At 43.2% G+C, this 55,717-nt stretch overlaps 1 protein-coding gene and 1 long non-coding RNA gene across 8 annotated transcripts; both read right to left on the bottom strand.

Moving 5' to 3' along the window:
* Window positions 1-8,164: 8,164 nt before the first annotated feature.
* Window positions 8,165-8,643, bottom strand: LOC148854555 (uncharacterized). The gene is made up of 2 exons (XR_016094909.1): window positions 8,444-8,643; window positions 8,165-8,321 (listed from the first exon to the last, which is right to left on the bottom strand). It is a non-coding gene; the product is annotated as an uncharacterized LOC148854555 (long non-coding RNA).
* Window positions 8,644-10,297: 1,654 nt separating this feature from the next.
* On the bottom strand, window positions 10,298-22,174 carry LOC148854554 (E3 ubiquitin-protein ligase At3g02290-like). Of its 7 annotated transcripts, none has more exons than XM_088941276.1 (5): window positions 21,903-22,172; window positions 20,714-21,115; window positions 19,075-19,501; window positions 18,643-18,752; window positions 10,298-11,475 (listed from the first exon to the last, which is right to left on the bottom strand). In XM_088941276.1, the coding sequence occupies exons 2-5, from the start codon at window positions 20,825-20,827 to the stop codon at window positions 11,455-11,457; spliced, it is 672 nt and encodes a 223-aa protein (XP_088797402.1). In that variant the 5' UTR covers window positions 20,828-21,115; window positions 21,903-22,172; the 3' UTR covers window positions 10,298-11,454. The 7 variants fall into 7 exon arrangements, with proteins under 7 accessions (XP_088797402.1, XP_088797406.1, XP_088797403.1 ...); XM_088941280.1 differs by having other exon boundaries at window positions 19,075-19,494; window positions 21,903-22,040; XM_088941277.1 differs by lacking the exon at window positions 21,903-22,172 and adding an exon at window positions 21,491-21,861.
* Between the last annotated feature and the right edge of the window lie 33,543 nt (window positions 22,175-55,717).

Genomic DNA, 55,717 nt, shown 5'->3' with positions numbered 1-55,717 from the left:
AGAAGCATACAATGATCAGACAAACGAAGATGAGCTACGTACCAACCTCGATCTACTCGACAAAGTAAGGGACCTTGCATACATTAGGACCGCAACCTACCGGCAGAGAGTAGATCGGTACTATAACGCCAGGGTCAAGAAGGGTGTAGCACCAGGCGGCCAAATACGTCATGATAGACGTGCGGCTGTATAGGAGATCCTACACGCTCCCCTATCTGCGTTGCTTGCGGCCTACCAAAGCCGAACTCGTACTCCGCGACACTCATGAGGGGTTGTGCAGCGGGCACTTGGGGGGCAAAGCCTTTGCCCAAAAAGCGCTTCGACAATGATATTATTGGCCAACAATGAAGGCAGATGCCATTGAACTCGTTAGGAAATGTGACAAATGCCAGAGACATGCCAATATCCACCACCAACCCGCTGCCGACCTCAAGTACCTCACCAGCCCGTGGCCCTTTGCGCAGTGGGGCATCGATCTACTCGAGCCATTCCCACCGGCAATGGGTGGAAGGAAGTTCTTAGTAGTAGCAGTGGACTATTTTACCAAGTGGGTAGAAGCTGAACCCCTCGTGACGATCACAGCTTGAAATGTTCAAAACTTCTTTTGGAAGAACATCATGTGCCGCTTTGGATTACCTCGGGTATTGATCTTCGACAACGGCAAGCAATTCGAGGACATCAAATTTCAAGACTGGTGCCAAGACATGGGAATCCAACAGAATTTTACTTCAATCGCGCACCCTCAAGCAAACGGTCAGGTAGAAGTCACGAACAGGGCCATCCTCCATGGACTAAAGGCACGACTAGACCTAGCTAAAGGATTGTGGGCAGATGAACTACCCAGTGTCCTGTGGGCCTACTAGACCACGGAGAAGATGGCCATGGGAGAAACACCCTTCAATCTCACCTACGGCACCGAAGCAGTGATCCCCCCAGAGATCGAAGTACCTACGCTGCGACTAGAAGCATACAGTGATCAGACAAACGAAGATGAGCTACGTACCAACCTCGATCTACTCGACGAAGTAAGGGACCTCGCGTACATTAGGACCGCAGCCTACCAGCAGAGAGTAGCTCGGTACTATAACGCCAAGGTCAAGAAGTGGAGCCTCTACATTGGCGACCTAGTCCTTTATAAAGTTATGGTACTTGAGCCCGACGCTGGCAAGCTCGGGTCCAACTGGGAAGGTCCTTACCGAGTGAAACGAGTGCTCAGGGAAGGAACATACGAGCTTGAGACCCTCGAAGGGAAACAAATACCTCAAGCATGGAATATTGTCAACCTAAGACAATATTATCTGTAAGAATCGAGTAGGCCATGAGCCACTCCTCAAGCCTAAGGGCCAGAATACCGAGCTAACATGACCTCGACACATAAGACCCGGTCGTCTCTTCAGCATGGGCGAAATCAAGGGTAAGAAGAGTAGACTACGAGTCGCTCCCAGAGCCTAAGGGCCACAAGAAGACTCCAGTCGCAACTTTGGCCTGGGTGAAATCTAAGAGCAGACTGCGGGTCCCTTCTTAAGCCTAAGGATCACAAGAAAGCCCCAGCTGCCACTTCAGCATGGAAAACTGACAAAAGCCTAGTTATCTCTAAAGGGAAAGACAGCTTCGGTATGAACCCTACGATGTCTATACCCTTGCTGTTCTTACTCAGCTCGGTAACCCGATAACCCGGGGTAACCTACGCAACCCAAAGTAACACAGCTTCACACAGTTACCCTTACTGCCAACTCGGTGGCTTGACAGCTCAAATATCCTATACATTAAATTGACCAGATTGGAGTCCACTCACACTTGGAAGTATTTTTGCACTCAGAGGTACTCGAAAGAAACTATATTTCATTAAAAAGAGAGTTCAAGTACAAGAATTTTTACCCGAGCTCAAAGGCTCAGGATAGTACATTCACAATTTAGAAAGGGAAAAGATTAAGTTACAAATATAAACGAGCAAACTACTTCGGGGGCTCACCGCCTCTATCAGGGACCCCCCGAAGACAGTGTCTAGACCGGCGTCCTCTGCTCCATCATTGGGACCTTCATCCTCAAAATCGGGGTCATCTTTTGACCGACGCACGATATTGTCAGTAATCCACGAAGTAGTAATGGCGCTCATGTGCAGCTCGAGGTAGAGGTGCCTGATCAGCCATCGATTGAGCTTGAAGCCCTTGCGGTAGGCCTCCGTCATCACATCATCGAATCTCAAAGAGTTGACGTAGTCAATGATGGCATGGGTCTTGGCCTCCTCGAGAGCACCTTCGAAGATTGTAGTCTTCTCCCTTATGTCCTCCTGGAGGTACCCCACTTCATGCTCTAGTTTCCCCTTCACCTCCTTGAGGCCTTGTACCTCGAACCTCAAAGCATCCCGCTCAGCCTTGAGGCTGTTCACCTCGAGCCCTAAGGCCTCCTGAACGACCTTGAGACCGTTCACTTCGGCTCTCAACTTATCTTTATCTTGAGCCAGCTCTCCCTTCTCTAACATTAACACCTCGATGAAACTCTTTTGAGTCGAGGCATCGCTCTCCAAGCGATGAACCTGACAACGAGCTGCCCTCAACTCAGTATGGGCCGCACGAGATGATTCCTCAGCCTCCAAAGCCTGCCTCAGATGTCGATCTGATTAGAGAGTCAAGGCGCAAATGGCGGAGTTCACCTGCAAAAAAGAGAACCGGGTAAGAGGGAGACCAAAAAAAAAAGAAAAGAAAAGAAGAAAGAAGGGGGACCCACCACCATAGTATGAGTGGCAGCTCGGGCGCCGAGCTGACCAGGAGTGAGTTCGGCCCACTTGCTGACCTCCCTCGAGTATGCAGCCAGCTTACTCTTCTACAGGCTGCATCGGGGGTTCAGGACGGATTGGCTCCCCTGACCCTCCGAGCTGGAAGCCGTCATCTCCACATCATGAGTGGAGCTCTCGAAGGTCTCAGCGGCAACTTCAGTAGGATGAGCCCCGGCAGTAGTGGCGTTAGCCTCGGCAATGCTTTCCCTGGCAAGTTGGGTGGGCTAGGAAATGGGCTCGGCAGGCTTAACGATAGGTTCCGCCATCACCTCAGGCCCCTTAGGCACAGCCCCCTCTTCCAAGTCGATGACGGGCACGACTGCCACCTTGGGCCCTGAGGCAGAAGTCTACGGAAGTCGAGGCTCGGCTGAAGCTTGTGGGGACCCAACACGTGCCTTCTTTGCCACACGCTTCTTCCTCCTCATCTGGTGGAAGAGCATATGGTTGTCTATCTTTTTTGCCTCCATGGGACTGCGATGAAATGCGACACCAGTAACCCGAAGCAAATGTATGAGCGAAAAAGCCGAACTGGGGAAAACCTACCCGGACTCAAGCCCGCTTGGACGAGCTTCTCCTCAGAAGTGAAGTCTTTTATAATGCAACCCGAGCTGAGCCAGTGACTGGAGCTCCTTCTTGGTCTCCCCATCCAGGATGACACCAGGGTCTTGAATGTCTATCCTCCAATCGGTGGAGAAGGGTCACCCCGTGCTGCTCCGGACTACGAAGTAGTCCAGCTTCCAAGCTGGGACTTTGCTTGGGAGCTTGTGCATGAGTTTAAAACCCGGGCGGGGGGGCATGTAATAAAACTACCTATACTCGGGTAGAGCGCCTGAAGCGCTCTTCTTTATAGCCAAGATCGTACTAAGAACATCTAAATCTATGGAAAGGGAACGGTCAAAACAAAGAGAAATGGACCCCACCACATTCCGTATAGAGTTCGGGTGGAGTTGGTCCAGGGTAATGTTAAAGTGTACCAACACCTCAAAAATTAAAGGGTGAAGTGGAAGTCTGAGCCCGGTTATCAGTTGCTCCCTGAAGATCATGATCTCGTTGGGACTGTGCTCCCATGGGAAGTTGCCGGTGGGAAGACTATATGAGTACTTGCTAGGGAGGCGGAACCTCTATATGAGGTCCTAAAGTCTCTCTGAGGTCATTATGGAAGGCCCGAACTGATCTGGTTCCCAACCTCAGTGGGAGGTGGACGCCAGATGACCCGAAGTCACCCGTGCTTTGGACGACTGGGTAGCAGAGGGGACATCCCGAGCCGAGGTACCTACCTCGGGCTCGTCGATGAGATTGTCTACACTAGACGACATACCGAACTAACAGAAAGAAACGAACTAGAAGGGAAAAGGAAGCTCGGGAGGACTCACCAAAGAAATGCAACCGGATTGGAAGAATAGAACGAACTGGAGGACCCGAGCTAAGAAACCCATGGTGCGAGCTCAAACGCTAACGATGAAAGCTTTGTGGCGAAGAAAATGGCCAAGGGACCCCCTATTTATAGCCATAACCGCGGGTTCTTTGAGGCGAAAACGATTTAGCGCATTTTTGACGTCCGTGAAGTCCAAGTCACGTGAAGTCCGCGCATAATCCGGACGCAACTCGAATCTCTTTTCGGTCGAACCAGGCACTAGACCAGTACAGCTGGACGGAATGCACGACAATGCAGCACAAACACCGAAGCCAAATCCACCCGACACGTCATAACCTCCCTGCGCTGGGTCACCACCGCCAGCGCAGAGAGTGGGGGGCAATTGATGGAGGGTGAATTGGTCCAACCTCGTAGCTCAGGTACACGTGGGCGTGACCTTGCTCAAACAGCGACTCAACATGACAGCACAGCAGGCATGAGCGCAACTCGGTGGGGAAGTCCCACCAAGTTCAACACGATAACTCGGCAGGTAAACTACTCGTCGAAAGCCGCCTCGCCCGCACCTCCTCCCCGGGGTTAAGGCACTTCGGGGGGTCCCGAGTTTGGGGCACTCTGACCCCTTTTGAGACCCAAGCTCCTCCCAAAGGACCTCGGGCCATTCCCAAGCAAGAATGCACCGATTCTTCCTCGGACGCCCCGAGGCACAAAGACCTCAGGTCAGCTAGCTCGGCATAACCGGCTGCAGGCAACCTGTCACTCAAAGAACACCCCAGCTCATGGCAATTCACAGGGGAACAACTCGGTACACCATAGGAGGGCTTCCTGCCCGACCTCCGTACCCGACAAACCTGCGAATTGCGGGCATGTCCCCTCGTCGCACCTACCACCTTTAGAAAGGCGTCCCACACCTGACAGACACGTACCCTGCACGACGGCCCCGCTCGTGCCACCTCAGCCCTACCTATAACGGTTGTAGTAGACTGACAGTTGCGGTTATACCTACCCTGTCAGAAGTCAGAGGGCCTAGAGCAACGGAATTCAGTTATAAGGAACTCATCCTCAAGGAACAAGGGATCTTAAATGATCAGCGCGACCTGCACTCTTAGTTTTCGTTCTCTTTCAGCTTCTTGTACATAATACTAACTTAAGCAGTGGAGCGTTCCTGCCAAGAAACCCCTCGGGAGTTCTTCCTCTTTCCTCTCGTTTCAGGTACCTCTCAGGAGCCACGCGAACGCCAGCTAGGAGTGACCGGATTGTGCTACATCAGGTAAGGAAACATGTACATAACATAATGCTTTGTTTGAATAATGAGAATTGGGAGATAGAAATAGGAAATGTAGGTTGAAATTATAATTTTGGGCATGTTGATGTGTCAAACTCAAGTCAATTAGAATACTCATAAATTCTTAGCTCATTCATCTAGTAGCAATTTGAATATTTTTTATTCCATGTCTGTATTGAGTAATATAGATTAATAATATATTAATAATTATGAAATCAGTAATAATAATAAGTATATTATTATTACTATTATTTACTAATAATATATTCTTATTATGTGTGTATTGATTTTGAAATCAATAATATTAAATTATTATTATTATTGTTATTATTATTATTATTATTATTATTATTATTATTATTATTATTATTATTATTATTATTATTATTATTATTATTATTATAAAATAATTAATTTGTTATAATTATGATTTTTAGTTAAATCCTGAAATAATAATTGCTTTTATATTTCTTTTAGTGTAACAATAATGGATAATTGAAAGTTTATAATTTAACTTTAACCAAATGAAATATTTATCGGAGAATATAATAGTATTAATTATAATTACTTATAATAATAATAATATAAATAATTAGCACTAATTATATATTTAAAAAATAATTAATATGAATTAATATAAATATAAAATGATTGTATCCTGATTAATAATTTATATTATTAAAATACTTATTAATTGTCATTAATTAATTAACATTCCGAAGTAATAATTATCATTGTTATAATTAAGGAATTAATTATCAGTAAGTAATTATAATCAGTAATTAAATTTTATCAGAAATCATTATTATTAGTAATAATTAATAATAATATAAATATATTAATATATTAATTAATATAAGTATTAATTATAATTACTGATAATAATAATATAATTAATTATTTTATATAAATGTACGAATTATAATTTCTAGTAATAATTCTAATATAAATAATTAACATTAAATATTTATTTTCAAAATATTTAATATGAGTTAATATAAATATAAAATGATTATTTTTTAATTATTAATTACCATTATGAAAATCATTATTAATTATCATTCCGAATTAATAATGAGAAATATTATCAGTAACTATTTAATATCAGTAATTAAGTATTAGCGGTAATTATTATAAAAAAAATTATTATTAGTGATTTATTATTATTAATTAATAGCTGAAATTAATTAATTATAAGTTATTAATTATTATTAGTACTCGTCTCTTTCAAAAAGTTGACTCATCATCATCGTCATGATCAATGACAACAACTTGATAAATACATAATTTGATAAAAATAGGTAAATATCATTAATTTATTTTTTTTATCTTTTGAAAAATGAATAAGAGAAAAATTACAAATAAAAAATTACATGGATTTTTGCAAAAAAAAATATTTAACATAAAAAACGAATTATTCAAAAATAAGGTCGTTAACCAAAGAGTATTTAAAATTATTCAATAAATAATAATTATAAGAGATTAAAATTATTAATTAATTATCTATCTGAATTAAAATGTGTAATCTCAGCAAATAATTTTAAGTAATTAAATTTTTCTATTAACATTTTTTAATATTAATTAGTATTATTAATATACTAATATTTATGAAATCGATAATAATAATAATAATCATATTATTAACTAATAATATATTCTTATTATGTGTGTATTGATTTTGAAATCAGTGATATTAAAGTATTATTATTATTACTACTATTATTATTATTATTTTATTTTTTAAGTAATTAATTTATTATAAATACAATTTTTAGTTAATTCATAAAATAATATTTGCTTTTATAATTCTTTAAGTTTAACAATATTGAATAATAGAAAGTTTTATTATTTAACTTTCATTAAATGAAGTATTTATTAGAGAATAATAGTATTAATTATAATTACTTGTAATAATAATAATAATATAATTCTTTCAACTAATATAATATTATTAATTATAATTACTTATAATAATATAATTAATTATTTCATATAAATGTATGAATTATAATTTCTGATAATAATTATAATTAATTTTTTTCAAAATAATTAATATGAGTTAATATAAATATAAAATGATTATTTCCGAATTATTAATTACCATTATGAAAATATTTATTAATTATCATTTCGACAATAATGAGCAATATTGTGAGTAATAAATTATCAGTAATTATTATAAGAAATAATTTTCAGCAATTAATTATTATCAGTGAGTAATTATTATTAGTAAATAATAGTTGGAATTAATTAATTAGAGGTAGTTAACAATAATTAATTAGTAATTAACAATAATTATTATTAGTAATTAATAGTTGTAATTAATTAATTAGAAGTAGTTAATAGCTGGAATTAATTAATTAGTTAATAGTTAACATTAATTAATAACATAACTTCCTGTTTTTTTAAGAAGGATTGAAAGTGGGAGCTTCCCACTTCTCACAACTCTACATGGTGGTAGGCTCCACTCTCTATGTTAGTGGGCTCTTTTCTTGAACTACCACTAATTAGAATTTGACACATGTCTAGTGGGCTAACTACCACTAATCTGAATTTGACACTTCTTCATTTTATTTAAATCTTTGGAATAACAAGTGTCTGAATATAAATGAGCCACATGTCTGACTATAAGGAGGTTTGGCCTGAAATCATTATATATATATATATATATATGCATTGGTCTGCCATTTATTAATGCAAAAATGTAATATTGCCAAACACAGACAAAAGTGAACCAGAATATAAATTTACCTGAACTGAGATTTACACTCCATTTGCATCTTTTCCAAACACAGCCTTAGGATTTTTCTAGGTCTTTTACCCGATGCGAAAAATTGAAAGCTGAAAATGCTTATGCTTTGGAGAGCTAAAAAGAAGAAAGAGAGAACCTAGAGATATAAAAAATACAATAAGAATAGCAACATGAGAGGAAACTTATTGAAAACGAGAATTCACATTTGAATTTTTGAGAATGCATAAGAAATTGCAACAAGGCAAAGGGTGGACAAACCTTTGCAACTACTGAAAATGCGCCCTTTACAAATTGATAACTCCCTGCTCTAATGAGAGTGGCTTTTATTGAATAACGCGAGAATTAATAAGCTGCCTTAATTTTCACCCTTTTCTATTTAGTAGACGTGTAGATTTGTTATTCCAGGGCACACGCGAGCTCCGGATTTCATCTGTGAACAGTTTTACTCCTTGTCTTTCCTGGAATGAATGGAAAGTCAACTCAACTCGTGAACAAAAGACATCGAGCAAAAAAATTTTAAAGACCCAAACTGATTTAATAAGGCCCTCGCTCAGAGGCTTTACACAGAAGAAAACAACTTGCGGTGCAGAGTAATAAAAGTAAGATATTTAAAAGGAAAAAACTTTTTAAATGACAACTTTCTCTAAAGAAGATCCTGGGGGTGGTAAAGTCTTTTAGCTGGAAGGGAAATACTTAAGAAATGGGCTTTTGGGGAAATTAACTCAGGAGAAAAGGTTAAAATTTGGGGAGATCCTTGGTTAAAGGATTCCCCAGACTTCAGGTTAATGGGTCTGAATCCTGGAAGAAATGGTCCTACTTGGATAAAAGACCTCATCGATCAAGAAAGAAGATGCTGGAATATTAATATCATTAGGGAATACTTTACAAAAGAATATGAAAATCAAATTAAAAACAAAAACAAAAAATCCTTGGCTTCTGGTCATTGGAAAAGACTAATCTGGAAAGGAAGTGCGACTGGAAAATTCACTGTTCTATTTCCTTGCAAACAGGGAAAGGTTCAAGACCCAAACTAAAGATCAATCAGTCAATTCTCAGAAACACCAATCAAAGTAGAGAGCCATGAAAGGAGTTATGAAAGCTAAAAATATACCCAAAGATCAAGAACTTCATTTGGAGATGCTTGTGGAATGCAATAGCAGTCAAGGTCAATTTATCTAAAAGAAAGTTATCACACTCCAATATCTGCCCAATTTGTTCCAAGGAACCAGAAGCAATTATGCATGTTCTTTTCAAATGTGGCCATGCCAAGAAACTTTGGTTTGGTTCCATTTTTTGCTATAATTCAGAATCTACATCAAGTGATTTTAAAACTTGATTCGAAGAGTGGATTGTAATTTGCAGTAAAATGAAATACATTAAGGATGAGTTGCTAAACTATTCGGCTCTATTACTTTGGGCAATTTGGAAGAGCAAAAATAAATGTGTTTTTGAAAATGGTACTCCTAATCTGCACTTTACTCTTTTATCCTTTATCAGGGCAGAAGGAGAGGAAGCTGATTTTGGTGAAAAAATGATAAAGTTCTTTGCAAGCGCTTAAAGAATAAAGAATAGTTTTTTTATGGAAGCCCCAAAGATAAATGTTTTGAAAATTAATATAGACGCCAGTTTTGTTTGTGAAGGCAAGACATGTTTTAGAATCGTAATTAAAAATCATTTTGGTTGCTACAAAACAATTAGCTTTGGTCCTTCTACAATAACATCACTCTTCAAGTTGAAAATATAGCTTGTCTTCAAGGAAGTAAGTTAGCAAAGAAAATATGCAGGGGACCTTTTGTGATTGAAAGCGACAATAAATCCTTAGCGCAGGCCACCCTGGCTTCAGGGCCAAGATGTTTTTTTCATTTGTAAAGATATTTTGGACACTTTCTCTTTGTAATTTATTAGTTCACAATCTAGCAAAAAAAAAGGGCCATCTGAATCAGGTGTCTATAATGATGCAATCCCACTCTTTAGCTAGCGAATTGGGTGGATTTTCCACCTCCCTTTGTAATTATGCTTTAGTTTTTTTCTATGAATTTGAGATTTTTTACCAAAAAATATTTTGCTCACGCATTGACTTTCGTTCATTCTAAGACATGTAACAGAGGAGGCTCTGCTGTCGAACGTAGACAGCCAAATTAATTTTCTCCGTAGATTTGGAGCCATCGATGGATTCATTATCCTTCTCTCATTCAGTAACCCTAATTCTTGAGAGTGAAGAGAAATGGATACACTGTAAGACTTCAACAACAACGAGCTAAGAGTTCTCTTCACACCGCTTGATGTCTTCATGGAGACAATCAACAAAAATCCATCGATTTTTGTCTTCGTTTTCACCTCCCTCTCCTTTCTTCAACTGGGGATATTGGTAGTCGGTTAGTCACTGTATATCCCCTCCCCTCTAATCATATCGCCCTCAATTGCGGTGATGACTCCAGTGGCTCTGTAGCATATGATGATGATGGCCGGAATTGGATTGGCGATGTCGGCTCCAACTTGGTGCTCCCAAACCAATACGACAAATCAGCTACCTTCACAGCCTCTGTCCAAGACCCTTCCGCCCCCCCAAGTCTCCATGACTGCTCGGATCTTTCGCCAATGCTTTACCTATAGTTTTCCACTCAAATCTGTCGGCCCCAAGTTTGTCTGGCTCTTCTACTATCCAGCTTCATATTCAGGTTTGAACAGATGCCAAGCTTCCTTCTCCATCACCTCGCCACCGACCACTACACTTTCCTACAAAACTACAACCCTTCTCTTACTGCAGATGCTCTTTCTGTGGCCTACATCTACAAAGACTTATGCATTACCACGGTAAGGAATATACTATCTTTAACTTTCACTCCATCACCCAATACTTCTTCGGACGATACATACGCTTTCGTAAACGGAATTGAAATTTGTTCGATGCCATTCAATCTCTACACTCACAATGGAGATGTCTCAACCCGTTTGGTTGGCCAGAAATATCTATAGTATACCGATAACAGCACAGCTCTTGAGACAATTTACCAATTGAACGTTGGCGGGAGTAACATCTCGCCCCAAGATGACACAGGCATGTTTAGGGAATGGGTGTCAGACGATGCTTATATATTCGCCGCTGGATTTGGTGTAACATCATTCAGCCCTGATATTACTCTAGCATTAACATGCATACACTGCTCCAGCAGGAGTCTACGGCACTGCCAGAACCATGGGTCCAAATTCCCAAATAAATTTGAATTATATAACTTGTCGTGGATATTCACCGTCGATTCTGGATTAGATTATCTCGTTAGGCTCCACTTCTGCGAGATTCAACCGATCCCATTACTCAACCAGAGAGTGTTTAAAATATTTATCAATAACGAGACAACCGAGGAATCGACAGATGTCGTGGGTTGGAGTAATGGAAATGGGTTCCGGTGTACAAAGATTATATATATATTTTTTTTAATAATTGAAATGATTTTATAAAACAGCAATAGACAATAATACAAAGTATTCAAGGAAATGTATGAGTTGCAACCTCTTCTAGTTAAGTACAGATTTCCAAATTAATAACAACTTACATAGAAGCACAAAAAAGATCTTCCCTGTAAACCCCCTGTTTGGCTAAAGTATCAGCCAAAGAATTAGCAAACCTACTAATCCATTTTACCTCAACTCTTATATTAGGAGATGTTCCACCCTAACCTAAGAGTCCCCTTCAACTAGGAGATGTTCCACCCTAACCTGTTTGGCGATCTAAATTCATTGTATTGCAACAAAGATTTCTGCCCTTATAGAATCCCCCACTCCCACCAGTCCTGAGAATAGGGAAATTATGTTGCTGTCCTTATTTCTCAGGATATCCCCTATACCTGAAGACCCGGGGTGGCAAAGGCTACTTCCATCAAAGTTCAACTTGATGAAACCTTCCAAAGGCGGAATCCATTCTAACAGAATTCTATCCTTCTTTGTTGAAGTGTTAGCTATTACTAGTCAATTTCTCCACAAATCATCAAAGTAGAAGTCATCAAAGATATCCACAGTTTTCAGCCAATGGTTTGCTCTTGTTAGGACACAATCCTTCATTTCATCTAACCCTCTTTCCTTCTCTAAGAAAATTCTTGCATTCCTTTCCTCCCAAAGAGTCCACAGAGTGGCTGATCTGACACATTTCCACATGACCTTACCTCTTCTAGTGTGCCAAACAAAGACAGATGGGTTGAATAACAAGCTTAAATCAAAAGGCAAAGACCACCTACCTCCAAATAAACAAAGGCTCCACCTCCATATAGCTGTAGCAAAGGAACATGAGATCAGCAAATGGACACAGTCCTCATTCTCGGCCTTACACAAGGAACACCAATTTGAGGAAAGACAAAGTGATGGTCTCTTTTTCTGTAAGTTTTCCAAAGTATTGATCTTCCCATAGAAGATTTCCCAGCAGAATACAGCAATTTTGGGGGGAATAAGTCGCGCCCAGACTTCTTTGACATGGAATCCTTGGGAAAAGGGGTTAGAATTGAGGGATTTTAGAAAAGAAGAGCAAGTAAAAACACCTTTTGAAAGAGGAGTCCAAACCCTTTGATCAAAAGAAGTGGGGTCCAAGCAAACGGATTCTAGTAAATGTATTAGCTCAATAACACAATTTGACTCACCATCCCTTAACACTCTACGAAATCCAAAGTCTCAGTTTAAAGATAAGGGGTTTAACGGGCTCGGGAGAAAATTTGCAATTGGCTCATGTTTGTGAAGGGAAATGGAATAGAGCAAGGGGAAACAATCTTTGAGGGGTTGAGTACCCACCCAAACATCCTCCCATAACAGAATAGCATTACCAGAACAAGCATCATACCTGATGAATCTGAGGAAGCGAGGGAGAATACCATGTATAGCCTTCCAAGGTGTAGTAAGGGTAGCTCGGCGAGATATCCCGAAATCCCAACCATTTCCTACACAACCATGAATGCTTGCCACTACCTCATGCCATAATTTCTCTCTCTCTCTCTCGGGCCCATCTCCATAGCCACTTCCCAAGAAGGGCTACATTCTTCAGCATTATGTTCCCTATCCCTAAACCCCCTTCTTCCTTTGGTTTGTTAACTATCTCTCATCTGATCAAGAGATCCTTTTTCACCTCTCATGGTTCCCATAGAAGTCCCTCATTCTCTTCTCCAGTTTCTTAGCCTCCCTTGGAGGAATCCTAAACACATAAAGGAAGTAGGTTGGAAGGTTGGCAAGTGTAGCCTTAATTAAAGTTAGCCTACCCCCTATTGAAATGTAATTCTTTTTCTAAGCCACCAAGCACTTATCAAATTTCTCCACAATAGGGGCCTAGAAACTACTTTCTTTAGGGTTGGCTCCTAAGGGTAGCCCTAAGTATGTCAAAGGCCAAGAAGAAATATTGCAACCTAAGCATTCTGCAATTGATTCAATCTTCCTATTTTCCAAGTTTACTCCAACCACACAACTTTTATCAAAATTTACCTTCAAGTTGGAGGCCCTCTCAAAAGTACTTATTAAAATCTCAAGGTTCTCCACTTTGCTCAACTCAATCCCTTCATAGAAAATAACAATATCATCAACAAACTGAAGGTGAGTTACTGGAATGCCTCTGCTCCCTATTCTTCATCCCTTTATTTGGCCCTCCTCATCTGCTTTGGAGATCATCCTACTAAAGACATCAGCAACAAGTGTAAAGAGGAAAGGGGAGAGTGGATCCCCTTATCTTAAGCCTCTATTGGCTAGAAAAAAGTCCTTAACCACCCCATTCACCAACACTGAATAACGACAAGAGTTTAAGCATCTTCTTATCCAATTACACCATTTATCCCCAAATTCACATATTCTCGACATTTCCAGCAGGAAATTCCAATCCACTAAGTCATAGGCTTTCTCCAAGTCCAGTTTGCAAACAAATCCTTTCATGCCCGATCTCCTTATCTCTTCTACACTCTCGTTTGCAATAAGGATCTGATCTGTAATTTGTCTATCCTGTATAAAGGCTCCCTATGCTTGGATAAAGAGAGAGGGGAGAACTACTTTGATCCTCCTACAAAGCACTTTTGCTAGAATCTTATAGATGATTGTCACCAGGCTAATTGGTCAAAAATCATTGGGGTGTCTGGATCATTCTTTTGGGGAATTAAGGCTATAAAGGTTTCATTGATTCCAAGTTCGCAAAATTTGTATCCTCAAATTCTCTAAATACTCCAATTAAGTCTTCTTTGACTATGTCCCAACAGTCCTGATAAAATGCCATTGTAAATCCGTCAGGACCCAGTGCCTTAGCCTTATCCATAGAAAAAATAGCTTGTTTAATTTCCTCTTCCTCAATCATTCTTTCCAGCCATCCCTTATCTGTTTGGTTCAAAGTTGGCCAATTCTCCTCCCCTACTATTAACCGATTCTCTAAGGGTCTTTATGGATTTGAAGTGATCCACAATCCTACTGACAAATCTCCTCTTGAGAGGTTATCTCCACACCATCAACCTCAAGCTTTAGTATCAAATTTTTCCTCCTTCTCCCATTAGCCAAATCATGAAAAAAAAAAAAAAATTGGTATTCTTATCCCCTTTCTTGATCCACTTATGTCTAGATTTTTGTCTCCAAGAGATCCCCTCCCTCAACAAAGTCTCCTCTAACTCCTTTTTCAGTTTCCTACTCATTTCTCTGTCTTGCTCATCCATTATCACTTGGGATTCTTTTGCATCTAACTCCTTAATCTAAACCAATAATCTAGCTTTTACCTCCTCCATTCTTCCAAATTGAACCTTATTCCATTCTTTTATTTTGCCTCTCAGCCTTTTTTATTTTTTGTGGATTCTAACCCCATCCCATTTCACTTCTCTCAACTCTTCACCCCACCATCCTTAACCTTAGGCAAGAAGTCCAGGTGTGTACCACATATTTCAAACCTGAATGGTCTAAATCCATTACCAAGAGGTTCTTGTCCTACTTCTATAGGGTAGTGATCAGAGGTTATTCTAGGTAGAGCCTTAGCCACCAAACCTCTCCAGTGGCTCTCCCAACCCTCATTAAATAGGAACCTGTCAAGCTTTAAGCAGATTGGGTTTTCTTGGAAGTTGGACCAAGTGTAAATAGCCTGTAGTAGACGAAGCTCCCATAACTCACAAGAATTTATGAATTCATTGAACTTCCTCATACTACTTGTAATGGCCTGCCTAGGATTATTTGACTCATTTGTGAATCTTATTGCATTAAAATCACCCCCCAAACACCAAAGACCTTCCCACAAACCTTGAATCTCATGAAGCTCCTCCCATAACTCATTCCTCTCTCTATGATTATTTGGACCATACACATTTGTTAGCACCCAAGTAAATCCATCTTCCACCATTCTGAATTTCAGGGATACAATGAAGTTTCCTATTAGCTTCTCTACTGGTTCTAGAGCACCTTGCCTTACAGGGTATGTCCAGATTCTAGAGCACCTTCGTTTGAATGCCAATTTCAACAATAACCCAAGATGTTTCTGCCGTGCATTAATAATTACCAACTCTGCATATAAATAAATGAAAATTCCCATAAAATGGGTAACAACGCTTAAGAATGCAGGACCCAATTCTCCCACACAAGGTAAAATGTTTCAGATGACAGACTGTATAAAAGAATTCAAGGCAAACAAGAGCATAATCCGTATCTGGGCCCATATGGTCTTCACACCATCTATTTTCAATTCTTTCTCTAAATAAAAATTAAATTACAGAAACTGTTAGGACTGTCAGGTGTGTGTGTGTGTGTGTGTTAGAGAGAGAGAGAGAGAGAGAGAGATGTTGCAAAGCATGTACTCGTTACAATCCATATGCATAATCTAGCATTATCTTATGAATTTTTTATACCAGGGGTATTCACAGAATTTACACTTTCTTTTGTATCTTTTCCTCATTTCCAGTTTATCTTGAGTAATCATTAACAAAATAAACCTTTCAAGTAAGATCAAGTCGTTTCATCAAATTCCATTACCTAGAAAAGCAGCCAGATGAAAGGAAAAATGTTAGAATGCTAAGAAAAAAAACAACAAATATAAAGCATAATCAGAACTGCAGTAAATTCGAATTCTTCCCTTTCCATTTTAATCTTTTCTTTTTTTTTTTTTTGCCTTTTATTTTCTTAGAACCTAACTGACCAAAAACTACCTTTATGACTTTCAAGAAGCATGAAAAGCAACAAGTATTGGGTACATTTCTAGTCAGAGTACATTCAAACTCTACAACAGTAAAATCCGGTTCCTGTTGGTCTGCAAAGTAAAACTTTCAATTTCAAAAAGACAAAAAAAAAGTCACTTTATACAATTAGAAACCCCCCCCCCTCCCCCCTCCCCCCAAAGTGTAAAAAAGGGAAAAAAAATCCAACAGCGTACATGTAAAAGGAGATAGAAAGAGAAATGAAGAAAAGAAACCTGAAATGTGTGGACCAGGGCCAGGTTAGAAGACACCTCAAAAAGTTGTACAGAATCGGTACATTCATATCATCTATATTTTTTGTATGTATGATAAAAGACTACTGGCTTAGTGACATAGTCATTCATATATAATGCACCTCCACTGATTTGTAAAATGTCCTTACTCCTTCAGAAAGCTTAGGCACCCCCTCCCACCATATGAGTTTCCATTCAAATTTCTTGATTAGTCTATAGATGCCTGCCTGACTACAAAAATTCGAGATCTCTCCTATCGTACAGACCAAAACACTGCCATGGCTACAGTGTTCCACAGCATTTTTCCCCCATCAGACACAGCTTTCACAATGAAAAAGCACTTTATACTAGTTCATAATCTAATAGCAAATTGCATATCAAAGAACTCAACTCAAGTGCTAGCAATCTCAAGTTAAATAAACCAAATATGACTTAGCATGATTTGGAATTGGATAGCATTGCCCCTTTGTTTGATGCTTCTTATGTCAGGCTACCTAGGGTTGGGCATAGTTACCCAAAGCAGCACATTACAGTATCATCTGGCATTGTACCATAAGCCATATGGTATGATATCAATGGAACTTAGCAATACATAACCTGGATATATCAGTACCAACTATGTTACCAAGAGTTGATCAATTATAGATGCACCATGCATGTTTGACATTTGTTGGACAAACAACCATCTGAAGCATCATATAAATCCAATCTATGAGGGATGAGGTCCCTGAAAGAGATGTCATCACCAAATAATTGTGCATCCTCAAGTTCTTTACTTCAAAAGATAATGTAGTTTCAGATTATTCATACTGCTATAATTTTTCATGAATGACTTGTGGGTGACCTTTTTAAACATATAAGTACCACCTGGAATCAAGCAGAGACAACTATCTCAACCTTTTTCTAAGCACTGATTTTTCTTTGTGTTGAGAATGTTTTCTCAACATCCATATCAAGATAAGATTCTGAGGGAAGGCTGTTGTCTTCCCTGGGTTTAGTTTAACGGAGCAGGTGCTTTTTAATGCCTCTTGTTGGCTTAGCAGAAGTTATTTTGATTGGGATTGTGCTCTTGCTATGGTGGCTGTAGTAAAATCTCCTCAGCATTCTACTTGATTTGTTTTCTTTTAATGAAAATTTATTTTTACTACCAAAAATTACTTTGGCAACATAAAACATGGGTATTTCCTTTATGTTGCACAATCAATCATCATTCATCCATCTACCTCCTTTTTATCGAGCTTCTCGCTTTCTATTAATTCTCACAATCTCATTATTGTACCATCACAAGTGACAAGGCATGAGAAAGCCAGCTTCGTTTCATTCAGTAATTTCTTTTGTCAATAAATTGCAGTCCATCTATATGTTGCTACTCAATATTTCTTGGCAATACATGCTAGCAGGTAGCTTTGACATTTGCCTTGTCAAGATTGCCACATGAGGAACTTTTCAAGAGATAAAAGTCATCTCTATAATGTAAACAGTTTCAACCTTTTGCAATAAGACCATTATCTGTTAAAAAAAGCATTGATAAATAAAGACCAAATCCAAGATTGTCATTTTCATGGATTGATTGAGAAATACCTTGCACTTGTCAAATTCTATTACTCATACAGCAAGATGTGCAAGTGCAATTAACTCTTCCAAAGATACCTCCTAGGGTTCATCTAGTTTTTTTTACCCTTGTCTTTTATGATAGCAGAGGGTGCAACACCAATCACTCACATTATGTACCATCATCTCAACAATTTAATTATGGCCTCCATGATTTGGCAATATTATCTCAACTAACAAACCAGCTCAAACCAAATCAGTTGATACAAGACCAGACTTGCACATAGTTTACAAGCTCCAGTATTTTTTGATACTGGAAAAGTTTGGCCTTGCTGACTGAGTGACTGGGCTAAGATTTTTAAGGTTTGTCTTTGACACTGTTTTGGCAATATACATACAAGGAAATCAGCTAATACTCCAGAAGTCCAGATGATAAAAAATCATTGTGCATGAATGAACAAACAAGTGCACAAGACATGATAAAGAAACATGTTACCTTGCCACAGACAGGGCAGTTTTCGCTTCTCTCCATCCATTCATATATACAACCAAGGTGAAAATGGTGGGAGCAATGGGTAATTATCTTGGGGTTTTCTGGAGTATATTCTGAAAAGAAAAACATAAATAAATAAACAGGGGTAGAAAAGGCCTAACCACATAAACTTGAAGCTTTCACTTCCATAAGTACACAAAAATATAATGCAAATCCCTACCAAAACTATCAACTTCCTGGTATCATAAAAGCATGAAAACTTCCTAAGTGACACAAAAACTCTCATATGTTAATTACAAATTGAACAGGAACAATGAAAACAGCTCCATTCCCAACTAGTGTAGGATGTCTGACTTAAACCCATAAAAGAAAATGGGGGCAAAGAAAAAGAAAAGAAAGTAAAAATGAAAGAAAAAAGAGGGATTGCAGACATACCCTCAAGGCATGTTGGACAGACATCATCGTCTTCTGATGATGAATAAATATACCCAATTCCACTAGTCAATTTTTCCAGTGGATTTTTCACTGAGGACTCTGAAGGATACTCCTTTGATCTCTTTTCATAAGTAGACCCATTCCCTTTGTCTGCAATGCTTGGTGATTCTAGACCTGTATCAGCATCACTTCTAAGTGGTTCAGATTCCTCATGCAAATGACTTGATCCCTTCTCATGTCTGGAGATCAATCCATCTTGTTGTGAACGGAAGCATCTAGAATCAGAATCATAAGGCAAGGGCCTTGGAGGAGAACGGTACATGTCACAAAGAGAATTATCAAGGGATGCTGAAGAAGTCAAAGATGTAGCTCCCTGAATTGATGAAGGCAGAGCATGCACTTCCCCTCTTTGGAATAATGCTGTGTACTACAGAGAGTCATTGAGAAGAGAAGGAAAAATTGAAAAGACATTACTTGGTGAATATTGGCAAAGAAAACAAAGAAACAAATAAATAAATAAATAAATAAAAGGAATCATAGATGAGATTCAAGCTTCACTTCCTCATTACTGGATTGACCTACACCATTTCCAGTCCACCATAATTACATGACAATATAACTTGACCATCCATAAAACAAGCTTGCTTATGATTAAACAGGCTTGAGTCTACAAACTAGGATTAACACATGTTTTTCTCTGCAAATCAACACTAGGCCTAACTTGAGTATCCAACTTATTCTACATAATTTATCCATCCTAAACTGTTGAACATGTGAACAAGCACATTTGAACTCAGTAATAACAGGCTTTCTAGCATTTTTGCCCTAAATCCCACCACTAGTTCATATGAATCTTTAAAATTTGAAACCTAGAGGACTAGATACCAACTCTGTCAAAGATGAGCAAAAATTTTAATTAAAAAAAGAACCATGGAAGCAATACATGGGACTAAGTAAAGTTTAGGGGAACAGAAAGCATGGGATAAGACACAATAAGAAGCAAATTTAAAAACTGGAAACTTTGTAAGTGTCCATATGAAAGTGGTGTAACACCTGCCCCTAATGTAGTTCTGATGTTTTTAATCAAACATAGCTAAATTAGTTCCACATAAAAATTTACTTCCCAATAATCTGTAATTCCGAAAGTAAGTTACTGAAAACCCCTTGTAAATGCAGAACAGTCTGTAAAATGCCAATCTCCAATTACGGATATGACAGAGCCTACAAGCTATTCCAAATCTCCAACTACAATTAGAATAGTCCAAATATTCAAGAGAATTTATGATATAAATTACATATTCCCTAGGAAGTTGAGACCATTAATTCATATTTCTGTTTGGATTATAATATGAGAGTAATGGAAGAAAGAAGAAAAAAACTTGATAAAAGGACTGGATACTCGTGTCATTCTTAATTCTTGATGAAAGCTCCCATGCTAGAACTATGAGGAAATGTAACAGTAGCCAAGATGATATGAACAAACTAGAGCACCACCTAAATGTGTATAATCCAACTAGTATGTATCTAGAGATTAAAGAATTCAACCAAATTATTTTCACAAGATAAATGTAATAGTATTGATCAAGAAACAAAGAAAAAGAACAGTATAAAAAAGAAAACTAAGATCCCTGAAACATACTACATTGGAGAAATTCTGAACAAAGCATCTGAGGCAGATACAGTTTCTGCGAACTGACGGGTTTACATATTCTTCAAAATCCTCAACATGCAAGCAGCAGCATACAGAACCCATAATGCAGCTTTGATTTCCTTTCTACCTTAGAGCCTCCAAGATACCTCTCCAATCTCATTCACAAAATTCCAATATATTAGGCACACTCGTCAAGAAAAAGAAAACGAGTTTCTTTGCTTCAAGGGTATGAAGATAATGTAATACGAGAGAGGACGCCAAGCTCGTAGGAATCAAGTTCTCCACGAGCCAGTACCCTCTCTCTTATAACAAGAGAAAGCAGAACCTCTTTGAAAAATCAGTAACCCTTGGAAATTCAGGGCAATTGACAAATTGGATATTTTCCTTCACCTGTCAAATAAGAATAAGTCCCAGAAGAAGAATATCAGAAAGGAAGAATGTTTGTCTTACTGAAATGCTGCGCAGCTAAAGCTCAATGAGTTAAACATATTTGTAGAAACCAATTTGAAGACATATAATTATATCGAATACTCAAAACAATTATCAAAACCAAAAGTCATCAACAACAGTCATATACTATCATTCTTAAAAAGAATAAAAAAGTTACATGCAAAAAATACATAAAATTCTAGAAATCAAAAACAAAGGAAGTGCTTATAACAATACGGATACAGAGTCATCAAAAACAAAAACGAAGTCCACCAGAAAACAAGAAAGCCAACGCACACGAAAAATTTTACGTATTTCTTAGATTTCGCAACTTACAAGTTCCAACAGATACATCATACACTTCTTGGTTCATAACTGAATCTTCTGCGTAAATCAGAATTATTTGCATACACATCAATGAAAGGGGAAAATTCATTGAGAAACAAAGCATGTTCTCCCATACGAGTAATTAAGCAATAAAAACAAGCTTCGAAGAGAGGAAGAGAGGAAGAGAGGAAAAGAGAAGCTCCATTGGAAGAACGAAAACAGAATGAATAGATATAGGTCCCATAGATATATTAACTACACATAGACCAATGAAACAAAAGACACCCATATTAAACTTGCAAGCTTAGGTATCATCAGAATTTTCCATGGACCAAGATAAAATGAAAATCACATCAGAACATGAGCAAGCAACAAAAGACGGAGAGAGAGGGGGGGGGGAAGATAAGCTTAAGAAGAATACCTTGAGAAAGACAGAGACGACCGATCACCCCCAACAGAAACCGAAATTTCTCGACTTTGTTCGAATGCTTCGATTCTTTCCTCGGCGTTCGAAATTCCGCCGATAAAAGCAAAAACTGTAAAACACACACGGAGTAAAATGAACCTGGTGACAGGGGGAATGCATCCTGACCGTGAATTGATGTCAAGTTCACGGTCAGGATGCATCGGGAGTACTCCGTAAAATTGAACCTGGTGACGGATTGAAATAAAATTCGAGTATAGGTGCACTACAGTTTCGTCATATAATTAACAATATATATTTATAAAAAAAAAGCTTCCAAAAACCATAATATAATTAATAATTTAAGACAAAATAAGAATGACATCACGCCCCTCCATCAATCTACCGACTACCGTACCAATAACACTCCTTAGACATATTGGACTCAAATCAAGGACCCCACGATATTAATCTACTACATAGCTGGGTTCCATTAGCAGCAAAAGCCAAAAAATATTATTGTTGTGATTAAATTAGAAATATAGACTACGGTAGTCCGTTACCATTAATAATTGAGAAAAATAAATAAACAAAGAATGGAAATTTTGAACCGTCACTGCTAACAAGTAGGGTTGCAAATGGATCCGATCCTATTCGATCGAATTCGGTTCATTTTTTATTTGCATATTTGGATCGGATTGGATAATAGGATCCGATCAAAAATTGGATCGGATTTGGATCATCCTTTATCTGATGTGATATGTTATATATTTATAAATATATATAATACATATATGTGTTATTTATTTATATTATATTATTTATTTTTTATAAAAAACATGTATATAATGAAAATAATTCAAAAAAATTGTTTTTTGGTATTACTTTATTTAAATTAATATATTTTATTTTTTAATAATTTATTGATTTTTTAAAAAAAAACAAGTCAAATTGAATCAAATTTGAAGATCTGATAGGATTTGAATTAAAATTGAGTCCTATCAGATCGAATCAGAACTAGCATGAACAATGACAAATAGGAATCCAATATACCCTAATTCAAATATGATATGATATGTTTGCATCCCTATTAACAAGGTATTCGATTGGAATAAGGATAGTTACCAAAAAAAAATTTAGAGTAGTGATATGCTTCCAACACTCTCCCAACTAACCACTGCAATTGTACATTGATAACATCTCTCTTAGGAGTTGAAATCTTCCTGTCAATAAAACATGTTCCAACCCTCTACCAATGACATCTCACCATCAGACTGAGACCCACCATGTATGAGATGTGCAGTGTAAGATTATGTTGGTATATTATTGAAATATATTTTGTTGACAGATGATCTGGATTCCTCTTACATTCACCATTCATTAGAGATGTTCCTTATGTACTTGTTGTTGCTGGAATAGACGAATAGTATTGGAAGCTTTATTGGTAGCAGATCTGAACTCTTTCGATTAATCTTGCCCACATGGAATCGCGTTTCCCACGGAGGAATCCTAGTGATTTTGGGTGGTTTAATTGGAAGCATCTGATACTAACGTTGGAATTTCCTCTTTTACAAAGAAAAGCGATATAATGTTGTCTTATGCAAACATGATGCAGTTTAATGGAAAGCCGGATCTGCTAATTGCTGACCACAAGGCTCTGTAACATCTCTCCAAGTTGTTCTTGGGAGATGCTTCCATTACACGATTGTGATGTAATGTTAGGCATGCTAAGTGAGGTGCATATGTGAATTATAGTATAAAATCTTATCTTCATGCATTAGAACATCTCTTGTACTTTGTATTGAGTTCACATTAGTGTTGGCTTCAGTCAGGGCAAAGCCTGTTCCAGCAGCCTTTACTGCCTTGGATGTAGAATATCTCTTGTACTTTGTACTTTATTTCATAAGAAGATATTTCCAATGTAAGGTTGAAAAAGGCTGTTAAAACATATGGGCACAGGTTTGCACTGATAGAAGTTGATCTCTCTCATGGCCTGGTGCAGAACAAACGCCCCATACAATGAAATGGGGACAGCTATCCTCCCGCACAAACTCCACTCTTATGATGCTGAGGTAGCAAGGATCCATTCCCGCCCAACCCTCTCTCTTGGAATCCACTCCTCCAGCACCGGTGTTTTTTCTAGCAGTCATATGGTGCGAAGGTAATCAATTCCCTATCTCTCATCTTTGTGTCACTTCCACTCCCGTATTCTTATTATTAATTTTTTCACTATGTCTCTGTTTATACTGATGAAGGAAGATTTGGCCCGACCTCGTAACCACTCAACACGTGGCAAAGGCAACAGTTCGGCACAACAGTACGCCCAAGGCACGAGCTCCGAAAGGAGGAACCCACGGTCCGAACTCCCCACAAGGAGCCCGAGCTCTCCCTTTGACCCCGAGCCTTACGAACACAAAGGGCAACAACCCGAACTGGCCCGCCCATGGACGCCGAACTCAAGACCACCTCGCACACCACTCCAGCAATTCGCCCCCAGGACGTCGAACTGAACAACCGTACTGTACCTGACACCAAAGGAGTCCGTATCCTGAGGCGGCGCACCTGACTGACTTGGGATCTGACGCTTGACAGCCGCACTTCAACGGCCACCTGCCACCGCCATCTCCAGTTACAGAGACGGCTCCGACAAAGAGAGCAGTGGCGGTTCTGCCCCAGCAGAGGTGATGACACCCGAACTGGTAGAAGCGCAGAGGTAATCATACCCGACCTGACAAAAGCTTGGGAGTGAGTGCGCGAAGTGGTTATAAAAGGCCCCCTTCCCCCCAAGAAGAGAGGTATGTGGTAACTTTGCGCCATCTGGTTTTTATCTTGCCTTTGAGGAAATACTAACTTGAGCTTCAAAGCATTCTCACCGGGTTCTTCCCCGGAGATTACTCGCTTTCTCCTCCGTATCAGGCACCTTCTGCTCCAGCCCGAGGCAAGATCGTTGACAGCTAGGACCGGTCGGATTGCACACCATCAATTGGTGCCGTCTGTGGGAAACGCTTCTAAAAGCCTCCCTCTAAAACTCTCATAACCCCTTTTTTCCAAGAAACCCCAACACGCATGGCTTCTTCCAGCAATGTCGGACGTGGCACGAAGATGAACACCACCGGGGAACAACTTCAAGTCCCCGTGGTGTGCATCAGACAGTTCACCATCCCCCTTCCGGTGGATGGGACCCACAGCCTAAATGCGCCACGAACAGTGGCGCCAGTGAACCTTCCTGCCTTTCCCGCCGTGAACATCCCCCTTCCTTCTCTCCCTGTTGAGACAACCTTTACCGAACCAACTGTTGTTCCCCTCGCGACTAGCCAAAACCAGTTTGATGACTTGATGCAGTGCATGCGGGCAATGCAAGCCCAAATGCAGCAGTTCCAACAGCATCAGCTCCAGCAGCACCAAGTACTGCACCACATCTCTCAGTATCACTATCAGCAGCAGTTCCCCCAACTGCCTCTGAACCAACCACAGCTTCCACCTCGGCACCCTGCTCCAAATCCGGTTAAGCCCTCCCCTCAGGGTGGATGCCATCACCGAGGAGAAGCCTCCCAACTTCAAAACCCCCGCAAGAGCTAGGCCTCATCCCCGGGCCGAGGGGAAAGAAAAATCACCCCCGCCTCGCAGCTCGTCGGCGGGTCGGGAACCTCGCCCGCCATGTCAGTACCTCGGCACTCCAAGTCTGAGCTCCCGCTGATAGAGAACCGATTCAGCGTCCTAGCGGCGAACTACCAACAGTACGGGCCCATCGAGCTCGGCAACACAGAGGCCAGCAGCGCCAGTACCAGGCCCACTCAGCAATGAAGACACCAGCGAAGTCGTCGAACTACCACCCATGTCCTATCCGAGCTCAGAGGCAAAGAAGAGACAAGCTCGAACGAGGTAAAAGTTGCCCCTATTCTCTCAGTTCCTTCCCCCCTCTCATCAGAACTCCTTGTAGTCCCCATGCCCAGAGACTTCAAGCTCCCCCCTTTAGACAAGTATGATGGGTCCTTCGACCCCAACGACCACATCGATGCCTTCCAGTCCCAAATGCACCTAGCTAGGGCCAATGAATCGTGCATGTGTGTGGCCTTCACCACCACCTTCAGGGGGGTGGCCCGCACCTGGTACAGGAACCTGGCCCCCGGGTCAATAAGAAGCTGGACCCAATTCGTGCAGGTCTTCACCGCACACATCGTTACCAGCAAGCGGTGCCCCTGAACCGAGGAAAGCATCTTCGGAGTAGTCCATAGGGAAGGAGAGTCCATCCGGGGCTACATCAAGCGATTTAATGGCGCGTGCTTGCAGATACCGCAACTGGACTCCGCAGTGCAGCTCGCGGCGGCCAAGAGAGGAGTAACGCACAAGGAGTTCAAATGGCACATGGTAGCTAGCCAGCTCGTGACCATAGCCGAATTCCTCAAGCTCGCGGATAAGTTCATGAGAACAAAGGAAGAGATCAACCAAAGAACCGAAAGCGGGATCGAGAAGAGGAAGAGGGAAGGTGAACCCTCCAACCCAGATGACAGAAGAAAAAACCCAGCCTAGGAGACGAAGCCGACCCAGCCGTTCCGAGCTCCCTTAGCAGCTCAGATAGACTACACACCCTTAAACACGAGGCGGACCGAGATCTTGATGATGATCAAAGACGCCCCATACGTAAAATGGCCACCTCGCCTAAAAGGGAACCCAAACGAGAGAAATAAAAACTTGTACTGCAGTTTCCATAGAGATCACGGTCATAGTACCGAACAATGTAATAATCTCCGGGACGAGATAGAGGGACTCATTTGTTGCGGGTACTTGAGAAATTTTGTACAGCATAATAATAATAATAAGACAGGTCAGCAAGGGGAGCACGGAAGGGATGCCCCCGAATCCAGCAGCAGGCCAGTCAAACCGTCTCAAAGACAGCCTCCGGAAGAGAGGCCAGTTCGGGGAACCATCCACGTGATAGTGGGAGGTTCGGTGGTAGCAGGCTGTACTTCGGCAGCGGCCCGGGCATCAGTTCGCGAAGCTGCCCGAGAAGAATAGAACCCTCCGAAGAGGCCGAAGATGGAGGAACCGATTTCCTTCACGGAAGACAATGCGCGAGGGGTTCACTACCCCCACGATGATGCGCTTGTCATAAAACTAAGGATCAGCGACTTCGAAGTCAGGCGCGTACTTGTGGATTCAGCAACTAGGCGGATATTCTCTTCAAGTCGGCGTTTGACCAGCTTCAGTTGCAAAGAAGCGAGTTGAAGCCCACGAACATTCCTCTGCTGGGCTTCAGCGGAGAGGAAGTCAGGCCCCTCAGGAAAATAACAGTACCTGTGGAAATCGGCACATGGCCTTGTGTGGTCAGACTCAACCATGATTTCCTGGTGATCGTGACCCCCTCCCCATACAATGCCATAATAGAGAGGCCAATCACGCATGTCCTACGGGCAGTGGTCTCCACCTACTATTTGGCAATGAAGTTCCCTACAGACTTCGGTGTGGGGGTAGCGCGGGGCAACCAGCTTGAGTCCCGCAAGTATTATATTGCCGCCCTAAAGGGAAAAACCAAAGCGGCTGACGACCTCGAACTGGAGCGGCCTACGGAGCAAGGCGAGGAACGAGCTTCACCCACAAAGGAAACAGTCACAATCCCAACTTCAGCTACGGACCCGGCTCGAACGCTACAGATCGGTGCTTCCGTCCAAGAACCTCTACCAACCGAACTGGTGAGTTTCTTACTTCAAAATTTAGATATTTTTGCATGGTCCGCGGCCGATATGCCCAGTATTGACCCCAACCTTATAACTCACAAACTTAATACTGACCCTATAGTCAGACCCATTAGACAGAAGAAACGCAACTTAGCCCCAGAGCGTTGGAGGGCGGTCGATGAGGAGGTCGAAAAGCTCCTCGCAGCAAACTTCATAAGGGAAGTTCATTACCCGAGCTGGGTAGCCAACGCAGTGCTGGTGAAAAAGGCAAACGGCAAGTGGCGCATGTGCATCAACTACACCGACCTGAACCGAGTTTGCCCGAAAGATTGCGTCCCCCTCCCCAGAATTGACCGCCCAGTTGACGCAACCTCGGGACATGAGTTGCTAAGCTTCTTGGACGCCTACTCGGGCTACAACCAAATCAGGATGGACCAGTCCGATGAGGAAAAAACCACCTTCATAACCAAGTTCGGCCTGTACTGCTACAAGGTCATGCCCTTCGGACTGAAGAATGTTGGGGCGACCTTCCAAAGACTTGTGAATAAGTTGTTTCAGCCCTTAATTGGCACGAAAATAGAATGTTATGTAGACGACATGGTCGTTAAGACACAGTTTTCACATAAATTAAAACAAGACTTAGATTCTGTCTTCCAAATTCTACGTCAATTTAGCATGAAACTGAATCCAAACAAGTGTGTCTTCGGTGTCACCTCGGGTAAGTTCCTAGGGTACATCGTCAACCGGCGCGGTATTCAGGCCAACCCGGACAAGATAAAGGCCATCCAAAATATGAGACCACCCCGAAAAGTAAAAGAGGTTCAGAGGCTAAACGGCATAGCCGCTTCATGTCCAAGTCGGCAGACCGCTGTCTGCCTTTCTTTAAAGCAATCAAAGGCAAAGGGTTCGAATGGACTCGAGACTGCCAGCTCGCGTTTGACGAACTAAAAAACTACCTCGCTAGTGTGCCGATCTTAACCAGGCCCAAGGAGGGTGAGGTCTTAGAACTGTACCTCTCGGCAAGCGATGAGGTGGTCAGTTCAATACTAATAAAAGAAGTAGATTGGGTCCAACGACCCATCTATTATGTTAGTAAAATTTTGCAGGGAGCAGAGACGAGATACCCGCAGATAGAAAAGCTGGCATACGCATTGGTAATTGCAGCTCGGAAACTCCGCCCATATTTCCAGGCTCACACTATCATCGTCTTGACTGACAAACCTCTGAGGCAAGTCTTACTCAAGCCCGAGGTTTCTGGTCGGCTGACGAAGTGGGCCATCAAGCTCAGCGAGTATGACCTCCAGTATAAGCCACGAACTGCTATTAAGGCCCAAGCCTTAGCATATTTTATCACAAAGTGCACGTTCGACCTCGAAGTCCCTAGGCCGGTTGAGCCCGAGATCCCTAGTTCGGGTGAGCCCAGAGCTCCCAAGCCAATAGAGTCTGAACCCCGTGAAGTAGCAGCCAGGCAGCCAAATATGTCATAATAGACGAACGCCTGTACCGACGGTCCTACATGCTCCCCTACCTGCGTTGCTTGCGACCTGCCGAAACCGAGCTCGTACTCCGCGACACTCATGAAGGTCTGTGCGGCGGACACTTGGGGGGCAGAGCCCTTGCCCAAAAGGCACTTCGACAAGGGTACTACTGACCAACGATGAAGGCAGAGGCCATCGAGCCCGTCAGAAAATGCGACAAATGTCAGAAGCATGCCAATATCCACCATCAGCCTGCCGCCGACCTCAAGTATCTCACCAGCTCATGGCCCTTTGCGCAATGGGGCATCAACCTCCTAGGGCCATTCCCGCTAGCAATAGGTGGGAGGAAGTTCCTAGTGGTGGCAGTAGATTACTTCACAAAGTGGATAGAAGTTGAACCTCTTGCAACAGTTACAGCCCGAAACGTTCAGAACTTCTTTTGGAAGAACATAGTATGTCGCTTCGGGTTACCTCGGGTACTGATCTCCAAGAATGGCAAGCAATTCGAGGATATCAAGTTTCAGGAATGGTGCCAAGATATGGGGATTTGGCAGAACTTCACATCGGTCGCACACCCGTAGACAAACGGTCAAACAGAAGTAATGAACAGAGCTATCCTCCGCGGACTGAAAGCACGACTAGACCGAGCTAAAGGGTTGTGGGCGGACAAGCTACCAAGTGTTCTATGGGCTCACCGAACTACGGAAAAAACCGCCACAGGAGAGACCCCCTTTAACCTCACCTACGACACTGAAGCAGTAATCTTGGCAGAGATCGAAATACCTACACTACGACTAGAAGCATATGACAATCAGACAAACGGAGACAAGTTACATACCAACCTCGACCTACTGGACGAGGTAAGAGATCTTGCATACATCCAAACCGCAGCTTACCAACAAAGAGTAGCTCAGTACTACAATGCTAGAGTAAAGAAGCGGAACTTCTGCGTCGGCGACCTGGTTCTCCGTAAGATCATGGCACCTGAGCCCGACGTGGGCAAACTTGGACCGAATTGGGAAGGGCCCTACCGAGTAAAGAGAGCGCTCAGGGGGCATACGAGCTCGAAAGTTTAGAAGGCAAACAAGTACCTCGAGCGTGGAATGTCGTTAACTTGAGACAATACTATCTATAGTTCACCAAGCGAAGTGGACTAAGTCGCTACCAGAGCCTTAAGGCTAGAATGCCAAGCTAACAAGGACCTCGGCATAGGCAAACAAAGGCAAAACAGGCCGCACGAGTGCAGTAACCCGGGCAAAACAGATTGGGCATATGGTCAGTTCGGCAATATGGTCAGTTCGAGAGAGAGAGTGACCAACACTTAACCAAAAGAAAATCATTCCATTGCAAAATACTTTGTGTACATTTCCAAAAAAAATAATATATATATATATATCGAGCTCACAGGCCTGGAGGTACTTCTTCACCATCAGAAGGCACTTCAACGATACCCGAAGGTCCTGCCTCATCCTCAGAGCCCGGTTCACCGTCTACAACGTTGGCCATCTCCTGAGTAATGCACGAAGTGGTTATGGCGCTAATATCGAGCTCAGGGTACGTATTCCGGATCATCCATCGGCTCAGTTTAAAGCCCTTCTGTACGAGCCCATCATCAGGTCATCAAAGTGCGATGAGGCGATATATTCATCAACGACCTTCTTCTTGGCATCCTCGATGCCTTGAGAAAAGATCTTTGTCCTCTCCCTAATATCCTCTTGAAGGTATTCAACATGATGCTGCAAATCCAGCCTCAGGTCCGCCATATGCTTCACCACCACTCCCATGGCCTCGGTATCTCTCTGAGACCTCACCAGCCTAGCTTGTGCAACACGAGAAGCCGCCTCAACAGCTCGAGAAGCCGCCTCGGCAGTGCAGGAAGCCTCTTCGGCAGCTCGCGCCCGACTCGAGCTCCTTTCCACTTGGGCCGCCAAGGCATTGATAGAAGAATTCACCTACCAAAAGGAAAAATAACAAATGTTCAAAAGAACGATAGCAAAAAAGATAATATCAAAGAGCCCGACAAGAAATCGCTGACTTACCACCATGGCATGAGTGGTAGCACGACAAGCTACCTGGTTCAAAGGAAGCTCGGTCCATGCCGCGACATCCTTAGGGTAAATGGCCTCCCTACTTTTCTAAAGAGCGTGGTTCGACGACAACACGCTCCTGAACTCGCCTTGGCCTCTCGAGCATGAAGGCCCAGCTCGTGTATAAGCAGACTCAGAGTAAGCAGGAGCCCCCGTATAAGTAGCCTCGGCATAAAGGGCCCCTACCGCTTCTTGTACTGGAGGGGCCATCTTGAGCTCCTTGGGCGGATCCATTGACGGGTAGTCTGGTACCTCGGGCTCCGCATCTCGGGGCAGTTCGGCACGAGTTCATTTGATGACTCGCTTCCTCCTCTTCATGACGTGAAACAGGTTCCCACCATGAGTCTTCTCTACGTCCATCGCACCTAGAAAAAGAGCTCGGCATCGGGAAAACGAAAGAACAGAGCAAAACAAAAGGCAAGCCTCTGAGTAAGGAACCTACCCAAACTCAGACCGACCTCGATGAGCTTGGCCTCCGTCAGATAATGGTGGCATTTTAGCCCAAGCCGTGCCCATTCCCGGAGGCCCTTCACCGTCTCCCTATCAAGCGTAACACTGGCATTAGGGGCAGCCATCCCCCACCCGGTTTGGAACGGCCACCCCAATGCACTTCGCACCCCGAAGTAGTCTCGTTTACACGTCGGGACCTTGTTGGGAAGATAGTGTAAAAGCTTAAATCCTGGGCGAGGAGACAGGTAATACGCCCGCCTACGCCCAGGAAGGGGACCCGCTTGCTTCTTAAGCATTAGAATGGAAGAAAAGATCTCCATGTCTAAAGGCAAGATCTGTTCGCAAAATAGGGAGATTGTCCCCACCAAGTTACGAATAGGATTCGGGTGAAGCTGGCCGACAGTAACGCCAAAGTGGTTCATAACCTCGACAATGAGGGGGTGGAAAGGCAGGCGCAACCCAGCAACGAGCTGCTCTCAGAATATCATGATCTCATCAGGACCGTGTTCACAAGGGAAATTGCCCGAGGGTATAAAGTAGGTGTACTCCCTAGGCAAGTTGAACTGGGTAATAAGGGAGTGAAGCCCCTCAGGCGTCATGGTTGAGGGCCCAAACTTGTCTAACGTCCGACCTCAATGGGAGGAGGACGCCAAACTACCCGAGGCGACTCGGCCTATGGGTTCGAACTCTTCCTCGAGCTCTACCTCGGGTTCACTAGGGCTGTCGGGGGATGCAGCTCGGTTCGTAGAACCTGCATCTGACCCCCTTGAAGAACTGTCTGAGCTCTCCGAGCTAGACATCGGGAGGAGAAGGATTCCAGGAAAGTACTCACCCGGAAAAAGCAAACGGACTACGGGAACTTGAACGCGAGCTAAAAACTTGGACACAAGCTGAAACTTGGACGCGAGCTCAAGAAGCAAAATGCAGGAGAATGACAATGAAAAGCGACTGGGGTCCCCCACTATTTATACCCACAGTAACCGAAAATTAATGGCTCTGATCAAAGCAAATTCAACGGCCCGCAGTCACGTTGATCGCACGTCTCCTGAGACCGAGACGTGACTGGATGCACGTCTTTTGAAACTGAAAGAGCGCCAGTGCACGTCTCCCCATGTTAAAGGCGGCAGCGGTGCGTTTTTACAAATTTGAAATGACGCCCACTATCAGGTCTCCCAGTGGCGCATTTTTTAAATTTTGAAATAAACGCGCGTTGTCACGTCTGTCAACATTTATAGACAGATTGGCGCGTTTCCCGACTTTTTGGCGCTCAAGAAACCCAGAAAAATCCTGACGAACGTGCACTTCGCGCTATCAGTCAAACCAGTTCGAAGTACGGGTCAAATCCACCCGCCACCTCGTGAACTCCCCGCACCAGGGCAAGTCCCTTTGCGCGAGGAGTGGGGGGCAATTGATGAAGGAAGATTTGGCCCGACCTCGTAACCACTCAACACGTGGCAAAGGCAACAGCTCGACACAACAGTACGCCCAAGGCGCGAGCTCCGAAAGGAGGAACCCGCGGTCCGAACTCCCCACAAGGAATCCGAGCTCTCCCTTTGACCCCGAGCCTTACGAACACAAAGGGCAACAACCCGAACTGGCCCGCCCCAGGGCAGTTCGGGCCACACCTCTATCCGAACTCAAGACCACCTCGCACACCACTCCAGCACTTCGCCCCCAGGACGCCGAACTGAACAACCGTACCGTACCTGACACCAAAGGAGTCCGTATCCTGAGGCGGCGCACTTGACTGACTTGGGATTTGACGCTTGACAGCCGCACTTCAACGGCCACCTGCCACCACCACCTGCCACCGCCATCTCCAATTACAGAGACAGCTCCGACAAAGAGAGCAGTGCCGGTTCTGCCCCAGCAGAGGTGATGACACCCGAACTGGCAGAAGCGCAGAGGTAATCATATCCGACCTGACAGAAGCTTGGGAGTGAGTGCGCAAAGTGGTTATAAAAGGCCCCCTTCCCCCCAAGAAAAGAGGTATGTGATAACTTTGTGCCATCTGGTTTTTTATCTTGCCTTTGAGGAAATACTAACTTGAGCTTCGGAGCATTCTCACCGGGTTCTTCCCCGGAGATTACTCGCTTTTTCCTCCGTTTCAGGCACCTTCTGCTCCAACCCGAGGGAAGATTGTTGACAGCTAGGACCGGCCGGATTGCGCACCATCAAATACAAATATAAATTTGTAGAGTGTAAAACCTTATATTTTGTATTATTTAATATATATTTATATTGTAAATATTTGTATTTGTACTACTTCCAAATTGAGCCATAAATTATGCACTCTACAAGAGAAGGTTTTTTCACCACCCGCCATCACCATCAACCACCAACAATATTCAACAGGTGCAGGTTTTTTCCTCTTTCTTATATTCTATTCTGTTTTTTCACTATGCCCTCTACCATATGTAGAGGGAAAGAAGCCTCCCAAACATGTAAAAAAAGTGTATGTACCTTCAAACGATGTAACCGTTGAAACAAACGTCGACTCCGAAGAAGGAAGTGGAACCTGATTAGGATGGAAAAATGACTGTGAACAGGGATGCTCCAAAGTAGACTTGTTTACGGGCTGGGATTTGGGGTTAACTTTATACTGTATCGGCTTTGACATTTGGGTCAGGCCCATTAAAATTTTGGTAAAATCCAAGTTTAAACCCGACTCATAAACAGGTCTACTTTAAAGCCGAGTTAAGAGAGATGGGGTCGAATGGGGTCCCCATTAGCTCCACGTGTTATCTCTGCACACGTAAGGATGGAGATTGTGCGGGAGGACAAGGTGTCCCCGTTTCATTGTGTGGGGTGCTGATGCGAACTCCTTTGTATTATCTTTCATGGACAGATGTTCCAATGTGTGACTATATTATCCTGTGCACGTGAATCGTGATGATGAAATTGTTTTGTGGCCGGCGATACAAACTCGTTTAACAGTTTCATACAATGTTTTAAAAATTGACTGAGAACCAGAATAAGTTTGGCCAACCGGTTTCTGAATCAGCAATTCAATCATTCAGATTGAATGAATCAGCCCATGATACTTTAAAAAACCTAAAAAAAATATTTAAAACAAAAAATAATTCAAAAGATCTGCATTTTAGGGCTCAATTTGGAAGGAAAACAGACACAAATGTATAGAATGCAAAACATTGTATTTTATATTATTTTATATATATTTATATTATTGTACTCTTTTGAAATTGAGCGTAGATCAAAATGAAACCAGTACCCTGATCAGTTCTCAGGCTGAATAGTCCAACCATGAATAGACATTTTATAGTTTATTGGGAGGAGTTGTTTAATAGGAGCATAAATGTAGGGGTCATTTGTTTATTGTGCCGGCAGTAAATGGAATACTTACACCAATTTCTGTACTTGCTCTTTTGTGAGGGCAGTCCGGTTTGTTAGTCCTTGGAATTTACAAATTCCTAGGACATGCAATGGCATTCTTGACTTTTTCATATTTTTAAAGAATTCAGGATTTTCTTTGTGTTATTTGTATGATATCATGTATTGGGTGGCTGTGGTCAGGTTAGAACTAGAAATGAGGTTGTTTTTCGAAATATTTCTCATTCGGCAGTTTGCGTGCTTAATAATATTGAATGTCTTACGGTATTTTGATCATGCAAACGTTTATTATTGGCACAGATATCAAAACTTAGGGTGAGCTGGGCTACACCATATTAACCCATATCATACCAACCAGACCACAGAGGCACAGCGGATGGCAATTTTTCCATTCCCGCCGGGTATCCGACCTCCCCGACCCGAAGGATGGGGATTGTTTTGGCGGGTCGGGGACGGGAATGGGGAATGAAGTCCCTATCCTGCCCCGACCGCAAATTTATATATATAACAATATTTATATTTTATTTTTTTTAATTAAATTTATTTTTCAAAATCATTCTGTTAATTAAAAAGTTTTGGGGATTTGGGTCCCCATGGGAAACTTTCCTCGATGATCGGGAATGGAGGACAATTTTTATTTCCAATGGGGATTTTTCTCTAAATCAAGATTGGAGACAAGGAATATGATCCCGACCTTGAACCCGCCTCATTGTCATTCCTGAAGCACCAATGCAATGTCACCAGGAGAGGAACCACAACCACTGAACTACGCTTCACTAACAAAGTATTCTTTTGTATAAGATCGAGATCCTCTACTTGGGAGTGGTGCCAATCACCCGGCTAAAGGTGGATTGAACTCTTGACTTTTAGGGTTGTCAATGGGTCGGTTCTGGGTCAAAACCTGGTAGAACCGGTCCCGAACAAATAAGGAAAAAAACAAATCAGACCCTATAGGGTTTATAATTTTGGACCCAGAATTGCTACTACTTGTGGCCTGGCACTCTTAGAGTTCAATAGATCTGAGACCAAGAGAGGATTGATATTGAGTGAAATTTGTGTAAGAGAGAGTGAGAGTGATTGATTGAAAAAACGAAGAGATTGAATGAATAAAGGAGAAAAAAGGGGAAATAGAGGAGAGAGCGTACCTGAAAGCCTGAAACTTGAAGACTTGGAGGTTAGAGCCGACAATCAATACAAGAGAATCGAGAAAAAGAGAGGGGAGGGAAATGAAAAGTTTTGCCATTTTTCATGTTTTGTCACAGGGTTTCATTTCAAAAATGATGAAGGAAGATTTGGCCCGAACTCGCAAATCACGCCACATGGCATAAAATAAGTAGCTCGGCACTTAAAATAGCGTACCGAGGGTACAAACACCAAGGGGAAGAAACCAGCGGTCCGAACTCCCTATGAGGAGCCCGAACTCCCTACAAGGTGCCCGAGCTCCCTACTTAGAGCTCGAACCCCCTACGAGGAGCCCGAACTCCCTTCGAGGAGCCCGAACTCTCCCTTTGGCCCCAAGTCTCACAAAGCAGAGACCCGAACTGGCCCGTCTTATGACAGTTCGAGGCCCCCCTATCCGAACTCAAGGCTTCGCCACACGCACCGCTCCAGGCACTTCGCTTCCAGAGCATTGAACTGGACGAACCACACCGTACCTGACACCGAAGGAGTCCGTATCCAGGGGCGGCACACCTGACGGACTTGGGATTTGACGCTTGACAACCGCACTTCAAACGGCCACCTGTCACCGTCACCTGCCACCGCCACCTCCAGTTATAGAGACAACTCCGACAAAAAGAGCAGTGACGGTAATGCCCCAGCAGAGGCGATGACGCCCAAACTGGCAGAAGCACGGAAATAATCATTCCCGACCTGACAAAAGTCTAGGAGTGAGTGCACAAGATGGTTATAAAAGGCTCTTCACTCCCCCAAAGAGCAGGTATGCAAACTTTGCGCTATCTGGTTTTATCTTGCCTTTGAAGGACTCTAACTTAAGCTTCGGAGCCTTTACACCGGGTTCTCCCCGGAGCTTCCTCCCCTCCTCCATTTCAGGTTCCCTGCTACTCAGTTCAGCGGCAAGGTCGTTGACATCTAAAACCGGTCGGATTGCGCATCATCAATTGGCGTCGTCTGTGGGAACGCTTCAAAAAGCCTCCCTCCAAACTCTCATAACCCCTTTTCTTCAAAAAACCCAACACTCATGGCCTCCTCGAGCAACGCCGGACGTGGCACGAAGACAAACATCACCGGGGAACAACTTCAAGTCCCCGTGGTGGGCGTTGGACAGTTCACCATCCCCCTTTCGGTGGGTGGGATCCCCAGCTTGAATGTGCCACAATCAGAGGCGCCCATAAACCTTCCGGCCACAAGCATCCCCTTTCCTCCCCCTATTGAGACAACCTTTACTGAACCGACTGCCGTCCCCCTGGCAGCCAACCAAAACTGGTTGGATGACCTGATGCAGTGCATGCGGGCAATGCAAGCCCAAATGTAACAGTTCCAGCACCAAGTGCTGCACAACATCTCCCAGTATCACTATCAATAGCAGTTCCCCCAACTGCCACTGAACCAACCACTGCTTCCACCCCGCCACCCTGCTCCGAGGCCGGTCAAGGCCTCCCTGTAGGATGGACGCCCCCACCAAGGGAAGGCTCCAGGCCCCAGAACCCCCCTAACAGCCAGGCCTCGTCCCCAGGCCGAAGAGAGAAAAAAATCATCCCCGCCTCGCAGCTCGCAGGCGGGTCGGCAACCTCGCACGCGAGATCGGCACCCCGGCGCTCCAAGCCCGAGTCCCCGCTCACGGAAAACCGATTCAGCGCCCTGGCGGCAGACTACCAGCATTCCGGGCCCCTCGAGCTCGGCAACACGGAGTCCAGCAGCGCCAGTACAAGGCCCACTCAACAATGAAGGCGCCGACAAAGTTGCCAAACCGCCACCCGTGTCTTGTCAGAGCTCAGAGGCAAAGAAGAGACGAGCTCGGACGAGGTAGGAGCTGCCCCGATTCTCTCGGTTCCTTCCCCCCTCGCATCAGAACTCCTGGCGGTCCCCTTGCCCAGAGATTTCAAGCTCCCACCTCTGGACAAATACGACGGGTCCTTCGACCCCAACGACCACATTGACATTTTCCAGTCCCAAATGCACCTCGCCAGGGCCAGCGAATCATGCATGTGCGTGGCCTTCACCACCACCTTTAGGGGGGTAGCCTGCACTTGGTATAGGAACCTGGCCCCCGGGTTGATAAAGTGTTGGGCCCAGTTCATGCAGGTCTTCACCGCACACTTTGTCACCAGCAAACGGTGCCCCAGAACAGAGGAAAGCATCTTTGGAGTAGTCCAAAGGGAAGGAGAATCCATCCGGGGCTACATCAAGCGATGCAATGAAGCATGCTTGCAGATACTGCGGTTGGACCCCGCGGTGCAGCTCACGACGGCCAAAAGAGGGGTAACGCACAAAGAATTCAAATGGCATATGGTAGCTAACCAGCCCGCAACCGTGGCCGAATTCCTCAAGCTCGCGGACAAGTTCATGAGAACAGAGGAAGAAATCAACCAACGAACCGAGGGCGGGAATGAGAAAAGAAAGAGGGAAGGCGAGCCCTCCAACCCAGTCGATAGGAAAAACCCGGCCCGGGAGCCGAAGCCAAACCAGTCGTTCTGAGCTCCCCTAGCAGTTCGGACAGATTACACGCCGTTAAACACAAGGCAGACCGAGATCTTAATGACGATCAAGGACGCCCCGTACGTGAAGTGGCCACCTCGCCTAAAGGGAAATCCGAACGAGAGAAATAAGAATTTGTATTGTAGTTTCCATAGAGACCATCGTCATAGTACCGAGCAGTGTAATAATCTCCGGGACGAGATAGAGGGGCTCATCCATCGCGGATACTTGAGAAATTTTGTACAACACAACAATAATAACAATAAGGCAGGTCGGCAAGGGGAGCACGAAAAGGATGCCCCCGAATCTAGCAATAGACCTGCCGAACCGTTGCAGCGACAGCCTCCGGAAGAGAGGCCAGTTCGGGGAACCATCCATGTAATTGTGGGAGGTTCGGTGGTAGCAGGGTGTACCTAAGCAGCAGCCTGGACTTCAGTTCGTGAAGCGGCTCTCGAAGAACGGAATCCCCCAAAAAGACCAAAGACCGGAGAACCAATCTTCTTCACGGAGGACGACGCGCGAGGGGTCCACTACCCCCACGATGATGCGCTTGTCATTAAACTAAGGATCAGCGAGTTCGAGGTCAGACGCATACTCATAGATTCGGGCAGCTCAGCGGACATCCTCTTTAAATCAACATTTGACCAGCTACAGTTACAGTGGAGCGAGCTGAAGCCCGCGAACACTCCCCTGGTGGGTTTCAGCGGAGAGGAAGTCAGGCCCCTCGGAGAAATAACAGTACCTGTGGGAGTCGGCACATGGCCTTGTGCGGTCAGACTCAACCATGATTTCCTGGTGGTCGCGACCCCCTCCCCATACAATGCCATAATATGGTGGCCGATCATGCATATCCTACGGGCGGTGGTCTCCACCTACTATTTGGCCATGAAGTTCCCTACGGACTTCGGTGTAGGGGTAGCGCGGGGCGAGCAGCTCGAGTCCCGCAAGTGTTATGTTGCCGCCCTGAAGGGAAAAACCAAGGCGGCCGACGACCTCAAACTGGAGCGGCCTGCGGAGCAAGGCGAGGAACGAGCTTCGCCCACAGAGGAAACAGTTGCAGTCCCGACATTGGCTACGGACCCAACTCGCACACTTCAGATCGGTGCCTCCATCGAGAAACCCCTACGAACCAAACTGGTGAGTTTTTTACTTCAAAATTTAGATATTTTTGCCTGGTCCGCGGCCGACATTAGCCCCGGCCTGATAACTCACAAACTTAATACTGACCCTGTAGTCAGACCCATTAGACAGAAGAAACGCAACTTAGCCCCACAACGCTGGAGGGCGATCGACGAGGAGGTCGAGAAGCACTTCGCAGCAGACTTCATAAGGGAAGTCCATTACCCGAGCTGGGTGGCCAACCCAATGCTGGTAAAAAAGACGAACGGCAAGTGGCGCATGTGTGTCGACTACACCGACCTGAACCGATCTTGCCCGAAAGATTGCTTCCCCCTCCCCAGAATTGACCACCTAGTGGACGCGACCTCGGGACATGAGTTGCTAAGCTTCCTGGACGCCTACTCGGGCTACAACCAAATCCGAATGGACCAGTCCGATGAGGAAAAACCAGTTTCATAACCGAGTTTGGCCTGTACTGCTACAAGGTCTTGCCCTTCGGATTAAAAAATGTTGGGGCGACCTTCCAAAGACTTGTAAATAGGCTGTTTCGACCCCTGATTAGCATGAAGATAGAGTGTTATGTAGACGACAAGGTCGTCAAGACACAGTTTTCACAAGAATTAATACAAGACTTAGATTCTGTCTTCCAAATCCTGCGTCGGTTTAGCATGAAATTAAACCCCAACAAATGTGTCTTTGGCGTCACCTCGGGCAAATTCCTAGGCTACATTGTCAATCGGCGCGGTATTGAGGCCAACCTAGACAAGATAAAAGCCATCCTAGATATGAGACCACCTCGAAAAGTAAAAGAAGTTCAGAGGCTAAACGGCTGCATAGCCGCTCTAAGCCGCTTCATGTCCAAATCAGCAGACCGCTGCCTACCTTTCTTCAAAGCAATCAAAGGCAAAGGGTTCGAGTGGACCCAAGACTGCCAGCTCGCGTTTGACGAGCTAAAAGGTTACCTCGTTAGTGTGCCAACCTTAGCCCGGCCCGAGGAGGGCGAGGTCTTAGAACTGTACCTCTCGGCAAGCGATGAGGTGGTCAGTTCGGTACTAATAAAAGAAACAGACCGGGTCCAACGACCCATCTATCATGTTAGTAAAATCTTGCAGGGAGCAGAGACAAGGTACCCGCAGATAGAAAAGCTAGCATACGCACTGGTGATAGCAGCTCGAAAACTCCGCCCGTACTTCCAGGCTCACACTGTCATCGTCCTGACTAACAAACCTCTGAGACAAGTTTTACTCAAACCCAAGGTTTCCGGTCGACTGACGAAATGGGCCATCGAACTCAGCGAGTATGACATCCAGTACAAGCCAAGAACTGCTATTAAGGCCCGAGCCCTGGCAGATTTTATCGCCGAGTGCACGTTTAGCATCGAAGCCCCTGAGCCGGTCGAGCCCGAGATCCCCAGTTCGGGCGAGCTCGAAGCTCCCAAGCCAATAGAGTCTGAACCCCGTGAAGTAGCAGCCAGTGTAGCATCTCTCCTGGTCAGACCAAACGCGAACTGGGATGAGGAGCCCTGGATCATTCACGTAGATGGCTCCTCGAACCAGCAGGGCAGCGGGGCTGGAATAGTGCTACGCGGCCCGAGCGGAACAAAGTTGGAATACGCACTACGCTTTGAGTTCGCGGAATCCAATAACGAGGCGGAGTACGAGGCACTGATAGCCGGGCTGAACCTAGCGCACAAGGTCGGAGCAAAGTACGTAGTTATCTGTAGTGATTCCCAGCTGGTGGTCAACCAAGTTACAGGCGAGTACGAAGCACGCGAGCTCACTTTGATTGCATACTTGGCAAAAGTAAAGGAGGCTCTGCTCAACTTTCAGTCACACTTCATCAAGCAAACCCCGAGGTCAGAGAACACTGAGGCCGACTAGCCAGCACAAGTCACAACGCCATGAGAACCGTGTACATAGAGGACTTACCTCAGCCTAGCATTCTCGATGGGTCCGAAGAGGTCACTCCCGTCTCTGAAACAGAGCTGACCTGGATCGACCCACTCGCGATCTTCCTGCTAAATGGAACCCTCCCTAGGGACCGCAATGCAGCCAAGAGGGTGCAGCGCCAGGCAGCCAAATACGTCATAATGGACGAACGGTTGTACCGACGATCCTACACTCATGAAGACTTGTGCAGCGGACACCTGGGGGGCAGAGCCCTCGCTCAAAAGGCACTTCGACAAGGATACTACTGATTAACGATGAAGACAGAGGCCGTCGAGCTCGTCAGAAAATGCAACAAGTGTTAGAAGCATGCCAATATCCACCATCAGTCTTCTACCGACCTCAAGTACCTCACTAGTCCATGGCCCTTTGCACAATGGGGCATCGACCTTCTGGGGCCATTCCCGCCAACGACAGGTGGGAGAAAATTCCTAATGGTGGTAGTAGATTACTTCACAAAGTGGATAGAAGATGAACATCTAGCAATAGTTACAGCCTGAAACATACAGAACTTCTTTTGAAAGAACATAGTATGTCGCTTCGGGCTACCTCGGGTACTGATCTCCGACAATGGCAAACAGTTCGAGGATATCAAGTTCCAAGAATGGTGCCAAAGTATGGGAATTTGTCAGAACTTCACGTCGGTCGCACACCTGCAGGCAAACGGTCAAACAGAAGTAATGAACCATCCACCGCGGACTAAAAGCACGACTAGATCGAGCTAAAGGGTTGTGGGCAGATGAGCTCCAAGTGTTCTATGGGCTCACCGAACCACGAAAAAAACCGCCACAAGAGAGACCCCCTTTAACCTCACCTACGGCACCGAAGCGGTAATCCCGGCGGAAATCGAAGTACCTACACTGCGACTAGAAGCATACAACGAGCAGACAAACGAAGACGAGTTACGCACCAACCTTGACCTACTGGACGAGGTGAGAGACCTCGCGCACATCCGAACTGCGGCCTACCAGCAAAAGGTAGCTCGGTACTATAACGCCAGAGTAAAAAAGTGGAACTTCCGCGTCGGCGACCTGGTTCTCTGTAAGATCATGGTACCCGAACCCGGCGTAGGAAAACTCGGACCAAATTGGGAAGGACCCTACAGAGTAAATTAAGCACTTGGGGGAGCATACGAGTTTGAAACCCTAGAGGGAAAACAAGTACCCCGAGCATGGAACATTGTCAACCTAAGGCGATACTACCTATAGACCGCCAAGCAAGGAAAAGTCAGCCAAAGGCGAAACGGAGACAACGAACCAATAGGGACATCGGTAACCCGAGCAGAAAACAGACTGGACGTATGGTCAGTTCGGCAAATACGTTTAGTTCAGAAAATATGCTCAGTTCAGGAGAGAATAACCAGCACTTAAACAAAAGTCGTTCCATTTTAAAAGTAAGGTAGTACATAAAAAAAAATTCACAAGCCCAGAGCTATTTCTTCATCATCAGAAGGCACTTCAACAAAACCCGAAGGCCCCGCCTCGCCCTCGGAGTCTGGATCGGCGTCAGCAGCATTATCCATCGTCTGAGTTATGCGCGAAGTGGATATGGCGCTAACATCGAGCTCGGGGTACGTATTCTGGATCATCCACCGGCTTAGTTTAAAACCCCTTCTATATGAATCCACCATCAGATCATCAAAGCCTGGCGAAGCAATGTACTCATCGACGCCCTTCTTCTTGGCATCTTCGATACCTTGAGAAAAGATCTGCGTCCTCTCCCTGATGTCCTCCTGAGGGTACTCGACCTGATGCTGCAGATCCAGCCTCAAGTCCGCCATATGCTTCACCACCACTCCCATGGCCTCGGCATCTCTCTGAGACCTCGCCAGCCTGATCCGTGAAATATGAGCAATCTCTTCGGCAGCGCGAGCAGCCTCTACGGCAGCACAACGAGCCTCTTCGTCAGCTCGCGCCTGCCTCGAGCTCCTCTCCACCTGAGCCACCAAGGCGTGAATAGAAGAATTCACCTACCAAAAGAGACCGAGTGATCAAAAGAACCAACAAAACAAAAGCCAAAGAGCTCTAAAAAAGGGAGAACACTTACCACCATGGCGTGGGTAACGGCATGGCAGGCCACTTGATGCAGAGGAAGATCAGTCCACGTTGCGACCTCCTCGGGGAAGATAGCCTCCTTACTCTTCTGAAGAGCATGGGTCGGCGTCAACACGCTCCTGAAATCCCCCGGGGGCCCTGAGCCCGAGGGCCCAGCTCGCGTATGAGCAGACCCGGAGTAAGCAAGAGCACCAGAGTATGTAGGAGCCCCTATGCATGTAGTCTCAGCATAAGGGCCCCCTGCCGGCTCCTGCATCGGAGGGACCACCTCGGGCTCCCTGGGCAGACCTTCTGACTAATAGTCCAGCACCTCGGGCTCCTTACCCTGGGGCATCTCGGCCCGAGTTCGCTAGGCAACCCGCTTTCTCCTCTTCATACCTTGAAACAAGTGTCCACCCCGGGTCCCTCGCGAATCCATCACACTTGCGAAAAGAAGTTCGCCATCAGTAAAAGGCAAGAAAGACAGCAAGATAAGAGTCTCTAAGTGAAGAACCTACCCGAACTCAGGCCAGCCGCAATGAGCTTGGCCTCCGTCAGATACTGTTGACACTTCAGCCCAAGCCGCGCCCATTGTCGGAGGCCCTTCACCGTCTCTTTGTCAAGCGTGACCTTGGAGTCAGGAGCGGCCATCCCCCACCCGGTCTGAAACGGCCACCCAAGCACATTTCGCACCCCGAAATAGTCCCGCTTCTATTCTGGGACCTTGTTGGGGAGCTCGTGTAAAAGCTTAAAGCCCGGGCGAGGGGACAAGTAGTAAGCCCGCCTAGGCCCAGGGAGGGGACTTGATTGCTTCTTAAGCATCAAGATTGAAGAAAAAATCTCCAAGTCCAACTAAAAGCTCTCGTCGCAAAATAAGGAGATTGTCTCCACCAAGTTTCGAATGGAATTCGGGTGAAGCTGGCCAACCGTCACGCCGAAGTGATTCAAGACTTCAACAAAGAGGGGATGGAAATGCAATCACAGCCCCGCGGTGAGCTACTCCCGGAATATCACGATCTCATCAGGACCGTGTTCCCAAGGAAAGCTACCCGAAGGTATGAAATAAGCGTACTCCCAGGGCAAGTTATAGTAAGTAATGAGGGATTGGAGCCCCTCGGGTGTCATGGTCGAAGGACCGAACTTGTCTAACATCTGACCCCGACGAGAGGTGGATGCCAGACTACCCGAAGCGCCACGGCCTACAAGATCGAACTCTTCCTCGAGCTCGGGGGATGCAACCTGGATCGTAGAGCCTGCATCAAACCCGCTGAAGGGACTATCTGAGCCATCCGAGCAAGACATCGGGAGTGAGATGAGATCCAGGAAAGTACTCACCCGGACAAAAGCCATAGACCACAGGAGCTCGGACGAGCGGAAGACCTTGAGCGCGAACTGAAAAAACCTAGATGCGAACTGGATGCGAGCTGAAACTCAGATGCGAGCTCGAGAGAAAAACAGAAGTGACAACTGGGGTCCCCCCCCCCCCCCCCCGCCCCCACTATTTATACTCACAGTGACCGAAAGGCAACGGCTTAGATCAAAGCCAATCGGACGGCCTACAGCCACACTGATCGCACGTCCCCCGAGACTGAGACGTGAGTGGCGCATGCCTTCCTGAACTAACGGCGCCGGTGCAAATCTTTTTGAAACTGACGGAACGGCACCGGCACGACTTTTTCGAATTTGAAAAGGTGCCCGCTATCGCGCCCCCCCAAGTGGAGTGCCTTTTTTTTGAAATTTTGAAATAAAGCGCGCGTTGCCACATCTATCAGCGTTAAGGCAGGCCGGTGCACTTCCCGCCTAATGGACGCTTGAAAGAAGCCCAAGAAACCCTGACAACGCACCTCGTGCCGGCAGAACCAAGATTCAAAGTGCTGGGCAAATCTATCTGACACCTTGCGAACTCCCCGCGCCAGGGCAAGACCCTTAGCACGAGGAGTGGGGGGCAATTGATGAAGGAAGATTTGGCTCGACCTCGCAAATCACGCCACGTGGCAAAAAACAAGTAGCTCGGCACTTAAAACAGCGTACCGAGGGTACAAACACCAAGGGGAAGAGACCAGCGGTCTGAACTCCCGACGAGGAGCTCGAACTCCCTATGAGGAGCCCGAACTCCCTACAAGGTAACCGAGCTCCCTACTTAGAGCTCGAACCCCCTACGAGGAGCCCAAACTCCCTACGAGGAGCCCGAACTCCCTACAAGGGGCCCGAGCTCCCTACTTAGAGTGCGAGCTCCCTAGGAGGAGCCCGAACTCTCCCTTTGGCCCTGAGTCTCACAAAGCAGAGACCCGAACTGGCCCGTCTTATGACAGTTCAGGCCCCCCTCCTATCCGAACTCAAGGCTTCGCCTCACGCACCGCTCTAGGCACTTCGCTTCCAGAGCATTGAACTGGACGAACCACACCGTACCTGACACCGAAGGAGTCCGTATCCAGGGGCGGCACACCTGACGGACTTGGGATCTGACGCTTGACGGCCGCACTTCAAACGACCACCTGTCACCGTCACCTACCACCGCCACCTCCAGTTACAGAGACGGCTCCGACAAAAAGAGCAGTGACGGTTCTGCCCCAACAGAGGCGATGACGCCCGAACTGGCAGAAGCACGGAAATAATCATTCCCGACCTGACAAAAGTCTTAGAGTGAGTGCGCGAGGTGGTTATTAAAGGCTCTCCGCTCCCCCAAAGAGCAGGTATGCAAACTTTGCGCTATCTGGTTTTATCTTGCCTTTAAAGGACTCTAACTTAAGCTTCGGAGCCTTTACACCGGGTTCTCCCCGGAGCTTCCTCCCCTCCTCTATTTCAGGTTCCCTGCTACTCAGTTCAGAGGCAAGGTCGTTGACAGCTAAGACCGGCCAGATTGCGCATCACCAAAAACCTTAGTGAAATGATATTTTTGGACGTAGAAATTATAAATATTATATATAAATCTATTTAATATTATACTAGTGGAGGGGGCCCTGCATTGCTTGGGCTTGCTTATAAACTATCAGGCTCGAGCTTGATTCGAATTAGAAACTTTAGCTCGAGCTTGAGCTCAGCTCGAGTCAAAAGCTTGGAAGTTTGAGGTCAGCTACCTTTGATTGCAGGTCTCTCAAGCATCCGAGGTGACGAGCCGAGGTCTCCCTTAATTGCAGAGGTGCCAAATCGAAGTCTCCCTCAGCTACAGAAGTGTCGAGTTGAGGTTTCCCTAGCAGGCGAGGTGTCGAGCTAAGGTCTCCCTAAGTTGACAAGGTGTCGAGCTGAGGTCTCCCTCAGTTGTCGAGGTGCTGAGCTAAGATCTCCCCAGTGACCGAGGTGTCGAGCCGAGATCTCCCTCAGTGGTCGAGGTGTCGTCTAGCTCGGCTTGGCTCGAACTTGACTACCATTGATTGCAGGTCCCCTAGCAGCCGAGATGCCAAGCTGAGGTCTCCCTCAGTTGGAGAGAGAGTAGCATTCTTGTAATTTATAGAGAAAGAGAGAGATGGCAGGAAAGAGAGAGAGATGGCATTCATTTAATTTATTAGAGAGAGAGTTGGTAGGAGAGAGAGTGGTACTCTTGTATTTTGAAATAAAAAAAGCAAGATAGAGAGTTGGTAGGAGAGAGTGGCATTCTTGTAATTTGGAAAAAAGAAAAAGAGAGAGAGTTGGTAGAGTGGTATTTTTATAATTTTCATTTAAAAAAAGGCAAAAAAAATACTTAGATTCAATTTCCCTCATCCTCAGGCCTTCTTATGTACACAATTCAGCTTAATATTTTATATAGATATATGCATCGATTTAGGACAGGGCTGAGCCAATCTCGATTTAGGAACTGGAACTGACCGATGGGTCTAAATCTTGAAACCAAAACCAATACAATCGGTTCAGTTCCATCGGGTCCATTGAGTCAGACCTGACCCATTGATAGCCCTACAGGTCACTTGAATTGTGCCTCGGGAGGAAGAGGGCCCATCACAACCTACTTCCCATAAAATTCATCCAAGCCAAACAAGAAAGTTAGAAAGCAATCTGATGAAGGGTGATTTGGCACGACCTAGCGAGAAGGGGACACGTGGACACGACCTAACTAAGGGATGACAGCTCAGCAAGACTAGTTCACAACGTTTGAACTCGGGTGTTCGGTCACCTCGATACAGAGTCACCTCGGCGCAAAGTCACTTCGGCACAGAGTCACCTCGGCGTCGGGGCACCTCGGAATTCAATCCAGTTCGAAACTAAAGAACCGAAGTATCAGCTCGGGGTTATCAACCCGAACTGCCACGTAACGACTCTGGAAGTTTCTCCAGTAGACTCCGAACCTCACGGGATCACGCCATGTAACGGCAGACCTAATCTTCTCCCTGCCCGGATCGGGCGGAATTGATAAACTTTATTAATTGATACGTTACTCCCCATTTAAAGCGGAAACTGATCCGCGAACTGCAAGAGCTCCACTATATAAGAGCAACAACCCCTCCAGGGCCTGGGTACGCGCTAGCTCTCTAGCTCTCAAACTCTTAAAGCACTCAGCTCGCACCACAGTACACTAACTTAATCATCGGAGCAACCTCGCCAAGTTAGCCACCCCGGGTTCTTTGATCCATTGCCTTGCAGATTCATCCAGCTCATTGCTCGATTGGAAGCCAGATCATCCTCCAGCTGGGAGTAGTCAGATCGCGCAACATCACAATCAAAACCTATTCCAACTTTTAGATTAGAATCCAAACCCAACCCTCTAAAATCCCCCGCCCCAAAAAAAACCCCTGTACTACCCCTTGGTCATTAAATCGGATAATATAATGTATTAAATTACAAAAATGCCCACCTAACTTTCATTTTTTTGCCCTTTTCTCTTAAACCCTAATTAACCCAAAAATACTTCAATTTCCTTTAAATGAAACCAACTAAATAACAAGAATCATTTCACTAACATAGAAAAAACAAATTTCTTTAAATTCTTGTTTCATTTCAATGACATGAATGCCTCTCTTCATCTTGAAGTATAAAAATTATCCATCACTTTCTCCAATAAACCAAGAAAAAACAAATGAACCTTTACATTTATATCTATCAAAAGGAAACCTCTACCATTTCATTTGAATGTTGAATCCAGCCTAAAATTTGCAAGGACCTATTAGAGTAACCGAGAGGACTTCAATATTATATTTAGAAAACTAACCAAATCATAAATCATTCAAATAAATAAGAAAAGAGTAATTTAGGGATTTAAACAATTTAAACAGCTCAATGAGAATCATTTCTTAAGCTAACTAACAGAACCTTAACGAAGTCAGGTATTTGTCACAAAATGATAGTTTAGGGGGTCTTTGTCATAAATGAAAGTTTAGGGGGTAATTGTCACTAACCCCATAGTACAAGGGGTCTTTATAATTTACCCAAAAAACATAGAACTTGGATATTGGATATGGATCATTAAACCATAACCAATTGCTCGTAATCTAATAATTGCTTAATTTTGTTACAATTTACAAATGGATTATAAAAACAATTTAGGCTACATTTGGAAGGGTTTCCATAAGTGTTTTTTGGGCCTATTGCATTTTAGAAGCAAAAAGTATCCTCAAATGTTGTGTGTTGATTAACTCTTAAAAACACTACAAGGAAAGTGCTTTTTCTGTTAAACAAGCTCCCCTCTCCTTTTCCCACTTGTTTTCCACCAAAATTGTGGGATTCTACATCCCAAAAATTGAAATCTATAATCCCACTTTTTTTCCACCCCATCTCATGACATCTCACAAACCAAACACAAGAAGTAAGAATATTCAATAATATTCCATATTGTCCCTTCCCATCCTACGAACCAAACATTTCCTTAAAAAACCACAAAGCCTCATTTATAAGAAATTAAAAGAAAATAGTTTCTTACTTCTACCTTTTGGAAAAGGGCTTTTATTGATAATTTCCCTCCAACAGCTAGAAAACGATCACTTGCTCTCAAATACCTCTATAAATACAAGTTCTACTTGATTCGAAAACAATAAGCAACAAATTAGATTCAAGCTAGAGAAAAACAAGTTGTGCTTTCCTTGTTACATATTGTATAGTTTTTTTTTTTCAATGAGAGCAAGTTAGCTAGAGCCATTTTTTGTTGAAGAAATTATTGAGCTTCAATAATATTAGAGGTGAAAAAAGTTGATAAGCTTTTGAGCTTGTAAAGTTTCACCCATCTATTGTGGGTCTCTTCACTTAGCTAAGCATCTTTAGAGAAACACTAGTAGCTGAATAGTTTGTATTGTGTATTGTTATGTCTACCGATTCAGAGGCTTCTCTTGTTGTAAATATGCTAGTGTTATATTTGTATTATCTTTGAGTAGGTAGGTGTTCAAAGTTTTAAACACCATTAAGGTCTTATTGGCACCTCTGTTAATCCCAACTACAGGGTCTTACAAGCACCCAAAAGCCCAATTGATTTAGGTCTTGTTGGCACAACTGGTTAAGGTATTGTAGGCACTCATGAAGTCCTACTAGTTGTAGAAGATTAGATGGAACTCGAAAAGTCTAGCTGGTCAGTAGAAATCCTCAATGGTGGTTTGAGGTAAAGGACGTATGCAGAGTTTGCCAAACTGCTTTAAATCATGTATGCCTCGTGTGTGTGTGTATTTTATGTTTTATTTGTTTTCAAGTTCTTGTAGTTTATTTTCTTGCTAACTTTATTAACATTAATTGTTAACTGCAATAGCTTGAGTCACTTGTGATCTTGAAGTCATTACATTTATCTTGTTTATTTTCTTTGAATATACAAGATAAAAGATCATTTAGTGAAATTACTAAGCTACTAACATCACAAACCCTACTAATTTCTCTTTATATTTATTTGTTCTAAAGTTGCTTACATTTATTGTTCAACTGCATTATTTACTTTAAGTAGTTATTTGTCATTAAGATTCTAGTTGTAGCTCACAAATGCTTGAATCTTGAATTAATCTTGATTGGTTATGACATTGATGAATTGGTTATAAGCATTTCTAGCATCATAGTTGAACTCTGTGCAAAACAATTCAATTTCCCAAAATCCAATACAAATAATCAAGTATAAGCATTGAGACTAGAAAAAGGAGCCAATGTCAAAGGGTTGTTATATAGCCAAACCCCGTCTTGTTGGGGCAAGGCTTAGATGATAATGATGATATTTTGATATGGTTACTATTAGTTTCTAAATCTAACTATGTAATGTCAACCCATATTGATCATAAAAGTTAAAGCATAATAGCATATCATATATGATTAATGCTTGTATCTTTACTCTTTTGTCTTTACTTTGTAGGCATAGCACATGCCTTCACACTTCCGATGGCATCTATGTGTTCGACACAATAATAAATTATTATGCATTGTATCATGTGCCAAAACAACTCAATTTCCTGAGATTCAATATAAATCATCAAATACAGGCATTGAAACTAGAAAGGCAATCATACCAAACACCAATTTATAGCTAAACCCCACCAAGCTGGTACAATGCTTAGATGATAATGGTGATATTTTTATCTAGTCGCTAATATTTATAAATCTTACTATATAATTTCAATACCTGTTTTGGCTTATATGTAGGTCATACAAGTTAAATCATATCATATAAGATTAATACTTAAATCATTAATCTTTTGTCTTTGCTTAGAGGTGCATGGCACATGGTCATTTGATTGTATTGTTGAAGTCAAACAATTCAATACTTGAGCTGTAGAAGAATTATTTGTCAATCCTCGTGTCTAAAAGGCTCCGGTTGAGAAGAATCCAAATATAAATATGTTTATATTTGCATTTGCACTTTTCCCAAAATAGGCTTAGAGGGTTCTTATATTCGAATACAAAAATACATACAAAATATATGTAAATAGTGTTTCCATGGATTAGGAAATCGATACATATCCTTTGATAGTAGGAATGACAACGGGGTGGGGATCATCTTTCCTGACCCCGATTTTGAAATAAATTCTTGTCCCCGACCCTGTTCCTTGATGGGGATAAAAGTTGTTCTCTATCCTCGATCCCCAATGGAGATAGTTCCCTGCGAGTATACGGATCTCTAAAATTTATTAATTAACAGCATTTAGAAAAACAAATTTACTTAAAATAATATTTTAAATTTATTTTGATATATCTATACTTCTATCTATACTATATTATAATTTATAAAGTGATTAGGTCCCACATCTGCAGCCCTCTCCTTCTCCCGTTCCCCTTGCTTTCTTCTCTCCTTAAACCTCTCTCCATTCTCCCTTACCCCTTTTTAGCCCTTTCATGTTGCCACGTGGCAGCCCTCTCTTCTACACTAGAGTGTCACTCCAAATCTCTCTCTCTCATGTTCTCAATCACTTAGCCAACCCCCTCCTAAAATTTCTCCTAAACTATCTCTCCCACCTAAAATTATCCCTTGCCCCTTTCTCCAAATCTCTCTCTCATGTTACCAATCCGCTTAACCCCCTCCTAAAATTTCTCCTACACAATCTCTCCCATCTAAAATTCCTCCTGAAACACATCTTAATCTACATTATAAATCATCTAAAAACCAAAAACATGGATAAATTAATTAATTTAAATTAATCTGGGTAGTTAAATTAATTTGTGGAATACTTTTTATATTTTCAATAACTACTGATATTATTGAAGATTATTTAGTAAATATCAACACCTAAACTATAATTTTTCGTAATTCCGGTAAATTGAAAATTTTAATTATTAAGAATTGCTTGCTGAAAATTACTAATTTTGGTAATTTAATTTCAGATTTTTTAAATTAATTATTGAAATCAATAATTACTAAAAAAACTAATAATTAATTAAAATATTAATAAATACAAATTTCATAATTAAAATTTCTCAATAATTCTGGCAATAAGTAGTTATTGATATATTCAATAATTTTGGTCAATTTATTAATATTTAATGATATTATCAAATAATAATTAAAATTTTTAGTAATTTTTATTGGAAAATTAATTTCAATAAGTATAAATTTATTTTTTATATTTTCAGTAATTTTGATATTTACTATAATTTTTGAGAAATAATTAGCGATTTTCTTAATTTAGTGAAACTTAAATGATAAGACTTCCAAATTTTCAAATAAATAATTGGAAAATTTTAATAATTTCCACAAGTATTGAATGTTACATTTATAATTAACATAATTAATGAAACTATATTTATGGGCTTGGTGGTGTTATGGATTTAGGGGATGACCCTCCGGTTAGGAATGGTAATGGGCGAGTTTTAAATTAATCCCTGTAAAAAATTTTAGTCTGCATCCCCAATCCTCGACAGAGAGGGTTTCCCCATTAGGCACCTGAAACCCTGAATTTTTTAATTAAAATTTTATTTTTAGAAAGGTATTTATTTAAAACAAAGGAAAAATTAAATTGCAATAATATTTTAAGTATATTTTGATATATCTAATAGGGTAAATTACAAAGACCCCCTATACTATGGGGTCTGTGACAAAGACCCCCCTGTACTATGACCGTGAGACAAAGACCTCCTTTGTTAATTTTCCGTTGAAATCCACTGTTTTATTCCCCATACTACCCATGTAATAAATATTCGAACAATCGGGAGAAAATCACTATTCATCTTCTCCAACCTTGCGTTACAGGAACAACAGCGGTGACAAAGAAGGGGCATTGTCGGCTTTCACCACCACCACATCCGGGAATTTCTTCTAGGCTTCTTCTGAGTTCTGACTGATATTGATTGTATTTTTCTTTTATCTTTAGAAAAAGTGGATATTAATTTTCCTGTAAACTTCGACCTCCATGTATATATATTTCTAGACAATTGGCTCTTCTTCCTTTGGCCCTTAGTCCTTACCATTCTTTGTTTACGTTTACCTCACAACTTTCTTCTATAAAATTCCATTTTTTTTCAAAAATTTTCTCCTTGCAATATCCTTTCTTGAATCCAAATTTGTTTGTGAAAAAATAGAAAATCATGAATTCCTGCAAAAAAAACTGTAGATTGTCTCCTTAAATCCCCCTCTAGCCATCGTCTACTTTTTATTTCTCTCTGCGGAAACTGAAGTTCTTGTTGTATTTTATGAGAGCTAGGTACTAACAGTCTGTGAGGAGATAAAGAGAGACCAACTGCTCAGAAACCCACTTGTTGCAATCTTCGTGATCTCATAGAATTACGAGATACAATGCCCCTTCTTTGTCGCATCCAGATTCCCCCTTTTGGTTAGGTACTGACAGTCTGTGAGGAGATAAAGCATTGTTCATCTTCTCCGTGATCTCATCCAGATTCCCCCTTTTGGTTAGAGTCTATTTAAGGCAGTATTCCTGGGCCTTTCCTTGCACGCATTCATCTTGATCGGACTCGGCTCTTCGTTTTCTGTCTATATACACCTATTTCATCTCTTTGTTCTTTTGTGTGCATGCTGTACTAACTTGGATCTCCCCATCCTATGGCCCCTAGTTTGATCAAAGGATCAACAAACCTTATTGGGGTCACCGACGATGGCTGGCCATCGTCGTTTACTCTCAAATCTCAATGGTTCGAATTTCATTGCCAACGGGCACCCCATCCTCACCAATGTCCCTTTGGATATTGTAGCGATTCCATCTATAGACAAGGCAACAAACACGGTCGGTTGTTATGTGGGTTTTGAGGTCGAAGAATCGAAAAGTGGACACGTGGTGTTGGGTCCAACCCATTATGGGATATTGACCCATGTTATAGCCCACTCTACTTCAGCCCACTGTTTTTGTTTTTTCTAAAACAAACAAAAAAAAAACTAGGGTTAGACCTTTTTGTGCGCGGCGTGTTGAAGAGAGAGAGAAAAAGAGAGAAATCGAAATACTGTGCAGATTTCTCAGTGCGTAGAGTTCATCAAACGGCCGGAACTTTCCAATCCACCATCCGATCGAGCTAAAATTTGGACAGTAAGTGGAGGACTCATTTTTCCTCATTCTGAATAGTTGGATCCTTGATTGGATCTCTGAATCGAAGGTTATTTGAGGTCGAACAGAAGCAACTCGTAGTTGGTCCGGAAAAGAAAACATCTCGTGGCAGTCTTCATCAATTACTCTGATCAAGGGTCATTTGTAGTCCGATTTGGCTGAAATTTGGTGAGATTGTTCAAAACTCACCGGTTTACGATCTGAACGGTGGAGATCTGATTTGGAGTAGTGGAGGTCTCCATGTTGTGGCCTGAACAGTAGCCACGTTTGTGAGTTTTTGTGACTGTTCTTTTCACAACTTTTGGTATTCTCGTTTGTATGTTTGAGAATCTGTATTTGCTCTAAGTTTGTGAGCATATTGTGTTATTTGAGTTTCTGTAAATTTTACCTCAAGTTATTAGTAGAGATTTTTGGTAAGGTCTCCTTGGCCCCGTGATTTTTACCCTTCACATTGGGGGGGTTTTCCATGTTAAATATCGTGTGTCTCTTTTTGTTTGGCTTATGATTATTTTTGTTGATATCTTGTTTGGAATTGTGATAGCTGAATATCTACAAGTTTTTTTTTTTTTGGGAGAGAAATAGTTTGTGGATAAACTTAGTTTCTTCCCAACAAAGTGGTATCAGAGCCAGGTTATTTGTTTGTGGATTTATTTGATTGCATAATTGAGCCTAATTATGGTAGAATGATTAGTTTGAAAGGCACCAATTACCACAAGTGGAGAGGAAAAATGAAGGATCTACTATTTGTGAAAAAGTTACATTTACCAGTTTTTTCTACTCAAAAACCTGAAAATAAATCTGATGAAGAATGGGATTTTGAACATGAGATGGTTTGTGGCTTTATTCGACAATGGGTAGATGATAATGTTTTGAATCATATTGCTAATGATTCACATGCCAGAACCTTGTGGGATAAACTTGAGACTTTGTATGCCTCTAAATCTGGGAACAATAAATTATTTCTATTGAAACAGGCTATGAATTTGAGGTACAAGGAAAGTACTCTTATTTCTGATCAACTAAGTGAAATTCAGGGGTGCTTTGATCAATTGTCCGACATGGTATTAAATTTGAAGGTGACTTTGGTTGCTTAATACTCTACCTGACTCTTGGAAAAATTTGTGCGTGACCTTGTCCAGTTCTGCTCCTGGTGGTGTAGT

The sequence above is a fragment of the Nelumbo lutea genome, chromosome 4 (genome assembly GCF_056320005.1).
Source record: "Nelumbo lutea isolate HS-2025 chromosome 4, American lotus-T2T, whole genome shotgun sequence".
In the NCBI taxonomy this organism is placed as follows: Eukaryota; Viridiplantae; Streptophyta; class Magnoliopsida; order Proteales; family Nelumbonaceae; genus Nelumbo; species Nelumbo lutea.
The sequence above is the reverse complement of the archived record's forward strand: the minus strand, read 5'-3'. Positions and strand labels throughout refer to the sequence as shown.

What these genes read in the sequence shown, in the direction of transcription:
- LOC148854554 (XM_088941274.1), bottom strand. Translation starts at nt 20,827, where the DNA reads ATGGGTTCTGTATGCTGCTGCTTGCATGTTGAGGATTTTGAAGAATAT. An exon ending in TTCAGAATTTCTCCAATGTA is followed by an intron (nt 19,502 to 20,713) that starts GTATGTTTCAGG and finishes GACTCTCTGTAG; the next exon opens with TACACAGCATTATTCCAAAG. An exon ending in ACTGCCCTGTCTGTGGCAAG is followed by an intron (nt 16,142 to 18,642) that starts GTAACATGTTTC and finishes CTGCTTTTCTAG; the next exon opens with GTAATGGAATTTGATGAAAC.